Source organism: Micropterus salmoides, unplaced genomic scaffold, assembly GCF_014851395.1.
Source record: "Micropterus salmoides isolate LMB-PRFRI ecotype aquatic unplaced genomic scaffold, ASM1485139v1 Ms_hic_scaffold_14, whole genome shotgun sequence".
Classification (NCBI taxonomy): domain Eukaryota; kingdom Metazoa; phylum Chordata; class Actinopteri; order Centrarchiformes; family Centrarchidae; genus Micropterus; species Micropterus salmoides.
The window spans coordinates 21,859,945-21,930,413 of NW_024040485.1; the positions used below are offsets into that span (position 1 = coordinate 21,859,945).

General features: G+C 40.6%; 6 protein-coding genes and 1 non-coding gene across 12 annotated transcripts; 2 read left to right on the forward strand and 5 right to left on the reverse strand.

The window, feature by feature from the left end:
- Positions 1-1,696: 1,696 nt before the first annotated feature.
- On the reverse strand, positions 1,697-29,043 carry hs2st1a (heparan sulfate 2-O-sulfotransferase 1a). Of its 2 annotated transcripts, XM_038718373.1 has the most exons (8): positions 28,847-29,043; positions 28,581-28,754; positions 8,770-9,023; positions 8,534-8,619; positions 8,112-8,250; positions 7,541-7,638; positions 4,767-4,924; positions 1,697-3,324 (listed from the first exon to the last, which is right to left on the reverse strand). In XM_038718373.1, the coding sequence occupies exons 2-8, from the start codon at positions 28,702-28,704 to the stop codon at positions 3,101-3,103; spliced, it is 1,083 nt and encodes a 360-aa protein (XP_038574301.1). In that variant the 5' UTR covers positions 28,705-28,754; positions 28,847-29,043; the 3' UTR covers positions 1,697-3,100. The 2 variants fall into 2 exon arrangements, with proteins under 2 accessions (XP_038574301.1, XP_038574302.1); XM_038718374.1 differs by having other exon boundaries at positions 28,581-29,043.
- Positions 29,044-29,418: 375 nt separating this feature from the next.
- selenof (selenoprotein F) lies at positions 29,419-36,637 on the forward strand. The gene is made up of 5 exons (XM_038718375.1): positions 29,419-29,536; positions 31,233-31,400; positions 35,049-35,112; positions 35,600-35,649; positions 35,795-36,637. The coding sequence occupies exons 1-5, from the start codon at positions 29,489-29,491 to the stop codon at positions 35,924-35,926; spliced, it is 462 nt and encodes a 153-aa protein (XP_038574303.1). The 5' UTR covers positions 29,419-29,488; the 3' UTR covers positions 35,927-36,637.
- A 1,062-nt stretch (positions 36,638-37,699) lies between these two features.
- On the reverse strand, positions 37,700-40,674 carry cldn18 (claudin 18). Its single transcript, XM_038718376.1, has 5 exons — positions 40,225-40,674; positions 38,828-38,992; positions 38,446-38,611; positions 38,220-38,333; positions 37,700-38,122 (listed from the first exon to the last, which is right to left on the reverse strand). The coding sequence occupies exons 1-5, from the start codon at positions 40,442-40,444 to the stop codon at positions 38,026-38,028; spliced, it is 762 nt and encodes a 253-aa protein (XP_038574304.1). The 5' UTR covers positions 40,445-40,674; the 3' UTR covers positions 37,700-38,025.
- Positions 40,675-42,197: 1,523 nt separating this feature from the next.
- On the reverse strand, positions 42,198-43,881 carry LOC119902286 (transcription factor Sox-14). The gene has a single exon (XM_038718378.1). It carries the CDS (start codon positions 43,519-43,521, stop codon positions 42,799-42,801), a length of 723 nt encoding a protein of 240 aa, XP_038574306.1. The 5' UTR covers positions 43,522-43,881; the 3' UTR covers positions 42,198-42,798.
- A 6,287-nt stretch (positions 43,882-50,168) lies between these two features.
- trnap-ugg lies at positions 50,169-50,240 on the reverse strand. The gene has a single exon. It is a non-coding gene; the product is annotated as a tRNA-Pro (tRNA).
- Positions 50,241-54,369: 4,129 nt separating this feature from the next.
- sept2 (septin 2) lies at positions 54,370-63,567 on the forward strand. 5 transcript variants are annotated; one of them, XM_038718381.1, is made up of 13 exons: positions 54,370-54,512; positions 55,474-55,515; positions 56,481-56,595; positions 58,287-58,373; positions 58,543-58,666; positions 58,926-59,060; positions 59,246-59,363; positions 59,721-59,822; positions 59,950-60,095; positions 60,501-60,623; positions 61,728-61,788; positions 62,102-62,204; positions 62,388-63,567. In XM_038718381.1, exons 2-12 carry the CDS (start codon positions 55,492-55,494, stop codon positions 62,186-62,188), a joined length of 1,122 nt encoding a protein of 373 aa, XP_038574309.1. In that variant the 5' UTR covers positions 54,370-54,512; positions 55,474-55,491; the 3' UTR covers positions 62,189-62,204; positions 62,388-63,567. The 5 variants fall into 5 exon arrangements, with proteins under 5 accessions (XP_038574309.1, XP_038574308.1, XP_038574312.1 ...); XM_038718380.1 differs by having other exon boundaries at positions 54,371-54,512; positions 62,102-62,198; XM_038718384.1 differs by having other exon boundaries at positions 54,372-54,512; positions 60,501-60,584; positions 62,102-62,198.
- A 518-nt stretch (positions 63,568-64,085) lies between these two features.
- On the reverse strand, positions 64,086-70,079 carry stk25b (serine/threonine kinase 25b). The gene is made up of 11 exons (XM_038718379.1): positions 69,666-70,079; positions 68,660-68,890; positions 68,469-68,525; positions 68,209-68,317; positions 67,353-67,510; positions 66,831-67,016; positions 66,242-66,387; positions 65,761-65,866; positions 65,614-65,685; positions 64,517-64,653; positions 64,086-64,415 (listed from the first exon to the last, which is right to left on the reverse strand). Exons 1-11 carry the CDS (start codon positions 69,693-69,695, stop codon positions 64,376-64,378), a joined length of 1,272 nt encoding a protein of 423 aa, XP_038574307.1. The 5' UTR covers positions 69,696-70,079; the 3' UTR covers positions 64,086-64,375.
- Positions 70,080-70,469: the final 390 nt, after the last annotated feature.

The following is a 70,469-nucleotide window of genomic DNA, read 5'->3' on the forward strand; positions in this document are numbered from 1 at the left end:
GAGAATTGCAAAAAAAGAAAAAATCATAATCTATGAATATGTTAATGCTGGTTTTTCAAGACCCTTTATGTCTCGAAACTGTCTGTGATATCACAAAATCGACCTCTTAAGTACAAGTGTTAAACTTTGGCCCTTTCAGCAGATAAACATGAAAACAGTCTTCCAGAGTCAAACTCTGCTCATATATCACTCTGTACAGTGAAGCTCAAACATTCAGATGAAGCGACAAAAAGCAAAGTACGTTTTTAATTTGTGGGTCCCTTTAAAAATATGCGGATTAGTGATATTTGACTCTGATCTAAACCCCAACATCCAAACACAAATTGAAAGGATCCACAGGCTGAATCCTATTCTGGTTTTTATGCTGTATGCACTGTAAAAGAATCAAATTCTTCTCATAGGATTTTACATAGAGAGAAGGCTGTCAACTTTGGTGGTTGACTGATTCATCATGACATCCAGCCCTAAGGGATCTGAGGTAATTAGCAGAACCAGCACAGGCATCAAATTTGAAACTGAAATAATGCAGTGTTAGCCACATATTGGATAAATAATCTTGTAAGGACTTACAAATAAATAACTCCTGCAACAACATGTTTTTATATGTGCAGTTTGGGATTTTTAGACTGTTTTTTATAGTTGGCACAATATTTTCGTTACAACCTCATAAAAAGGCCTCAGAGCAGTTAACTCTGAGTCCTAAAGGTTAAATGCTCCTGCTCAAACTATAAAGGTGTCCAAAGGGGACACCCTCCATGTTTATCTGAGTCAGAGGCCCAAAAACCAGGAAGCGTTTACGTGGAAAACAATCTGAGATTAACGGGGATGAGTCCACTAGCTGATGACCAACAGCAAGGATGAGTAACACTGAGTGTCAGCACTGGCTCATATAAACACAATAAGAGAAACGATTAACGACATACATTCTGGTTGGCAGAGTGTGACAATATGACAACCTTCTGTATTCTTACAAGTAGTTGTAAAAATAATTTAATTAAGTTGTATGGCAGCAAATACTGAATTAACTGCAATCACTAATCAAATACTCTATAGGAGGATTTGGAAAGGATGTGAAAATGGATACACACACACACACACACACACTCCCCAGACCTGGCAGCTCTTTATCTCCCTCTGCAGGATACCAGCCCTGAAATAATCCAGCTTTAATTTCACAGCAGCAGCTTTATCGGTGTTTACCACTCACTGCTCTGTTGTACCTGACAGTGCACAAACATTTATTAAATGAAGGAACACACTCGCATATCCGGTAGTTTTTTTTTTTTTAAATGTTCTATATATTTTTTGGCAATCAAAAGATGAAAACAGCCATGTTGTTTTTTTGTTCCATCTGACAAAGCTGCAACACAAGGAGAGCTGGGTGTAGAGAAGGCACACAAAAACTCAGCTGTACACTACAGCATGTCCCCAGATGAAAATCAGTACCTGTATGTTTCAATACTTAAGGAATTGTGATGTGACAGTACATCCACTAGTGCAGTTCTTCCCGGTGAAGCAAGGTTTTCTTGGCCTGCACACTAGTACACCTTAATAAAATGGTAAACTTTTCCAACAGTTGGAAGGGCAGACAAGAACTGTAATCGGCCAATAACACTGCAAAGTTAATAAACCCAACCTTTCAGAAAACCAGAGATGTAAACTACACAAGTAAATTAGCTAATTAATGACCAACCTCGCCACTTCTTCATCTTTTATGTGGAAGAAAACAGCAGAGATTTTAAGGAATAGTTTCACATTTTGGGAAATAATATATTTGCTTTCTTACGAGTTAGATGAGAAGAGCAATACTACTCTCTCATCAGTTTGTTAAATTTAATGCTGCAGCTTGTTAGCTTAGCTTAGCATAGAAACAGGGGGAAACAGCTAGCCTGGCTCTGTCCAAAGGTAACATAATCCACCCACCTGCACCTCTAACGATCACTTATTAACAAGTTGTATCTTGTTAGTTTTATCTGTAAAAAACTGAACTGAAAAAACAAGTTTGTCGTGTATAGGAGAGGGAGTTAAAAATGACTGGTTAGTAGTTTACCCCTGTCTTGTCTTTATGCATAGCTAAGCTAACCAGCTGAAGCTTTTCATTTAAGGCACTAATATTAAGAGTGGTTTCAACCTTCTCATCTACCTCTTGGCAAGAAATCAAATACATGCATTTCACAAATTGTTGGAATATTCCTTTAAGCAGCAGAGTAACATATCAGTGGATACGCATGTTTAACTGGTTCTACAATGAAAAGAACATGACAAAAAATAAAATGCAGGCTAAAAAGTGAAGTAAAAGAGTTGAAAGAAATGTATAAACTGATCAATTGAACAGACTATAATTTTAAAAGGGTGTTAACAGTAAAAACAAGTTGATTTTATATTGTAGCAAATCTGTGAATGAAATGGACATTAATATTTACAGCAGCAGCATCTTCACCTGTGTAAGTGTTCTTGTGGAAATGCTTCCTTCCTTACAGAGGAAAAGCCTCTGGGCAAAGCTGCACATTTATGAGTCATCTAACAAAACACATCAAGTAAAGTATAAAACATACGCACTTGCCCCACTAAATAGTCCATGGTGACAGGGTATTTATTTCATAAAAACCTTGAAAGTTCTCATTCAAGTCCAATAATACAGCACAGTAGTGAGTTTCTTACGCTTAAAATCTCTTTAAGTTAGTAGTAGTGGTGAGGCATGAGGATGTTGTTTCACCACATACAAAAGACAACCATAGTAAAGAGTTAAAATACAACCAAACACAACCAAACAGTACAGAGCCGATGAAAATGTCTGGATCGGAGAACAGTGAGGCCAATCAGGAGTCGAGGTCTGACTAGCTGTTGGACACGCTGTCTCCGAACATGTGCCTTTTTAAATGGAGGTGAATGGGAGTGTAGGCCTGGGGGGGGGGACACGAGCTCCTCCTCGCTGCGTCAGAGGCGGATTGTTCTGCAGCTCCCCATTATGTTCTCAGTCGCACGTACAAACCAGCGGTCACCAGCAGTCTATTAGTCACACTTTACCTATCGTTTTTCATCTCAGACTGCACATCGGAGCCTCTACCAAGTGTCCTCTCTTCTACCAACACGTGTCTGTTTAGTTTTTGGGGTAGATTTTCTCGTAGAAGAAGTTTTGTGCAAGTAGGTACAGCTCCCCGTCCTTTTCTCTGACAGCGTGTGCCCTGACAAACTGGAACTGCTCCAGTGCAAACTCATAGAACTCGTTCTCCATCTTCCAGAAACCCGACTGCTGTAGCTTGGCGATCGACTCCTTTGTGGGCGGCTTCTTCTCGCTGGTCTTCCTCAGGTGGGATTTCTTCCCTGTCACGAGAGGAGAGGAGGATTAAAGGGGTCCGGGTACATGAACTCAATCATTCAACATTTATGCACGCATGTGACTGGTTTCATCCTATTGCAGGCATCATCATGCTTTTATTTTATAGTACTAGCTTCTTTTTTTGTTGAAGTGGTTGATTCCTTCTTTGTTACTGTATTTCAAAAATGAATTGCCGCAATTTACAGGCAACTTCAATCACCTCTCCATATGTCACAACTAAACTTGTCCTTACTCAACATATGAATCCTAAACAGTAAATCATTCTAATTATCAGGATTTCCTTGTGTTAGCTGCAGGGTTTTATCACCCAAAAAACAGGATTCAGACATGCAATGCACAGTCTTCTCTGCTCTAATCTACTTTTTTTTAAAAACCATAGCTGACATTATAATCAAATAGACAGTATATTAAGCTTGAAGCCATATCCATGTAAAAAATGTGCTTATGAAATTAAATAAATAAATTCACAATTTAGCTTGCTGTAAATATAACATCAGTAATGCAATAGGAAATTTGCTTATTCACTTTCCTGCTGAGTTAGATGAGAAGATCAAGAGCACTCAGCCAATTAGCTTAGCTTAGACTGAAAACACTTGTTTAATTCATACAAAAGTGTAATACACACATCAAGTTGTGGTTTAATATGGGGTTATTTTCATTTATTTATACATACATACACCAGGATGTTCCTGCACCCTGCTAAGAAATAGTCCCACACAAAACCTCGTCCAATATGAAATAAACAAGATGTAGTGTGTTGATTAGTGAGCTTAGTGAGGTGGATTTTATTACCTCTGGCTATAGCTTCATATTTACCGCACATACAACAGAGTGGCATCAACCCTCTCAACTAACTTTCAGCAAGAAAGCAAATAAGAGTATTTACCAAAATGTCTGAAATGATTATTGTGAATATATGACACAGCTTTCACTCCCGTTTGAGGAGTTCTATATTTCTCTTTAGGCCTAGCTTTAATTTAGCTAAATGAAAGTCCCAAGTCAGATTGCCAGTCAGCAAAAACGTGATAACTGAGACAGCATGACTTCTGAAACAAGGACTCACTCTTCACATTCATTTAATAAACACCTGATTAACTTGAGTACTGGGGTTTATCTGCTGCTAAAAGTGATGAACATCATACTTGAGTCATAGGACATCTACATCACTGTCAGACTTAATTCTGGCTCTCCATTATTCATCCTAGCTGCACTCATTGTAACTAATCTGTAGCTACATCAGCGAGAAGCATGAGTGCATATTGATCACAATTCAATTCCCAGAGGAGCAATTTAAACTGCTAATATGCATCCAGAGAACACGAACACACATTTTATCATTGCAGTGGGAGTGAGCCCTTAAGTTGCCTTTCATTATATTATACTATATGACTGAAAACAGCGAATGGTTTTTAACAATGTAGCAGACCTGTTTTGTATAACTCAGTGGCCCCTTTGAAGAAGCGTGGCAGTGCGGCCTCCAGCATCATGACAAAGTCCTCCAGCTCTTCTGTTACTCCGACCAGCATGTATTCATTCACCAGGTTGTATTTTGCCTGCTCCAGAGCCCACTGGCTGCCCACGTTCCTGCACAGACATCACAGTCATTGTGCCTAGTTTGTTTTCTTGGTATTCTGCTAAAATAGTGACCAATCTGCTGGATGCAAAACATCACACGAGCAGAAATGGAGGGGAGGAAGAGAGTGACAAATGAGCAGCAGGGGAAAGCTGAAAGGTACAGAGACAGTGACAGGAAAAATGATTAAGTGAGATGTGAGTTGTAAACAAGGTCCAGACAGGGTTGAGACAACAGGAGGAACAGAGGACGGAGGAGAGAAGCAGGAAGGAATGGAAGACGAAAAAAGTACGCCAGTGGGATGTGTCATCATGGTCAGGAAATGAAACACGGGGGGAAGTAGATTGTTTAATCCTATAAAGTAACTTTTTGGCAAAGCCTTGTTAAACAGATCATTAAAGGACTGGCAGTCACTTCACCTTTTTGTCTTCAGTATTTATTTAATATTTCCAAGGTGCCTTCCACTACTTTATGATACTGCCAGTGCACCCCAGCAAACTGAATCCTAGAAACTCAGACCTTCGGTAACCTGCATCAGGAGGGTAGATGGTTAAAAGATGGAGGGCAGAGTCTAGGAGAGATTAAGAAAGGTAAGAAGGACGAGAGGCAGAGAGATAGGAGAGATTGATACAGATCATCATGCAGAGAGAGACCGGATCAAGGCTGAGAGACCCAATGGAGACCTTGAGAAAAATTAGTGTATCAGAAGTGATGGAAAAGGATTATGAGGTTTAATGTGGTGCATTATGAACCAAAATTGATACAGCGCCCTGAACTATTTGTACTGCCTGGGGTGAGGAAAGGATAATGTGCAATGTTTTTGTTATTTCAAAGCAAATCTCAAGACAAAACCCGACCATGAGTCTGTCTCTCAATGCATACCATCTTTCCTACCCTATCTGTGATACTAAACTCTGTGCCCAATTATTCACCTTCATAAACTTCACGGAAATAAAGTTTCCCTTTTAAAAAAGGCTAAATAATTTCCTAAAACAGCAGGGCACTGTAAGCAAAAGTTACTAAAGCAGAGGTAAGTTGTTCGTTTTTTGGAACTATTTTCAACCGTGGATTAATGCACATTTTGTGTGCTAATGAGTATTTGATGCACCAGAATGCAGAATGGTCTATGTGGGATTTACTCAAATAAACCACAGAGTCCATGTTCATTGTGTTTAAGGAACATGTCACCGCGTGTAACAGTGTGGCTCACTGATGTCTTTTTGGTATAACAGTGGAGCTCTATATGGTACAGATGAATAAGATAAGCCTTTGATGACACACACAATACTTAGGCAGTAGGATCAGTTCATTGTTGATTTCAGACTTGAGACTTGTTAACAATATCATTAGCCTTAAGATGAAATAAACAGTTAGGAAAGCGAAAAAATAACTAAAACATCAATTCTTCTTGGTACACTTGCACAAAGCTTTTGAAGGAACTCGGCAGGTAGGTTGGCCCAAACATCTTCAAGAACTACCCACAGTTCTTTTGTGGTTTAGGCAGCCTAATTTGCTTCTGTGTCTTCATGTAATCCCAGACAGACTTCAGACACCAGAGCTCTATGGGGGCCTTACTATCACCTCCATGACTCTTTGCTCTTTTTTACGCTGAAGATAGTTTTTAATGACTTTCGCTGTATGTTTCAAGTCGTTGGCATGCTGCAAAATAAATTTGGGGCCAATCAGATGCTTCCCTGATGGTTTTGCATGAAGGATAAGTATCTGCTTGTGCTTCCCAAAATTGAAGAGACCTTTCATTCTGTCCAAATCCCCAACTCTGCCCCAAACTTGCAAGGAACCTCCACCATGCTTCACTGTTGCCTGCAGACACTCATTTGAACAAACTGCCTTCTGCTACAGCCAAATAGTTCAAATGTTAACAATTTCTCTACACCCCAGTACCTGTGTTAGTATGCATAGTTGAGTCTCTTGGCCTTTCTTCCATGTTGCAGGTATGGCTTTTTGAACACAAGTCTTCCATGAAGGCCATTTATGACTTCTTTGGACAGTAGATGGGTGTAACAGGGTCCCACCTTTTTCTGCTGATGGCACTGCTGGACATCTTCCGATTGCCATGGGAAATAAGCATGATGTTATCTGCATCTTGACTGACCACTGCATCTACATTCCTCAATGTTCCCTATTTCTATGTGCTTCTTCAAAAGAGCTTGGATAGCAAATGCGGAAATCCCTGACTGCCTTGAAATGTCTGCCTGGGAGAGACCTTGCTAATGCAGTATAACTACCATGTGCCTTGTTGCCGTGTTCAGTCTTGCCATGGTGTTTGACATTTGACAGTAAACTGTGTTCAGCAACCTCACCTTGTTAGCAGAGTTTGGTTGTTCTTCGCCTAGTTGTATCACTCCTATGCAGCTGTTACTGTTTCAGTTAATTATTGTATTTCAGTCTACATATTGCATTGGTGATCAACAGCACCTGTATGGTATAATTGTTTCATCATACACCTGATGACAAAATACCTACAAAATCCCTGACTTTGTGCAAGTGTACCTAGAATAATTGATGTTGTTTTGAAGACAAAGGGTGGTCACACCAAATACTGTATAAAGATCATAATTCTGACTCATGGTTGTCTGAACATGGTACAGTGCCAGGTGAGTACTTACCAGCATTCAGAATAGTGACCACAGAAAAAGGGAATCTGTAGCCAGAGTTTCTCAGGGGCACAGTCTGAGCCGCCGGCTGATACACATTCATCAAATGTCTGAAACACAAACGCAAGGCATTTTTAAAGAAATGCTTGCTTGTCAAATTAGTTCAAGGATCCAGGATTGAAGTCAAACAATAGTCAGGTTCATTCTGACCATTAAGCCTCTAATGTAAGTGATGGGGGACAAAAATCAAGACCTCACTCCATGCAACTATGTATTCCGAAATTTATCTGAAGCTAATATGAGGCTTCAAAAGTTATTCAAATAAAGTGGTATCTTCCAAACTTTGGAAGATATCCTCTTGATTAACACAGACCGCCGAAGCTTAATATTAACTTTAGATAACCTTTTGAATATGTTTTTGCACAGTACGAGGATGGTAGATTTTGTCCCTCATCACTTAAATTTAAAGTGAATTAAGAGTTAGTCATTAGGGTACACTTGACTATTATTTACAGACTTGAAAAATTGTGAACCTATCCTTTAAAATAATTATGTATTTACGACAGTATTTGTGGATTTTAACCTTCTTGTCTCCTTGTTTCCTGCGTCTCAAGCCGGGCCGGTAGTCATCCCCAAAACGCAAAAAGTAATAATAGGACACCAGCCTTTCGATGGGGTCCCGGATTACATTTATGTAGATGGGCTTCCTCTTCACCCCAAACCTGAGAAAAATGACAGCACTTCAATCAGGTTGAAGTGCTCAACAGGATTTCAATCCAAGATTCAAGACAGACACAACTAGCTGATTTCAGAGCTGAGTAATATGCTTTGTTACTGAGGATCGGCAATGTTACTTTGTGCTGCATTCACATCATTACACTACACTGTGTAAGTGAAAAGCTGCAAATGACCACAAGGTGGTGTTGCCTGCACAAAGCCCGAGCAGAGTGAAGAAAGTGTAAACAATGTTGCCATTTTAAGACAATTGCAAGACAATATATTTACTTGGTGAAGTCCAGGAAGGAGACGTGTCCGTGGTAGAAAGCCGGCTTCATTTCTCTCCACTCAGTCACATTCTTTACAAACCGCACCTGAATCAGATAATGATTATTATTACAATGGATGAAATGCTCTTTTTAGTACATACAGTTTACCACACAGTGACAATAATGAAGGACTATCAAGAAAACACATTACAAATGACAGGGGGAATTCATGTTTGTGTCAGCGGTCGCTCTGACCTGGTCCTGTATGGACATGACCGGGTTGTTCTTGGTGGTATTGATGTGCAGGACGTGGTAGTGGTTCTTCCCGCACAGGTCGTAGGCGATGTTGGTAAAAGAGGTGCTGGCCGTCTTGGGTACGCGGTTGTAGATGATGACCAAGTCGTCGTCGCTCTCGGACAGCGATGAGGCCGATGAGTCCCGTTCCCGCTGGCCATCCTGCGTGTGCCGCTGCTCGATCTCTCGTACCTCGTGTCTGGCGATGGCTCGTTCTGGACAACAGGAAGTTAGATGCAGGTGAGGTCAGGACATATGGGTATTTTGTATATTTAGGACAGTAGATAAATTGCTTATTATATGAACTATTAGACAACTTCTCTATAAAGTATTGCATACTTATAAATACTGTATAGTGTAGCCAGGTAGCAAGACAGAAAAGGGTGAGAAGTTAGACTCTTGGATGTCAGAATGGTTATCCAAGCGAAACACAACCATCTCAGACTTCCACATCCTGGATCTTTGTTTATTATGCAGATCAGTGTTTAACACGTCTCAGAACTGTGCTCAAATAGCACTCAGCTGATGCATATTTTACATCTCTGCTACAAATTTTGACTTAAATTTAAACCCAAATCCAGTTAACACGAATTACCTCTTAAAAATATTATTCCTTGTCAGAGCTAAACGCTGCTGTGTGAGAGACTAAACTGTAACTTCATTAAAAATGGATTCCCATTTCATTTGATCACAGTATTTTTTTTTTTTTTGGAGAGCAGACAGCTAAAACTCCTCCACTCCACCAAGAATAATGTCAAACAGGAATATTAGTTAATCATTTTGTGAGCAGCCTATTTCACGCTGCAGTACCACCTCTCTCTTGTTCACTAATCAGACTCAACTTTAATATCAGTCCTCTACCTTTACTTCCACTCTCCTTATTTAACTGCAGAGTGCCTGCGTGCTCCAGTTGTAGATCAAACAAATGTACTGTCATGTGGCCAAGTACATCTGTGAGCGGAATAATTTATCCGACCTAGTTTCCTTTTCTTCTGAGAAAAACATCAGGTAACGAGAGCGAAAAGCTGAAGAGCAAGAGTTGACAGGCTAAGGGGTTAGAGGTTGGTAATTAGACAGTAAGGCAACAGTTACTTGAAAGCTTACGGGATGTTTACAGGACATCAATACACTATACACAAGGAGTTTTTTTTCCCCCTTTGGGGGTGGGGGTCCTCAATTCAAACGATGCATAACGCTGCAGAAAAGCCAGACCTCAGTGCCTCAGTATGAATAGATCCATCACAAAGACGCTCAGGCCTTTGTTGCCCTCTAGGTTTTCTTCGTCTGAATTTGCCTCAGATTGACTGGTGTTGACAATGCCTCAAGAGTGCTCTGCAGGAAGGATGGAGCGGGAAGAAGAAGGGTGTTTATGTGTGTGTGTGTGTGTGTGTGTGTGTGTGTGTGTGTGTGTGTGTGTGTGTGTGTGTGAGAGAGAGAGGAGGGGAGGCACTGCAGTACCTAATACCCGTGGGAGCATTCAGTGGAGCCAGCGGGCTCCTAAAGCCCTGCCTGGCTGCTGAGACACTGTTACAGCCTGGACGGTCCTGGATGGCTTTAGAGGCTGGTATCTGGCACTGGAGGCCAATTAAGATGTCATCTGCAATTCCCCCGCCCTCTCCTTCATTTGTGCTAACACACATGGGCGTACACACAACAGCACACACATATACGCACACACAGAAATACTCTCACTGCCCCCTCTCTTACACCCTCGTGAGCAGCTGTTAATGTTCCACTCATCAAAGCTGGATCTGGTTACGGATGGAGCCGTGCCTCTTCCGCACCCTCACAACTGGTGCTCCAGGCTGATGGCGTGGAGACGTGCCAGGTGGTTGTAATGGCTGAAGGCTGTCAGCATGCAGACATTCATTCACGCGTCCATCCAAAAGCCTGCATTAGCCAACAACAACAGCAATAACAGTTGCTATGTTGGGACTTTATCGCTTGGGCTCAAATGCCCTTTTAGGATTATTTTTATGATGGTGTACAGTGAAGGGAGACAGACAGAGGCCGTGACATTTGAAAAATAGAGTTGGCGTGCAACCTGTGACAACGCAAGTCATAAATATGAAGTGCCTTTAGTCGGATACGAAGCACCAACTGTCTGAAGAACATAAAGCCTGCTTCCCAATCTGAAAGGCCACAAAAACATATTTCCTCAATCAGCTTTTTCCTGTGTGTGGCCGGGTCTCACAGGAACATTTTCAGCCAAAGTTGTATTTATGGCACATAAGACTTTTGTATTTGTGTTTTTACATGCGCTATTCTCACTAATTTGATCAGGAAAACGACAGCGTCACATAACTCTGTGCACCAATCATGGCCGAGAAATATTTGAATCTAAATCTACTGACAGTTGTGGGGTTGCTTGTGCTGCCAGACAACCGTATGCCTCCTACCCAGAAAAAATGGCAAACAAAGTTAGTGACCGGCTGGTGAACATTAGCAGTCAGATATTTCCATGTGATTTCTCTGTTTCCCAGGTTAGGCAGGTGTCACTTTGACTTTTGTTTATTTATAATAATAATAATAATAATCTTATTTGTAGAGCACTTTTCAAAAACAAGTTACAAAGTGCTTTAACAAGTGTAAAGACAATAATACCCAAGAGACAATAATACAAAAACAATACAAGATAAAAGCATTATTTGGTCATGAATACCTAATTAATGCTACTACTACTTCCCCCACAGATAAATGGAGGTGAATGGCCACTGCTGAAACCAACACACACACAAAAATAAAATAAAAAACAACAGCAGCAATGTGTTTTTCAGAGCCAGTGTCCGTTTCTCTCGATAATCCACAGACCTCAACGTCAACAGTTTTCACTAGAACTACTTTCTGTTCAAGAAATACTCCGTGAAAACTGTTGACAGTGATATCTGTAGATTATCCGGAGTACGGGAGCACCGTTTCTTGCAGATGAGTATTTCAAATGTATTGTTTTAATGCTGTCAGCGCCACAAATTACATCTCATATACCTCCACTGTGCGAGCAGAAGATATCTCATAAACAAGATGGACAAATAAACAAAAGCTAGCTACATGGCTGGATACCATTTGAGGTAATTGAGGAAATATGTTCTATTTGGGTGTTTGAGTGAAACTTAAACAATGTTCTTGTCCATATTTTGAACTGCTGATATCGTCAGGGCCAAAACAGGAGAACATGCATCTTTCAAGCTTTCTTTGTGCTTTGCTATGGCAGAAACACACAGATTTAAGGTTTTGTGTAGCTCAAGCTTGCAAGAAAGGTGCCAGTCTCAGTTGTTTTTAGAAGAGGTGGGGAAGAGTGAGAAAAGACTGGGGGCTACTGTGTCCCTAACTACAACGTCCTGAACTATGTGAAGGGGCCCAGAAACCACTTGTTAAAGACATGGTGTTTTGTGGCCAATTTCCAACAACCAACAAGAAGGCGAAGCGGGCACAGAGGGGCTACTTAGGCTTTGTAGTAGACGCCCTATTCATTGAGAGATTGAATACGTTTGGCACAAACCTCCATATCAGAGGGCACCACACACACACAAACTTAAGCTTAGCGCTCCCTTCTGAGGTCATTTAATTAGAGAACAAAAGCCTGAATTACTATGGCCACACAGCAGGCCTCCTTTCATTCCACATTTCCGTCAGTTTCCTCCCCTCAAGCCGTCTCTGTGCATTAAAAGGTAATTATGAACCGTGAAGCCAACACGGGTCTTAAACATTGTGACAACTACAAGCCTATTACTCTGAGTTTCATTCAAAGTGGAAGACAGGAGGAAGACAGAGCGCTGGGTAGTTGAACATATTTACTGAAGCAATTTCGCGGCTGATTAGAGGGCAGCATTTGAAATCATCATTCATATTTGCCAGCAGATCTGCAAAATGTGACAGGCCGTCATGTATTATTGCCATCACGTCAGATCTGATGGGATAATAAAAGTGGGGGAGTGAAGATGATCCTTTCTCCAAGCAGCTCATAAATCCATCATCGCTCCGATCCGCCAGTCGGAGCTCTCTCCCTCTCTCTGCTTCCCCTGAGAGGGTTAGTCCCTCGAACCGAAGCCTTGGGCTTGGTGGGTAATAGAGATTGGCTATCAGCGGCAGACTGAGGTGTACGGCTTGTATGGTTCTGCTTGGATGCTGCTGGATTGCAAAATCAATGAAGTATAAAAGGGAGGAGATCTAGGTTGCTGCTGTATAAAAATTGAGTTAGTCTGCTGCTCCTGGTGCCGTTTCTCCCCTTGTCCCTCTGTATAGACTTGGACGTACGCTGCTATTTTCGCAGTGCCAGGTTTAGGGGGGAAGTTATGTCACCACTGCAGCACTCACGCGCATTTGAATAAACTGTGCACTTCCAAATTTCTAATTATTCTTATTCAGTCTTCGGATCGATTTAACAGAGAGTGGATTATCAAAGGAAATAAGAATAATGTCAGGCTGACGTGGAGATTTAGGCATTACTTAACAGAGCCAGAACCTGCATTACCATTGTTATTTAAGTTATGACAAGGAATATGAAACATGGTGTCAGAGGAATTCTGCTGTGCAGTTTTTCCAACGCTGCTGGCAGCTACAGAGAACTGAAAAGGGAGACGGATAAACGAGCGCGCTTTCATTAAGTGATTGTGAAGGTGTTGGTACATTCAAAACGCCTTCAGAGCTTTCAAACAAGCCCAGTATGAGAACAGGAACAGAGACCTACACAATCACGCACACGGAAACATTAAACTTCCTTTTAACTTGACACCAATACTTCTACTACTACAGTGTTTACAGATTTTTAATTAACTCTTGTTTGAGAGAAAGATAAGACAGAAACACATTTGAGTTGAAGGGGAACTATTATGCTTTTTCATATTTTCTGGCATTTCTGTAACGTTACAATGTCAGTTGTTCATGTTAAAACATGTCCAAAGCTTCAAATAATGATGTGAAAGTATTTAAAAGAAATCCATGTCAGCCAAAACCTCAGATATCCCCCTGTTCTGAATACTCTGTTTTCAGTTTTGTCTACTAAGGGCTCGGTATGATGTAATTCTGAGACGGATTTCCATATATGGTCATTTTCTCCAGGCAGAGAATGCTGGCCACACCCACAAAGAAACATGCAGCCCTATCCCTGCGACAACCTGTTAAATACATTAAGCTGATGATACACGGAGTAACTTCTAGAGCAATGTTGCCATCAGTGGTAATGAGTAAAGATTACTAACTTAATTCCCTTCCCCCACCACTCTGCCACTCGCCCCGTTCCACCGCTATCCGTTCAAAACATGGTTGGACCAGCAACATTGCCCAGCAACATTGCTCAAAAAGTTGCCCTGTGCATCATCAGCTTTAGACAATGGGCGATCAGAAGACAGTGAGCTTTGGAGTGGGGGTGTCTCAAATAGACAGGAGCACCTACAGCTTGTTTCAGATAGATGCTGAAATGAGGGCCTGCAAGAAGTGCCAGTATAAAACTCTTTTTTTGAACTTTGAATCATGCAAAGCTGTGTGACAGAACTACAATACAGGGCTGAAAATGCAGGTCTCCTTTAAAGTGCAATTGCTTAGGTGGGTTTGCTGAAGCTGGGGCATTTTCCCCTCACTGGCTCTGACACATGCGACATTGATGCTCAATGAAGGGTCTCATTCACTGATCTGCTCCACAGTACAGCTGGGGGAGGGGGTCAATGGAGAGAAGAAGAGGAAACGACAACGGACCATGTTAGATGGAGAGTGATTACAATGTGATCATGGTTTATAACGGGCAGGGCCGGATTTAGCTGTAAGGAGGCTCAGAATATAAGCTTGCTGTTGTGCTCCTATTGACCCCCCACCTCTGGACCTCTGTGCAATGTGTTTGTATCCTGTCGTCCCCAAACTGTGCAAATATGTTGTGGCCGAATAATCAATAAATACTTTAAACTACATTTTTTATTCAGGAATATGAACCATGTGTATATAAGAAATAATCAACACATCCTCATACCCAAACAACAAAAGTATGTTACGTTAAGTTAAACATGTGGTTAACATTGTAAAACTGACACAGTTTGGTTAGGTTTAGGTAGAGTTGGACAATAAAACAACAATAATTATTGCAATATAATTTTTTCCAATGATAATATAACAAAATATTCAATAAATGTTTGATTTTTTTCCACTAGAATCGTACATGAATTGGGACTTAATTTTTTATTGAGATCTTTATTTTGTTGAGGAAAAAGTACAGAAAAAATCTTTTACTTAATTTTACATGTTTATATTTTTTGACAAAGATTTTATCATAATTGTTTTGAATGTTCTACCTCAGATTTGTGAAGCTATCCACTGTTTGGCCTCAAGTGTTCACCATAAAGAAGAGTTTAAACCACAACAAACCTTTTGCTAAGCCCCGCCTCCCTTAGTTACTGTTGCTAGGTCTGCCGCAGTCTATTGCTGCACTCCCCGGGGAAACACTGTCAAATGCGCAACCTGTTACTGGGTGATATAACGCCACACTCTCCCGATGAGTCCAAGCATCACTGGCAGTAGCGACTGGAGTTTCTTTCTGTGTTTCACGTTGCTGTTTTGCTTTAGCTGATGCTTCAATTAGCCTAAGTCAATGTAGAATTGTTCGCGGTTAAAAGCTTTTTGCTGGTCGCACAAAGTTTACAAAGGACGACAATGTTCTTTGCATCTTAGACTGTGACACAGTAATGGCAACAACGTTACTTACAGCTGTCGAAAATACCTCTCCTCCCCGTTCTCCTGTCTTCCTTTAGCTTTTTGGCTAACAGCTGATAAGGTCCGGTGCTGCTGAGATGCAGCGCAGTCGTGCATTCACGTTAGGGATGGTGCGTTGAGTAGGGCAGCCTTAACATGATTAGTAACTATAATAACATAACTGTTTTTGGAAATAGTAATCCGTCACACTATGCTTTACTGGGAAAAGTAATATTACAGTATTACTGCCCAACACGTTACGTACCACTGATGCGTGAGAGCGACTGTGATACACACTGCGCAGGTGTGGAATGGGCAGCTGAATGCAAACAAACATCCTTGTTGATACTTGGAAAGGAAGAAAACTTTACACACGTCAGCCTGTAGATGTCCTCAAATCCTTTCCATTTCACTCGCCCAGCTCCTCTACATTTCTTTTTAATTACAGCATGATTCAAATAGGTCAGAGTTTCAGGTCGGAAAATCCGGAATTCCGGATTAATCCGGAAAAATCACATCCCTGAAATAAACAAGTAGGCCTATCCTCAATCCGCAAAATCCTCAAATATTGAAATTGGCATCGGACTTAAAATCCTATATCGGTCGGGCTCTACTACGTATTGCCTGCCTAAAATATGTACGTTACATAAGTAAGTAACGTAACTCACATGATGTAAAGCACCTAGTGTACGTAACGTTATTTAACTTTAAGTTTTTTTGCCTGACTTCCTCCTTTGCTAACGTCAAACGGCCACTAGTTGCGATAAAACGGGTAACAATAAACGGGTTGTAATAACGTGCAGTACAATTGACATATACAGCCATTTTTCTGGTGAGAAAATAATACAGTTCTTTAAACTAGGTTGTAAAATAACACTAAATAAAATTACTGAATCCAACTGATATGCAGTGAACCTGTTAGATTTGGGATCCCTGTGGCACTGATGCAGTTTGCTTGCTTTAACTGGTTGGCCTTGGATATCACTAAATGAATGACAAGCAGCAATGCACAAGACAGACAAAAATGTCTACAGGAAGCTCTGGGGTTTCAATTTGTTCTGTCCTCTAGATTTATCAGAAAAGGGAGGAAAATCTGATTGGGAATGCTAGAAACGGTGTTGAACAATGTATCAGGTAAAATAAGTAACAGAAATGCTCCACTGTTAAAATTCAAATCAAAAGATGCACCCAGTGAGGTGAAGCAGGGAAAATAAAATGTCTGGCTACATCGCAGATTCTCGTAAATAAGAGGTTTCACAGTGACGTGATATTTCCTGTCCTGGACTTGGCACCGTTGCTCTGAGAGGCTCCATAAATATAAGCTGAAGAGTTTCATTGTTATGACTTTCACGGTAGTTCTGCTTTTACTAGAAGAAGGGAGCAAGAAAGGTGAGGAAAATGTGTATGTTGTTAAGGTCAAGAGCCGGATTTCCACCCACAACGCTAGGTGCACGAGCGGGGGGAGACACTCCATCCTCCGGAGAGATGCTTCTGCTGTGCCCTGGAGTTTAATTCAGCACAAACTATCCACGTAAAGGGCATGTATCCTGAAATCTTGGGAATGACTGTTTTTTCCCTCCCAGATGAAGTAGCATGTTGAAAACAATGTGTTTTTGTCAGAGAATGCCGACCAAGCATTCCTCAGATAACGTCGAAGAGACAAACCTCACCCTTGTCAGCACTGACAAGACAACACTGTGCAGACAGTTTAAAGTGGTTAAGTGGTTTGAGGTATGGGTCTTGAGACCATAATAACTCCATTGAGTGTCACTAGAAACTTGAGAAACAGCCTTTTTTTGGAGAACAGACTCAAAAAGTGTAGGCTGCAGCTGAGGATGGGGTGTTTTTTTGCTCTGTGGAGTTCATGAAGTATAAATGAAAAACAAGCTGTTGGACTAAACTCGAGGGTACACTAAATAAGCTCCAGCCACATGTGGCCCATTTATAATTCTAGTCTAAATGCAAGCCATGCCTTTACACTAATGATAACAATCCGGGATAGATGGAGATGATTATCATCATGGCTCAGCCTGCCACTTACTCCCCTAATATGTCTTTTGTACAATCGAAGCCCGTAGTGCTGTCTGACAGGTGAGCCAATAATGTCTGGGAAAATAGAAAGAGTAAAGAGGGCCACGTGCTGTTTGCTTCATCAGAAACAGCCAGTCAGATGAGATTATAGAGCAATTTACACAGATGGCAGATCCCATCATTCCCCTGCCTTGTTAAGCAAAGGGAGATCTGACAGGTTGTGTGTGTGTGTGTGTGTGTGTGTGTGTGTGTGTGTGTGTGTAGGGGGGATTGATTGGAACAGATCTCATCTTGGCACAGATTGTCAATGACTAAGCATTGGGAATTAGCAAACATTTTCAACGGAAGAAGAAAATATCTGGGTAAGTCTTGTCAAGAGAAGAGCGATTAAATGGGTTTGTTAGAAGACAAGAAACCACAGCAGGAATGTCTCGGTCACTGCTAAACGTTTCAGTCACTGCCTCACAAACACAGCAGTCAAATCTGTCGGGGCGGAAAGCAGGAGACACTTGAAATGCACAAATTGCATGCACTGAAATACAACTCCGTTTTGCTCAGAGCCCTCACAACAACAAACAATGTTTGCATAACGGCACAGATCTGGTTGCGAGCCACAACCCAGATATCTGATGTTTCCTTTGTCTCTCGGCCCTGTAAGAGATAATTAATAATGCATGTATAGGAGTCCAGGGAAAACTCCACACTCTATTAGACAGAGCAGACGACAGCTATTCATAGGTTTAATGATGAGTGGGAGGGACAGGTGAACACCGCAGAGAATCTGTCCCACACAGAAACGCGCCGTTAAAAAGAACATCTCTGCAACGACACCAGTTCAACTTGTTATCACTAAATCTCTGCAGGCGAATCTGTGTGCCTTTCATCTCTTAGTTCTCTTTTTCTCTTCTTTCATCTCATTATATGCATCTGCGGGCCATCTAGCCAGTGAGGATGCTGTACTGTGTTCGCCATCAGAGGATCACTGTGATAGGATGAACGGGTCCCAACTTTTCCTCTCTAGATGCTGATTCTTAAGTAGGGATGTCACATTACCAAAAATGTAGTAGTCGATACAGATACCAGTAAAATTCCACGATTCTCAATCCTGATTAGATAACACTGTTAAAATACAAAACAATAAATCCCATGTACTTCAACATACACTCTTTAAATAAAAACATTTTAACATCACAAAAAACAACTAACCGCTGTGTTGTGAGTTGTGTGAGGCTGTCCAGGACAGATGAGAGTTGATCTGATGTCAATATATTCATAAATGAACACACTATTGAAACTGCAACCTTGCAATGTGCATCAATAATTATTAAATTAATTCCTTTATTTTCTTAACTTTTATTTACAATCTCACAGCTGTTGGGTGGTCACTATCTATATCAGTAGTTGTCTGAGATTTTTATTTTGAAAAACAAAAAAGTTTTTTTTATGATTAAAATGGCTTGTATTGCACTTTTAAGACGGTCCCTAACTCCGCCTACAGCAACAGGTGCATTGGATAGACATTCAGTTCTTAGCACTGCAAACTGCATTGTCATCTGTGAAACGTCCGTCTAAATGAGCTCCCTAACTGTGAGAAATCAAGGATAACAGCCGCACAACTAACTTCACCCTGGTTTCCATACTCTTTTCTATTCGACGAGTCGAGGCGGAGCAGTCACTGCAGCTGCACTTGTCGTTATCTTCCACGTGTTGGATCTCCGGTACCTTTGGTACCTAGCAAAACAAGTACGACTGAGCCTTTTATGGCTCCACAGGGCCCTGTGTTAAGTCTGATAAATTGCCTCAAGTGATGTCACCTGAGTCAGCCTCAGTTGGTGCTGAAGACTACAAGTTTGAAAAAGAAATAAATATGGGGGTGTAGAGTTACAGAGAAGTGATCTTACCAGACCTCTTAGCTTCTCAGCTTGAAGCTATGTTAACTGCTACTAGCGTAACACACCCAAATCTCCACTTGAACTGTTAGCAGTCAAGTTGCATTGTGGGTAATGTAGGTGCCAAGTTGACAGGTTTGAAGGCCACATGGAGGCTGCCCTACTTGTGATTGTTAGAGCCTTTACTGTTTGTTTGGATTTTTTTCTGATTATTATTATTACCATTTTAAACTATATTACAGTATTGCATACTTTATTCATATTTAGTCCACATTCCAAGTCCAGTTTAATTATGTGTTATTTACTAGGTTAAGATAAAAGGACGTAAATATTTAGCATGCAATCACTGTATATTAATAATAACAAACAAGCAAAGAGAAGCCATTACCATAGGCCTATTGGAAATTGTGGTAGGCATTTTCACTGTTTTCTGACATGTAATGTGCTAAAAGATTGATGAACTAATCTGAAAAATAATTGGTGGACTAATCAATGATGAATGTTATTGTTAGTTGCAACCCTAATAAGTAAAGACATTAATACAGCAACATTATTTAGATGCTTGGGAACATTTTTATTATGTTGTTCTAGAAGGTTTATAAAACCGCATTCACAACGTTTTCACAACAGTGACAAAGAGACAATATTTATTGTTCAATCAATCATGTCTGGCTGGTACCCAATCTGTTTAATAAGGTCAGAGTGAGCAGCAATATTAATCCAGTGTATTGGAGTGGTATGATAATATTAATATTAATCAAGGCAGGATAGATACAGACACTAGTCTAATAAAAAAACAAAACAAATCAGTCTACCTTGTGTGTAGCATTACTGACTAAGCAGATGCAAACTGCATGAGAAAAAACATGAACACCATGGAGAAAGAGATGCAGACGCACATAAATCTACTGATCCTCTCTCAGCAGGGCACAGTCTGAGTGTGGGAGCTAAATATTCTGTAACGCACATACTTCATTAATAAAGGTGCTGCACGCACGCACGCACGTTCTGTATGTCGTGTAACTTATTTGTATTCAGTGTAATGAACTTCAACTTGAATTTCAGGCAACACCACTCGGCACATTGAGGAGAGGTAAAAAGACACATGCAAAGAGAAAGAAAGACCGAGAGGAAAGGAGGCACGGGCGGGGAGAAACGAGGTGGAGAAGTCTAACAAGGAGAGGAGGGGAAACTGTAGTAGCACCATCTTAACAGGTCGTCCCTGAGAATGCCTGGTGTTAGGCATATTACAGGAAACATGATAAAGGCAGCTTTAAGCCAACTCTACAGCTAATAGGAGCAAAGTTGAACCAGGGCCTGAGGAGGAAAGGTAGCGCTGCTCGGCCACCTTCCTTCCTCCTTTGTCCCGCAGTGCTCTGACGAAATTGGTTGCAAAAATGCTGCAGGCATGCTTTCTTTATTCCTTTTTATTTTTTTTGGTAGGGGCTTATGATTTTCACATGCTGGGGCTTTAAATATTTCTGTGTCGCACTGAAAATTAAATCATCTCTTTCATTTCACCACACCCCCTCCTCCCTCCATACTTCCCCCTCCTTTGATAGCACCTTATTTCCAAAGCCAGCAGCGGATATTCTCCTTTCAGGCGCTCGTCCAATGGGCTTAGTAAAATACAAGAGGGATTTGAATATCACAAAGGAGACTTGGCATGCAAATAAAGACATTGTTTACAACTATTGATCCAGAGGGAGCCGGACGGTAGTACGGTCATTATAAATTAATATCGCGACAGAGGTTTATTAGAAGCTCGTCATTTCCCCTGTCAGAGGTGGAGCTGAGCAGCGTCTGAGGGAAAAAGAAACCCTGTTAACTCTGCAGAGAAGTCGAGAGGAAACAAATACCTGTTGTCAGGTGTTTACAACCACAGGCTTCATCATATGTCCAAAACCCACAGGCTGTAGGTAGGTATGGGGCAAGATGTGAGACCCAGAGAGTCTAAATTTGATCTGGTAGCTTTTATCGTCATTAAAATAGAGTGGAGAGTGAAAAAAAAACACTAAACCACAAATAAAATAAATCACATCAGCACAGCACTCAGGATCAATGTTCACTCTGGGCGTCTCTGCAGAACCTCTGCTGACCAACGTCTGATTTATCACTCCACTAAATAATATCTCATCAGCCATCAGTCAGCGCTCCACTTGTCCCCAACAGTCCATAGAATCTGGCCTTTTGCTGCCACGTGATGTTTGAAGCCAATTTCTTCGAGCCGAGTGAAGTGACACCTCTACCCAACAGTGACACGGGAAGAAATGGAGACGGAGGGGAGCCAGCAAGGAGGAGAAAGTGTGTCTCTGTGTGAAGAGCTTGGGGGGGGGTTATTGGGAAGAGGCCAGCTGTGGGGAGTGATGAGTGGTATAGGAGCGGGGTGTTCTTCTAGAACGGCCTCCAATTACATCCAGGGTGTGAAACCTTCCATAACACCCCGATTAGCCTGTCTGTCATCCTACCACAGCAGCAAACGCTGCGCCACTTTGCAGGAACACATTCCCTGTCAGACATAGTGCGCGCCAGGGGCCATAAATCCTCTGCCCTAATCAAAGCCTGCTTCTAACAATACAGCAAAAGCCCAGCATGACCATTAGCACTCTTACTCCCCAGCTCCCACAACAAATCCATCCCAGACACCTACGCCCATCTCCACTGTGGGCTCCCCTCCATTAGCCGCTCAAATGGCATGTTTCAGAGAGTGACTAAGTAGGCAGGTCCAGGTGATAGACGCTACCGGCTGCTTAGGGAAGCAGATGCCAACATGCAGAGTGAAAGCAAATGACTCATGCACCCTTCATACCCCTCTGGGAAGCTAAAAACAGAGATGTGGAGTGTCATGGAGAGTTCAAAGGGAATCTGAGTGCCGTGTCCACAGGAAGGACCAGGGAGCAACAAGAGGAAGAAATGCACGTTTGCCCCTGGAGTTGTCAAAAAGACACGGGGCTCAGCTGAGTTGAGTGCTACCGATGTGTCACCAATTAGCTTCAAAAGGAAGCCTCCGTTTGGTGTTGCAGCCCTTTGAGTGAGTCACAGAAAACAGTTGACACACTTGACAAATCTGTGGGAGCGAAAGGAACCAGGTAGATGCTTGGAACATCAATAAAGTAAAATTTCAAAGACAAATGCAGCTCAAGGTTTTATCAGTGACAGGCTGAATGATGTGCAGCAGGGCTATGAGCAGCATCGGGGCAGCTCGAAGTTATATAGTTGCCTAATCAAAGTCCATGTAGAGTGTGCATGAGGACGGACTAGCGATGTCTGATCAATGCCCTTTCAAGAGCAAATTCCTGACCAGATCCTCAGCTCCCTCGGCGGCGGAGAGCGAGGGTGGGCTCGAGGCTGCGAGTGCCTGGCATGACAATCAAAGTCAAATTCAAGCCCGGCAGCGACGGGCTGAGGCAACAAATGAATACTTAAAAGTCTTGCGTCAGCCCTGCAAAACACTTTGACAATGAGCGCATGCATCCCCGTCCTTCTTCAGCATTCAACAGCATCTCTTTTCTCTCGGAGCTCGCCACAGAGCCGCTTGTGTCTAGAACTAAATATCAACACGCAACAGATGGTAACTGAATTCCTTTAATCACGCTGAATAAAGGCCAGCAGATAAAAGGCGATGATGCCGGGGGGGGGATGACGGCCCTGCAGGCCATGTGAGGGCTGCGTGTCAGCTAGCAGGACACGCAGCCCTCACATGGCCTGCAGGGCACAGAGGTGAAGAGGTCGTTTGCTCCAGTTACCAGGGCCACGAGGTGACAGTTTTATTAGCAACACTTCTATTTACGCAGCTCTCAATATCCCATAGATGCCCTCTAGAATTAACCTCCCACCTATGGCTACAAAAAAAGTAGAAGAGCCGGGATTGGAAAGAAAACTAAGGTTTATGAATATTCTCTCAGAGGAAATAAGTTCAGCATGGCTTGTATTTATAAAATCAGGTAGCAAGGACAGATGTTACACAAATAACGATGCACTCAACTATGTAATGAACATGCTTTCAGCCACAAAAGACAATCAAAAAAAGTTTGTTTCAGAACCACTACTACAAAAGTGACTGCCACTGGTATCAATCTATCAAAAGACTTCCCACAATACACCACACCGGTGTTGTATATGGTTGTGTTAACTGGAGTTTATTTGGAAGGGACATGATGTCTCAACCTACATGTCTTTGAGTCTGACTTCACCAGTGAAGTCATGTTTGCACTTAAAAAAACATTCAGTGTCAAATTAAAAGACCAAATCACTGTCGTGTCAGACTCAGACTTTCGTCTCCTGCCTGATGTCAATGAAACACTGCGCAGAAATGTCAGTCTCTGACTTCAGAATAATAGCTTGAAATTCTTCAAGGTGATCGCCTGAAATTGCCTGAACTGAGAAGGTGTTATTGGCAACCCTGACAGGGAAAGTGGCCTTGAAACCCTGTTTGTGGGCTCTTCATTAGTGAGACTTTATTTCCATTCTTCCATCCATCCATCCCTGCACAGTCAGCCTGCGTTACTGTTGACCCAGCCAGGAGGAGTGCCGGTGAGCAGCCGGAGAAAAATACAGTCAGAATAATGGATACGGCCCACAGCAGGACATGCAGCTGCATCGCGGCGTGATTGTAATGCAGGATACTGCTCAGCGAAACCTTGGGATGACGATTAGCTTGGAAGCAAATCACAGCTTGTCTGCCCTACGGGAGGTGTCTAATGCGGGAAATGATTCAAACGTGTGTCAGGCAGTAGGATCCCACGCTGTGAGGAGAGGGCTCCGGTTATTCTAACCCGCATCAAAATTAATTGGGAACATGCGAAAACATGCTTCAGGAAGGTGACACATGGAGCTTATTTTTTTATCATGCAAAATTCACAGATATCTGATTTGGGTTTGGACACCACCTGTCTGTGTTGCGGTTGTTACGCTGGTTTTTATTGTTGGACAGATGGACCTCCAGCAGGAGTACCTAGTAATGAGACCAGCCCTGCGGCTGTCTGTCAGCATCGTGCCTGTGAAAGCCTCAGTCACAACTATTTGGCTATGCAGCACATAATTCAGAGCTCCAGTACACAGACGTCTGGTCAGTCCAGCCATCCATCAGAGCGTTTTTTGCCAAGTCAACAGATTCTTGTGGTGGTGGGCAGTCGGAGGAAAGGCCTCTCAGGTTCTGTTTCAGCATCAGGAGTGTGTGTTTGTGTGTGTGTGTGTGTGCGCGCATCCCAGGAGAGTTTGACTTTTCACTAGGTGAAAAGTATAGCCCTTTACAGCAGCAGTAAACCATGTCACAGGCCAATGTAGCTATCTATACCCCCAGGACTCCTGATTGTTCAAAAATGTGAAAACTCAGCTGTGATACTTCAATTCAGAGAAGATGTCAACTACTTTATTCACAATCTGGCCTGGAAACTCCCCAGCACAGCCTAATCTTTGACTCATCTGACAAAGACTGTCTATTACTCGCCTACCTGTAAGCCCCAGGATTGCTTTTAAACCTCTAACAATTACTTTCATTACAGATTAATTTGCGTGTTGTTTATATGCTCTGATATACATGTTTTTTCCACATTCCAACTTAAGAGCACATGAACACACACTGAAGTCGGAAAAACAACGGTATTTCTTTAGTCGGTCTAACCGACATCCCAAAACCCAAAGATATTCAGTTAATTAACACAGAAAACAAAGACAAGCTGCAAATATTCACATTTGAGAAGCTCACAACAAGTGAACGGCCATCATTTTTGTTTGAAAAATGACTTAAAAAATTTTCTGATTATCAAAATTGACTAACTAACAGGCAGAATTGTACATTGACAATGACTAATGGTTTCGGCTCTAGTCCCAGTAAAAAGTGGCATTACATTAATCATTTAAAGCTCTAACTGGAACTGAAACGTTGTTAGTTGATTATTCTATAAGTCAATTTACATGAAAATTGTGAAGGGATTTTTCTTCTTTAAGGGAATTAATATCACACAGTGTTTTCCTAGGTCATGTTAAAGAGCTAAAGTACGCCAAAGGTGACAGCCTGTGACTCTGCAAAGCAGGAAGTTAAACTCCATCTGCTTGGTTGACTAGATATGGCTGAACTCTGAGGACCAGCTCCTAGGCAACCAAAGGTCAAGATTAGCTTTTTTTGTTTCAGACAAACAGAGAGACTGTCTCCCATTAGTGTTACTTGAGAGACTAACGAATTTAGGTAAGCACAGCTCGTTTTGTTGGGGGGGGGGGGGTCAGCTGAAGAGAGAGACAAGAAATGTGAGCGAGAGAAGTGGGATGACATGCAGCAAAATGCCGCTAGAATCAATCAAATTAAGACTTTAGCCTTGTACATGCTGAGCATGCTCTACTAGGTGAGCTACCCGAGGCCTAATAGTGCCTTGTTTTGAACCAATATCCAAAAGAATCTTCTAGCTGTCCGTTCTTTGTGTGCGTGCACTGAAAATAAACAGCTGTTTGTAAAACATTAAATGACTTGCCCACGGACATTCAGATTACTTTATAGCTGGCCAATACATGATGTTGTTGTGATGTTAGTGATAGAAAAATATGCCGGAGTTCAACTTTGCTACAAGCTGCATTTCTTAGAAATGCTATATGCTAACTGGTAACTGTGTATGCCTTCTATCTAAAAAAAAAAAATAGTAACTAGGCCTAAGGCAAGAAAAACGAGAAATTAATGTTCCAGTAGCTGAGGACTTAACAGAACGCGCGCACACACACACACACACACACACACACACACACACCTTATCTGCCTAGAGACAGAGAGACTGATAAGTCGTAGTCCACATGCACTAAAGGTGAAGTTCGAACTCACGTATGGTGAGTTGTTCTTCTTTGCTTGATGCACCCTTTTCATTTCTAATAAACCGAGGCTTCTGACAATTATGGTTTCTGACAACATGATAAAACAAAATTACAATTAGCTATAGTAGCAGGACAGTTGTGAGTATCACTGTATGGAGCTGGTGTGCTGGCTCTGGGATTGTCTTGTCCTCTCTGCATGTTAGCTTTGCAGCAGCAACTGTAGCTACAGTTTGCTAACCCACAACCTAGCTAACATTAGCTACATTACTTGCTGTGTCGTTGTTCGCTCTTCATGGTGCTGGATTTCTCTAGAATTGCCTACTCCACCTTTAAGGCAACTTACCGGTAACTGTTTTAATTAGTGAATAATCTGCTGATTATTTTCTCAATTGATCCTCAGAAAATAGTGAACATTTGCCATCACAATTTCCTAGAAGCCAATGTGATGTCATGATTTCTTCAACCAACAGTACAATTTAACAGTTTACAATTATTTAAGACAAGGAAAAATAATTCTCATCAAATTGGCTCTGACTACCTTTAAAGCCGCAGTCATGATTCATTTACATTTAATCCAAAGCAATTTACAATTGCTATTTATGCCAGAGGTCGCACGCCTCTGGAGCAACTAGGGGTTAGGTGTCTTGCTCAGGGACACATTGGTGGATGTGTCACAGTGGCGAGTTGAACCCGGGTGTCTCACACCAAGGATTGCATCTTATCCACTGTCCCATCACCACCCCATTTCACACACAGACATGTTTTCACTTCTTTTGGCTAATTAGACCTCTTCTCCTAACTGTGTGGTCCTGTCAAGGCTGAGCTCCCCAACTCTCCTAAATACATACAGTTCAGTGACCTTGTATTTCCCAGCACTGACACATCCAGCTTTATGCTGAGCACAGGTCTGATCATCCAGAACGACACCTGTGTGGGAGGGCAAGGCCTTTAAAATATGCAGTGGGTAGAGTGTGTTCTGCTCTTTTCACAGCAGACATTTTGACTTTTCATAGCAGGAAAATCACAGGTGTCACTAATAACATTAACGACTTCTCTGTTCAATGAAATGTCCCTGTGAGCCATTTGAATTAATCAGGAAGAAAAACATCAGGACCCTGGAACGGCCTCAGCCAGTGTTAATGTTATTATTTGCTCCTGTGCTCTTCCTACTTTAATATGTCAAAATGTCTGTCGTGAAAAAGGCCTGTTGGCTGTCTCTCTTCAGTGCCAGCCTCCCACTGTCATAAAATGATACAAGAGGTGTGGTGTGTGCGCGTGTGTGTGTGTGTGTGTGTGTGTGTGTGTGTGTGTGTGTGTGAACCCCTGAGGTACACTGGCTGCACATTTGCTGCTGTTCCTTAAAAAAAAGAAAGAAAGAAACATCCCCACAGTGGAGGCACCAGAGAGATAATCCTGCAATGTCCCAGATCTTTATTGGGACGGAGCCCCTGTTGGGAGCTCCCAATGAGATTTCAAAGCAGTGCCGGCCACGTTTCAATCAGGGGGAAGCGTTTAGTAAAAGCGGCAAGAGAGGATTTGCAGCATGGAGGCGTCCCCATGCATGAAGAATATTACTAAAAACCTACTACGAACCAAAAAGATGTTTCCCGTTGGTTCTTAGAGCTCCGCAACGTACTGTATATTCATCACTAACCACCACACCTTTCAGTCTGACTTCAGAATCAGCAGCTCCAATCTTATTAGTCCAATATATTTCCAAGTTTCCTGTTGGCTTCTCTTCTCAATTGCAAATGAGTATATTACAAATGTGAGGATGAGCTGCTTTACTCCATTTTTAATCATTGTAAACTGAATATCTTTGGGGTTTGGACTGCTGGTTGTATAAACCCAACAAAGACGTCACTTTGGGATTTAGGAAACTATGCCTGGAGCTCAAAGAATGCTTTCTAACATTGCACAGACCAAACAATGAATCACTCAAAAAAATACATAAAATACTGTTAGATTAATCAATAATTAAGCCCTTAGGTATGCAAACACATACACACACACACACTCTCTCTGTCACAGGGTAACAGGCTGCACCGCCTACTCAATCCCACACTGCATTGCACAGATTAGGATGCAGTTTTCTAAAAATAGTCGGAATTGTTTAACATTTTGGTCTCACAGTCGTGTAAAGTTCACAAGTACAGTTCCTTAAACATGTCATGACTGTGTGCCTTTGTCTTGATGAAGCATGTGCGGTGGATGAAGTGCAGCTCCCTCTGCACACTGCCTCTTATTGACCCGCATGCACAGCAATGGTGATGCACGGATTTATATTGACCCCAGAGGGAGAACCACACACGCCGCCTGCGGTGTTCCTGGAGAGCTGTGACGGGGATAGGTTCGGGCTGCAGCCGTCTTTAAACTTACCGAGCTTTCCCCGGGACTCCTCCAGCTTCTGGATCTGGTTCTCCAGGAAGAACATGGCCACTGCGAACGCCAGCAGCGCCAGCAGCTGCAACTTGGGCGGCATCATGACTCTGAGCAGCCCCATCAAATCATCCGGAGAGGGATTTGGTCAGTCCATGCTCAGAGGAGGAGACACTGAAAACACACACACAGCGACGACGGTGATTACAAAGCGTCTGAGTGTCTGAGCATGGCCTCTCTCCCCAGTGTTCAGATCCAGTGGTTACCTCAAACGCGATGTGTTCATGCTCAGCTCGGTTATTTCATAAACTCAATTCCCAAATAGTGGAGCGTCGTAAAGCCCTAGAGATTTGTCCAGAGAGCGGGTTTGTCTCTCCGGGGTGTAGGAGTGGTGGTACCAGCCGTTGTCGCCTGGTCCCCCATGTAGCGCTGTCCTGTCCCATCCAGTGTGTTCACCACCGCACAACGGACAGTCTGTTACTACCTCCCAAGCCATTGGACGCATCACCAGTCCACCACACGGCCGAGGCTTCCTATTCGTCGACACTCACCCTCTGTTCAAACCGGATTGGACCGTCATCAAAAACTGACCTGAACTCGGACAGCAGGTGTCGCACTTCTTTTTGAACCCCAATAACAGCAGAGGCGAGGAAGAAAATTATGCGCCGATCCTGGAAAATGCCAAAACGTCAAGAAACATAAAATTAAATTAAAATGTTTCGTAACAAGTCACACATGTTTAGAAGCGTTAATTAAACCCGTTTACGATGTTATGTCAGCGTTGAACATTTTTTGATAAAGATAAATGATAAGTTATGAAGGTTAACGGTCAGGCGCGACGGGGGCACCCTTCTTTAAATAAAGGGGGTCCTAAAACGAGTTTACGCTAACAAAGCAAAAGCTCTAAAATGTCGGGAGAGGTGTATCTCCTATGGCTCCTCTCGCTCATACAAACGGTGAGTTTATTAACACTGAAAATGAGCAAAATGTCGCCGCCTTACAGAAGCGCTTTATATTTTGCATAAACGGTTAACGAAGCTCTGAGCTGTGACGTTATGTTCATGTTTGTGAGCCGCAGCTTCAAAATGTGCCCAGAGCCTCAAAATGACGTGGCTTATCCTACAAACCTCTTCCCTGATGGGAAACTGAAGGCTCATCTGTGTTTATTTTCTAGCTAACTGAGTTTGTACTGATTACAAACCGATTGGTATGTCGAAATGTATGTTTGGAAAGGCAAAGACAACTGTTAACCAGCACTTCCGGTGTTGTAAATATACTCATGAGTGATACTTTATATACTGCAAAGATTTCAGAGATGTTGGTTATTCCAGTCCCCAGGAGCCTTAATATTAAATACTTTTTTTCCATTTTGGAACATGAAAGAGCACATGGTTATTTTTTGTAAGAGGATAAATAAGATTAGAATTTTGTGGGATGAATAGTGTAAGAAGAAACAATATTTGAAATTAATACTTTGTAATAAAAAATAAACTGGTACCGGTGCAGCTGCCATCTATGTTCAAGAGTAAGCCAATGCAGTTAATTGTACATTATACAGTGGTCTCTATTGGCACCAGCACCTTTTTATTTATTTTTGTTTTTTACAACAGTTCAACGTTCATTCTGTAGCAGCAAAGAGAATTAACACACCTCATCTTGTTAATTAGCATACCTGTTTAACCACATTTCCGACAAGAAAATAATACTGATATTATGTATTAATACATTTAGCAAAAGCTGCACATTTTTGTATTTGATCTGTTATTTTAGACATCAAGTTAAAAAAGGCCAGACATTTGCAGATTAAAACTTAAGAAATATTACAAATCAAATAATAATTTGTTGTTTTTGTTTGTTGAACACACTAAATACTGTTAAGATGTCGCTAAGGGCTTCAGCAAATTGTGACGGGCATGCCATTAGATTCTAATTTATGTAACTCTTTATTTATAAAAAATAAAGAATATAAAAAAATTGTAAATAATGATTTTGCAGTTTTAGCACTACTGTTTTATTAGGACTGCAACTAACGATTATTTTCATTTTCGGTTTAAGCTGTCGATTATTTTCTCTATTAAATGATGAGTTTGGTCTATAAAATGTCAGAAAATGGTGAAAATTGTCAATCAGTGTTTCCCATAGCCCAAGATGACATCCTCAAATGTCTTGTTTTGTCCACAACCCAACGATGGTTTACTGTCATACAGGATTAAAGAAACCAGGACATATTCACATTTAAGAAGCAGTAATCAAATAATTTTTTTTTAAATGACTTGAACAACAATGATTATCTAGATAGTTAGCAATTAATTTAATAGTTGACAATTAATCATTGTAGTTTTGTGTCCTGTAGGTTGATAAAGAGTTGTATACATTTTTTACATTGACACATTGGTTCTACAATACACTTAACTTTTCATTGTACTTTAAAGTAATTCACAGCACTACATAGAAGTCACGTGACATAGTTGTTATCCATGTTTATTTTATTTTTTTAATAAGACACAATCATCCACAATTTCCTAATATCAGTTTTTTAACATAATGTTTTATTTTACCTTAACACCTATGCATGTGAGAAGTTAAGCACGTTTATAAAAACTTGTCCTTTTATTTTTTTCCTCTCTGTTTTCTCCTCCTTCTTCTCTCCAGCTGTCGGCTTATGGTGCCGACCTGTCGTCTGAGGCCTGCAGGGAGCTGGGCTTCTCCAGCAACCTGCTGTGCAGCTCCTGCGACCTGCTCGGGGAGTTCAGCCTCACAAAGCTCCAGCCCGACTGCCGGCAGTGCTGCCAGCAGGAGGCCCAGATGGAAGCACGCAAGGTAAAGCGAACAGCAGAGCTCACAGAGCTGGCAAACAGGAAGTAATTGCCCGTCTGTATTTAGTCACAGTGAGGAGCTTGTTACGAAGACCTTACTAAAGGAGATTCAGTGAGAATAGAGGAAGCGTATCCAACAACAAGGTTAACAAAAGGGCATGCAGCAAAATTATTAAATAACAGGCAGTTAAGCATGATTGAGACTTGACAAATGATGATGCACAACAGATGGTTTGTTAAATGGCTTGATCTATATTCTGTCTTTAGTCATTTAAAGGTTCTGTGTGTATATTTTAGTAGCATCTAGTGGGGAGGGTTGCGAATTGCAACCAGTGGCTCATGGTACATTCACATGCTCCTCGGATGGTCCCATTTCCCAAGTTGTGAAGCCGTTCTTCCGACTTCAGTGTGTGTTCATGTTAAGTCAGAATGTGAAATCAACATGGACGCTACTACAGAGATGTGTTGGATTAGCATTATCAGAGCGTATAAACAACATGCAGGCAGGCACGCAGTACACTCTACATAAACTGCAAACTAACCGTTATAACCATGTTACAGATTACGTGTTTGCAAAATATGTATATGCAATACGTGATTTTACACAAATCAAAGTTCTGTATAGCCTATTTCTTTGTCCCATATATACGCTTTCTTTTTCTTTTTGCTATAAAGATTTAAGGAGGAAAAAATTTCAAAGTCACATGAATGCACCACTCAGCCCTCCCTTTTTTTTTTTATCATAGGAGAAGCTAGGATGGCCGACACGCTCTGTCTTTGCTAAATAATACATGTGGGCCTCCATTTGTCCAAATTTCTCTTTATTTTCTTATAATAAAACAGTCTACTGCTACTAACATTACTTGTTCGTCTTCTTCGTACGTATTCAAGAGCCGTTTGTCCGTTCGGGCTACTGTAGAAACATGGCAGTGCAACATGGCGATGTCCATGTAAGAGGATCCGCCGTGTATGTAGACAGAAATGGTTAATTCTAAGGTAATAAAAAAATAACACTTCATTATATAAGGTCTTTATACACCACTGAAAACATAGTTTGGATATTGCATTTCTGTAAAAAAATATCCTCCTAAATATTACGAACTGGATCTGTAATCAGCTTCACAGAAGACATGCTCCTCAGTGGATAGTAGCAGCACTCAGCGAACCTCCGTGTCAAAATGTGTCGCATTTACTGACAGGATCACATCCCCCAGCATTTGAACTGCAACTAAAACCAACCTAGTATTGGCCTCCCTGTCACTGAGTCTGTTGACGCTGTTTGCAGCTGTGCATCAGATCTGAGCTGCCACCTGCCACACACAAACTCTGTCAGTAGCTGTCTGTCTCAATCTTCCTCTCTGACGTTCAGAGACGAGGCTCCTTAACCCCGACTTGACACTCCCCAGGGGGTCGAAGTGTCAAGTTTTGCCGAGACAACCTCTCGAACCGGTAAGGAGGCGTTTACTGTGCGCTCATTTGCTCTTGTGATTACAGAATACTCAAAAGGAGTCCCTGCTGAGCTCTGACAGATAAACACTGAGTCAAGGGATGGTGGGGAAAAAAACAATGTAATTTTTCTTTGATTAACCAAAGCCCCCAGAGCATGTGTGGTATCCTAGCAGCAGCACCTTGGAAAGGGATAGCTCACACCTCATTACACCTCATGATGATAACTCTTTTTCATACAGACACTTAGAGGAAAGATTACTCCTCTTCATCCTGACGATTTGAGTGAAAATGTCACTTAGAAGAGCAATTGGCTGTCTCCAGCTGCACTCAGAGGGTACCAGTAGAAACGACGGTGTCACTAAGCACATTTTCTCCTCAGACAGCAACAATTATCTGCCTTAAGAATTCTTGCAGTCTCGCATTTGACATCAGTGCCGCGTCATTAAACCTTCTGAGAAATGGCTTATTGCACGGCCTAGTCGATTAGTAAGATTCACTGAGCATGGAGGGCATTTCGGTTGCTCATTTCCAAATGTGTGCTTCTCTGCAGAGCACCCCGTGCCTAGCAGCGCCTCAGCTCTCCTGGGTGCCACTGTACAGTATGTCTCAGTATGTCTCTAAGCAGGAAAACCTTCCAAAGAATCTCTAAGGCCAGTTGATGACAAAAACACGAGAAGCCTTTATTTCTGGGCTTTTAAGCCTTTTGGGATAAGTTTGGTGATATTCTTTATTTTTCTTATTGTCAATAAATCCCATGAAAAGGCAAAAATCAACACTGAACTGAGCCTGCTTACTTACAAGTATTTGCCTGTGTATGCAAAGCCTGATGTATCTTATTCCTCTCCGCCATAGAGCTCCACTGTTGCCCAGAAACTATTAAAACATATCAGTATGAGCCTGAGTGACATGTTTCTTCATTATGATGAACATAGGCAGTGTTGATTATTTTGATTCAATCCCAACATTCAGATGAAGTAAATACCGATTAGCACAGCTGAAAATAGTCCTATTTGAACAGCCTTTGTTAAAAGATATAGTGCCCTCCTGTTTTAGGAAATTATTAATCTGTCTTAAAAAATGTGAAATATTTATTGACCTGTTTTTAAGATTTCAGTAGGAACCGGTGTTGTGGCTGAGGGCCACACACAGGCTGGGGAAGTCAAAAACTAGAGACCGACCAACACAATATTAGTTTAGCTTTCATGTTGAAAATATATATTATTGCCAGCCTTATCCTTTAATGTCAACTAACACCCACCATGTTGTTTTGTGAGTGGGAGGGCTTACAGAATAATAATTTTATGAAGAAGTTTTGAATGATTCAGAATGATGGCCATTTAAGGGACAGAAATAACCTTAAACCTAAATCTTTTTTTAGACATCCTTTGGCATTTATTAAAATCTTCATTAAGTACTTCATTAGGACAAAGTGTGTTGATCATGTTTCATCAGGACCTTTTTTTCTTGTTAACCTTTAGAGTCTTTTTGATTTAATTCTTTTATTGACAGTACTACATCATTTATAAAGAACTTTGAGTACTTAAAAGTAAGATAAAAAGAATACACGGATGGAGTCATTGAAACAATACTTTTCATGCTTGTTCAGGTGATTAGCTAATTAATGTTAAAATACTCCAATGAGTCATCTATAATTTGTTTCCTGTTTTCAACGGAGTCGTGACTACTCTCTAATTCGTGTGGTAAAATAAAAAGCTTGAACATTTTCCAGCACTGCTGTGTTGTTTGCAGAAGGACCGAGGAAGAGGAGAGAGTCTTGGCTTTGCATGCCTAATTTAATTTGCTGTGTGAACCAGCTGAACCGGCCATTTACCACTCTCCTCCCTGAAACGGCAAGCAGAGCATGGTCTTGATAATACTGCTGTGACACTGCAATTTCCTCTTAACTTATTGTATATTGGTGCTGGAGCTTTGATTACACGTGAGCGCTGCACAAACCATCATCCATCAGCCGGGCTCCATATGCACGGGCTTAGTTTAATGACCCCCAAGGAGTCGCCTGGACACATTTATGAATCAGTCTGCCTAAAACAAATTACTCCTCCAGGCCAGGCGTCCTGCCACCAGCAGGGTTGCAGCCCATTCTGTCTCTGTGTGTGAGCATTGATGTGTGTGTGGCGGCGGGGGGGGGGGGGGGGGGGGGGGCGTCTCATGCACTACCTTACATTGTATTTCTTATTTTCAGCTCTATGCTGGGGCCATCCTTGAAGTGTGTGGATGAAAACTGGGGAGGTTCCCTCAAGTCCAAGGTGAGTTCTCTATTGGGACATGATTCTGATATCTTGTTTTGAAATCGAGTAGCATCTCTTCCCTGAAACTGAGCTTTTGCTATGTGTGATTCTGTGTCTTAATCAATGGGTGTGTGTGAAATGGATCCTTTCAATATCACTTTTTCCAGTAGGTGGCTTAAAGGGCTGATTAGAAGTGTTCTATCCTCTGTGTCTTGGGAGTAGACCTCCCATCTCTGCTCAGTGTAACATTTGGTTAATTCCTGGTGTCAGGTTACGTTGATACAGTAATTGCAGCGACACTATGTGGGTAGACGAGCTCTGTCTCTGCCATATGGCTGTCGTTTGTTTACCTCAGCTGTAGCCGTCCTGTCTCCGCCGCCGTTAACGCTGTATTCTCAGGAGGTTTTGCAGTTGTCACTAATTACAGACCTTGGTACTAAAATAGAAAGACTAATTGACTGATTCATTACCCGACATTTGTCACACCGGTGTTTTATCTCCTCAGCTTTTGTCAGGAGTGAAAAGCCGAAGATGTTCAAGGGTCTTCAGGTCAAGGTAGGGGTGACTAATAGTTTTGTTGAAAAATGTGATTTCAAAATCAGATCCTTCTCAAACATTTCTCTGAATATTTTTCATTTGTACTGAGGGAGAACCTGCTTTCCTAACACCCCCTCTCCCTCTTTTCTCTCCTATGCTGCAGTACGTGAGAGGCTCAGATCCTGTACTAAAGCTTTTGGACGATAACGGGAACATCGCTGAAGAACTCAGCATCCTCAAGTGGAACACAGACAGCGTGGAGGAGTTCCTGAGTGAGAAATTAGACCGGATATAGACAAGAGAATCCAACTTTTTTTTTTTTTTTTTGGGTTACAGGGTCTGTTCACCTAAATTATTAGTATCCATGCAGATTCTCTGTTTAATGTGCCAAGGTTAAGAGATATTTGTCTCTGAAATTTCTTAGTCCATCTTCAGGTAAATGGAGCTTTATTTTTGGCGCACTCAAACCACCTTTACAATGTTCAACAGCTCAGCTTTATTTTTGTAGCTGTAAATTGAAATTTTCAGTGTTTTTAGCAAAAATACACTGCGAAAGAAATCTCTTGAGACTTGTCTTGTAAAACTTTGTCAAATTAAACCAAAACTATCTGCATAGCTAGAGACTACAAGGGACAAGTGAGAATGTTTTTTTGTTTGTTTTTGTAGTTCGGGTGAACTGGCCCTTTTTAGTTATTTACCAATTTGTACACAACTCAGCCCCCCTCTGTCTGCCTGAAATTCTTGTATTTTTTTTTTTATAGCGCTCAATATCATGACTGGATTTGTTGTAAGAATAAATCCCAGTTGCTCTTCAAATGCAGGTGTCTTTGTTGAAGCATACGTTAGTGAAGACCTTGCAGTAAACCAGTGTTGGGATGTGAGGTCTGATGTGTATTTGTGTTTATCAGCATCTTCTGCTTCGAAGAGCAACTGGATTTATTTTGGATGCTTGTTTTTGAGCAAGTGACTGTTAAAATATGCAACAATAAACAAAGTCTCTGATGGATTTTCTCTCAATAGCACTTTTTTTTAACAAAGGCTGTTCAAAAAGGACTATTTTTTTAACATTAGCATTATTTTATAGTGGAAAATATAAGCGTATGATGACACAATCATCTTTTTTAGTCTAGTACAGGAAACTGCTTTCCTCTATAGGTGCTTCTGCCTCAGACTGATTTAGAACCAAAGAGATGGATTTGATGACATCTAGTGGTCTGAAACAGCATTTCAAGTCAGTGCTGTCACAGGTGGGAATCATGCCTGCAGGTAGACAAAATAAGTTACAAAACATTACATTCATTCATTCAGCTGACACTTTTTATCCCAAGCAACTTACAATTGCTATAAATGTAAGAGATCACAGCCTCTGGAGCAACTAGGTGTTAAGTGTCTTGCTCATGGACTCATTAGTAGATGTGTCATTGTGGGAACTGAACCCAGGTCACTAAACACTTCACATGTGGTTTGAAATTTTAATTTAGCCCCAAATTGCAAGTTTTATCGCCAGAACTAGCCCTATAATATTTCTTTAGAACGTATATATTATGCCAATATCTATATTTGTGAGTAAAAAGCTTTTTTGACCATTCAGAATGTTTTCCCTAAATATTTCTTTATGTCCAGCCCTTTTAATATTTCCACACCGTATTCAATACCTAATTACGTTTACCTCTGGACAGTAAATTTGGCACTGTATTTCCTCATTATTCTCTGAATGGGAAGAGGAACCATAAAACGATCTGATTGCCTTTTTCCACCACAGGGCGATGTAGCATGAAGGTGCTGGATAGATTACAAACATCATGTGTATATTGTATCGCCTTAAGAGACACAGTTTTTCATACAGCTGTCTGTCTGGACAATCAAGAAGGAGGAGTGTAACTTCTGGTTTTACTTTTTATGCACTTCTTTCCAAGGAAAAGTGCTGTTGGCAGTTGTAATAACCGCAGATCCTTACTGCAAGTTGGATACAGTAGCTATACTCAAACCAAGGGCATTGATAAATTATTACATCTTCCTTGAAATGCCTTTACTCATACAATAATAATGATAATAATAAACACATTCCACAAATCAACATTTTATTCACATAAAAATAAAGTGAATTACCAAAACTCAAGTAAAAAAAAAACTTACAGCATCTGAGCATTTATAAATATCTAGTAACCACTGAGATGTGAATATGAAACTAAATATCGTGCTGTCTCATTACACCTGTTGGACTGGTGTTAGGATGTAAGATATTATTGACTTCTATTATAAGATAATAAAGACGTAGTATTGTAATGCGTATATGAGGCAACTGGGAGAAAAAAAAGCATGCTGCATGTGAAAAGCTATAAGCACACGCCTTAGCAAACACAAATCATATCAGCGCTTCAGTTGGGATTGAAGTTACACATAATTCTGGTCCTTCTTGGCGCCCTCTGAATGGTGATCACTCAGATCGGTTTTGGTGCGGGTCTGAGGTTTGTAAACAACCCCCGGGTAACTGAAAAGAAAAAGTCACAGCAGACAAAAAGTTGTATTTTATATTGTAGGCATTTTCTCATCATTTGCTGTCACTAGAAATCTGTTAGGGGACTCACCTTGGTTTTTCATCTTTCACCAATTCCTTGAAAGCCAGTGATTTCAGGATGCCGCCAATAATCAGGACGCCCCCTCCGATCCAGCCTACAAACAGAGCAGGGCCAAATGTGTATCTGTGAAGACAAACAATGCAATTCAGCCAAACAAAACCTAATGCAGGTCCAGCATGCGGGTAATGTAGGAGAATATAAAAATGCAAACAAAATAATAAACGTTATATCCTACGTGGGCATTCCCCCCATTCCTCCTCCCATTCCTCCCATTCCTCCTCCCATTCCTCCCATTCCTCCTCCCATTCCTCCCAGCATGTTTCCTCCATAATTGGTGGACATCCTGAAACTGGCCACAATCTGACTGGCGTAGATAGAAGCTCCTGCAATGCCACACACACCTGAGAGAAGGGTATAAAGAGAGACATAGACAGGTACTCTGTGATTTGCTTACTTCATAGAGACACTGTTAATATATGCAACGCTGTGAGAACAAAAAGAATCAGCTATGTCAACATTTATGGAGAAAAGTTTCACATTGGTGATATCTGTGCTGGGTCTCTCACAAAGGAACTTCCTGTTAGGTATACTCATATTTTGGTTATTTCTAACCATACCTGCGGTGATGAACATGATGCCAGCAGTGAGGCTCATCTTGGCCTTGGTGGTGTCTTCCATGCTGATCATAGAGATGCAGGTCAGGGAGAAAACTGATATCACCGCCCCCAGGACACTCAGCACCACGCCCACTATCATCAGGGCTCGCACAGCCTGGAAGCTACCTATTGGACAGAAAGCATGTCAACAGAGACATATTATACTGAGTCTGTTTTTTGCTAAAATGACTGATTAGTTCATTGTGTCTTACTCTATCAAAAGGCTCCAATCAGCCTAGATTGCATAAAAACCTACATCACAAGTGACATAAATCACGTGTCTGACAATAAGACTTTTATTTTGCCTTTTGACCTCATATTGCAAGACTTCAATCCTCTTCATCTTCCAAAGATGATGTTAACAGACGTTTTTAATCTTATTATGCGACCTGTATACTCCTACAGTAGGTGTGCAGTAGGAACCTGCCCTTTGCTTGTTGTTTGTTCTGTTTCTGATAACTGTGTTGACTAAGTGTTGGCCTGGCTGTCCATTATAGTGACCAGAATGCACTGGTGCTATGTGCAAATACTGATAGGAATGGGCTCGATGCAGGAACAGAAGTTTGCATGAGGACGGCAGGAACTAAGAGCAAAAATAATAATCATTTACACAAAAAGTTATTCCAAGGAGAAGATTTTTCATTTCCCTTACTTCCCTTATATATAAATAATCTTGATTTATTCCGTCAACGAGAAAAAGTTCAGTAGTTTAATTTTACCTTCACAATTTTCCCTTAAATTGTAAAAGAATATAAGTTTCTGGGTATAAAAGCATCTTAAAGCTCCAGTTATGCTGTGGAACGAATAAATATGTCATATTATCCCCATTTTTAGAATTAATATCGTTCTAGCAGGTCTCAAGAGGTAAAACTAATAAGCACATGCCTCTCATTTAATTATCCTTTAATTTCACATTTGTGGCGTGAAAGAGACGCAGAGAGAGAAGAGCTGACCTATGTGTCGCATGTCATCATGGATCCCATGCAACCAAATGAGACTCATCTCAGCACCATAAAAACCTCCTGCCTTGTCTTTTGAGAAGAACGCTTGGATCTCGACAAGAACTTTCTCGTAACCCACTTTAGTTAGAACTTCCTTAAACTTTGCTACTCGCTTCATCATTGGTCCTGTGATCAGAGAAAGCTCAGCAAACATCTAACAATATCTCTTTAAAAAGTAGACATGGGAGAGTCCAGGCTCTTTTAATTTCCTCAAAACTCATGAGGCTGCGACCGTGACAGTGAAGGTGACTAATTCTGGACACGAGGACAGCAATAAACTAAACGTTATTTAGGTTATTTAGATGCCAGTCACTGGAGAAGCTCTGCACATTAAAATATAAGAGAGTCTTGTCCTACCCGAGAAGCCCAGGATGCCATAGAGCGGGCGGCACTCGGTGAATCCTGAGGAAGCGGTCTCACAGTCCTGCCACAGACCCTTGTAGGTGTAAACAGAGGTCACCACGTCCCCCTGCCTGTCCTTGACACTCCAGTTGTTCATGGCAGTAGCTGCAATGAGGGCTGCTGCACCGAGCAAGCCCAAGATGAATCCACCATTCTGCAGAACTGAAGGCGCCATTATTGTTTCCTCCTTCAGAAGTTAGAAAATATACCTGGGAGGCACAGCGTGTATATGTGCAGGATGGTTTGTGCCCAGTTTAAACAGATAAAGAACCTAAAACTTAAAGTACAGCTGCATATGTAAATGAAGTAAAGGTGCCAAAGCTGAACAGGTGTGTGGTGTGCGGGCAGAGAATGAAAATGGGCACTTTGTAGTGATGGTGGCGTTGGGTGGAGGCGGTTGGGTTTCACCCAGTGGGTGATACAGGGTTGGGCTAGCTTGTGTTCAGAGGTGTGGACACAGTGGTGATAGGAGCACCTGGCACCTAAACGAGGACTAACTGTTTAAATGTAAATACAAGGAACTGAATCACTGACTCCACAGGGCTTTCGGTAAATTGCCAACAGTTGGTCAGTGAGTAAATTAAGCAGTCGTTTGCTATGCCAACACACTCATGCAGCACTGCAGAAAGACAAACATACAAATACACAAAGATGAGGCAGAAATGAGTGTGTCACTGCGCAATGGACCAACAGAAAGTAAGTAAGACAAACACAGAAAAAAATAACACACTTGATGAGGATTTCTCAATTATGACATGGTCTTGCACAGAACGTAAAAGTTCATATTAGGCGTGAAGGTGTTACCTTTAAAAGCCAAACCAGTCATGTTTACCAGTCATGTTTACCAGTCATGTTTACTGGTTCCCCTTTTTGACATCCACACGGAGGCCAGAGGTCAAGCTCAGCTGAGCTGCATCTGGACCTTTGCGTTGATTAAGATTTGGTGTTTTGCTCAAAGACATAAAAGCAAGATGAAATCTCAGCAGCAGGGGGACTTAAAACCTTCATCCTGATAACTTTCTCTTTTCTTGAGCTGTCCATCAGGGTGTCAAGAGAAATCCCTCTGACAGGAGCGTCCAGGTAGCAAAAGGTCATGCCCAAGTCTAGCCGAGGACATTTCTTTCATTTCTACTGTCAAAAGACCAATGTACCCCTAAAATACCCAGTCCACTATCCAAATATACTGTAGCCCTGTTTTAAGTTTGATAGACACAGAGACTGAAACTCAGTGGTTTCAGTGAGAGGACTCATTCCCGCTTACTAACTTTGAAACAAACAGTATCTCATACGATTTTCATGATTCAGTTTTTGACCTTATCACTTTGTCAACAACTGGGGAGGGTAGAAGTTTCTATTCTTCTCTTCTCTTAAACCTGTCTCGCTCCCTCTCCCAAACACGCACATGGACAACACACAACAGGACTCATACAGTAGTCGCCCAACATGATGGGACTAGAAAATGTCATTTTGTTATGTTTGTCAGTTCAGTGGACTTCTGTGTTTTGCATTACATTAAAATCTGTTTGTCTTTGGTGTATGTCTTTGTTGAGCACCTTATCAGGAGGTTAAAAGTCAGCTTGTTTAAATAAGATGGTAGTCAGGAACATGAATACATACTGCTTTGATAGCAAACTTCCCCCAGTTATTATGACAACTGATGTCTGACATGAGGTAGCTTCTAACAAAAAACATTTAGAAATAGGCTAGCACATCGATTATCAGCAGATATTTATTTTTAAAATTAATTAAAATTTGTCGGGATATGGATAATGAAAAATATAAACTATAATATGAATAAAATGATTCAGCTTCACACCAACATTGTTCACTAAATTGCAACTGACCCACAAACTGATGTAGCTGCTTATATAAAATGTTGAACCATTCTTTATTCAATTATTTTGAAAACAACTGACAGAACAACAACAAAAAAATTATAAGACATTGCTTTATAAAAAATTTTATTATTTCCAATTCAAAATAAGAAACAGGCCTACATACTGAGATAGATATACTGACGGACAAATAGGTGTTACTGTCCAAATGTAAGAATCAATTGTGAAAATTTAGACTTAATGCGTTTTTTGGGCCTGGGTGAACAAACAAGTCAAAAACAGCTCTTGCAGGCTTCTCCACAAGATCCACTAGAGCTTTTGATTATCTGACTGAAGTTGATGACGTTATGCGTGGGCTTCTTGTATTTTTATTTTGATCTGCTTAAAATTTATGTTTTTGTCAAAAGAGTAACAAAAGTGCATCCTCAGAATGTGCCCCAAATTTTTACTCTACATTTACATGGAATAACGAGTAATACCTGTAGTGTGTCATTGGAGCTCAGTAGGTAAACAGCTACTTATGCGCATTTTAAATGTATTTAATAACTATGGAAATACTAGCCTGTAATATTCAGAATTACTGTGATAGTCGTCGAATGAAAACATGTTTTGTAGCCCAGTTATTTTTCTTTACTACATGGGGAGGTCCTGTGCGCAAACTTTTCCCGTTATGTCTTCAAGTGTATCCAGTCCGTCACACGCTGGAGCTGGGTGAAGTGTACGCGTCCATGCCGTTCTTGGTCATCCCTCCAGGGAAGAGAATATAGGCAACCTGAGGCTGTAAACTGGCAGCAGACCAGGCGCTACAGTTACACGGCACCACGTATCCCGGGCTGGAGGGCGACGGGTGGGTGTGGGTGTGCTGTCCGGGGCAAGCCAGACCCCCGATCCCTCCAGTCTGGTATCCAAACGTGTGCGCGCTGAATGGCAGAGCGCCGGCGGCCAAAGTGTGCGGTATCTCCGCCATCCGCTGGACAGCTCCGGTGCTGAACTGCGCCACCGGCTCCAGCAGCGAGAAGGACGAGGATGAGGAGGGTGCGAGGAGAGCTCTAGCTTTATCCCCGGGGACAAGAAAGGAGTCCATGGAAAATCCCTTCAAGTGTTCCGCTGCCTCCCCGAGTAAAGACGGCAGTGGGAAAACGAAACGGTCCCTCTTTAGGAGACTCTTGGGTTTGCGCCGGGGTCTGTACTTGTAGTCCGGGTGCTCCTTCATATGCTGAGCCCGCAGCCTCTTGGCCTCGTCGATGTACGGGCGTTTCTCGGAGTCAGAGAGCAGCTTCCACTCCGCGCCGAGTCTCTTGCTGATTTCAGAGTTGTGCATCTTTGGGTTTTCCTGGGCCATTTTTCTCCTCTGGCCTCTGGACCACACCATGAACGCATTCATGGGTCTTTTGATGTGATCTAAAGGTTTTGCCATGTCAGAAACTGACACATCAATTAAAAAATACGCCGGTCCTGCTTTAAATTAAGTCACATCTCCGAGAAGCTCATGCTCCTCTCGTACGTAAAAGGAAAGGTGGTGAAGAAGTCTCAAAGATAGAATCAGTTAAGAAATATTTTCTCTGTGTCTTTGGTACGAAAATACTAGAAACCGTAATTCCAAATTGACTGAAGCATTTGCACAAAGTGGAACGGAAGTGTACATAAAGCGCAAAGCCTGGGCGCATGAATGGGAGTCACAGAGGACCAAGTTGGAAGCTTGTTATGGATGATGCTGGGCATGTCAACCACTCATCACCACACCAGTGTCATGGCGGGCCAAGCCAATGGGAATGAGAGAGAACACTGTAATCCCCTCACAAAAAGTGACAGTAAACAACAATTCTCAGGGACTCCCTCCTCTTCTACAGTTTAGTCTCTCTGAATGTCTACAGAGAAAAGTGCAGGCAGGCTGGAAACCAGTGAAGAAAGTCCTCTGCTGCACAACAACAGCAGAAAACTAGAAATGACCAGGTTTTGTACTCAGTAGGGAAGTAAAAGTTATTTTGCACTGCAGTTCCTTGTTGTCATATAATGACTATAGCTTAGAAAGCTGTCTCTACATTTTGTTCTAATGGAGTTGTTGTAATGGAGCAGTTCTTTCAAGAAAAATCCTCTAAAAACAGCAACACTAAAAGGTCTCACAATTAGCACGTGGTTACATAGTTCTTTCTGAGAAATGTGACATGAAAGTCTAAATGTTGTCTCAAAGCCGAGTTAAAATTATGGCCTAGAAATACTGAATCCTGGTCTTAAATGGGTTTAAAATTAGTGGAACAAGGGTAAGAACTGTCTCCTCAAAATTGCTAAAACTGCCAAATTACAGGAGACCCTTTATATGGCCCTGCATTAAACTAAATTACATAAAATAGGCTTTAGGTCAGTAGGTGGAGACTCTACTGCAAACTTGCTTCCATCTTTGTTGCAAAATCACTCCCAATTTTTAAAATGTGTCCTCAAAACTGACCCAATCACTCATTTCAATTCTTTCCCTCGATGCAGTTTCTTATGTACCTATGTAAATAAGAAACTGCATTGTATGGAGGAGCATACTCCACAAAATCAATATTAATCACAGCCATAATTCACTGGCCCTATGTGACTCCATTGATTGACATCAGTTTTCATAATTACTATACTTTATCGGATCAAATTAAGCTTTAGCCATCGTCTGTTATTGAAATGATATTGATGGAGAAATGTATGAGCAATAACTTAAATATAAACTATATGCAGTACACTGTGTGTGTACACTGCTACTCAGAAGAAGATATAGGTGCTTTTAGGCAACAACAGGGGATTACTGAGTATATACTCAGGAAGCTCATTTCACAAGGTAAAAGTACAATACTATTTTTCCGGGTGTCTAAGTGGAAGCTTCCAGGCCGACTCAAAGGCACCCAAAATGGCTTCTGCAAAAAGGATTATTACCATGACAGAAGCATGATGTGTTTCTCCGTAGACAAACCTGTGGCAGTTAGTTGAAGCTCTGGGTTTAGGTTTTGGCAGCTGCGATAAACTTGGATATCAGGGTACTAGCGAGGAGGGGGCCTTTATTTCATTTGCCTCCCACAATCAAAGGCGCTGCAGGCCTCTTCAAAGGTAAAATGAATGGACATAAAAGATCCAGTGGTGCACGCCGCACCAGTGGTGGCGATGATAAGAAGTTTTCAGAGAGGGTTTTTCTCTGGGTTTCCTTGGAGCAGACGGGCTAGAGGGATAAAGTGATTGGCAGCAGGGGTCAAACAGTTGATCTTTCTCCTCATGGCTGTGCCGTTATCTACTGTGCTGTAGGTTCAGGCCTCACGCACAGGAGGCAACCACCACCACACAGAGGCAATGATTACTTCCACAGAGGAACCATGTTTTAGAGACGGTGAGAAGAAAAACAACAACGTGACAGGTGGAGTACCTGAAGGGCAGTACGGAGACATCTGTTTCTGTTACTATAATTTGTCAAGATTTATTTTTATTCTGCTCAAAGCTTTCAGCTGTTTCAGTTGGGGGGAAACATAGAGAGCATGTGTTTTTGTGAACTAGTCAGTGTTTGGTGTTACTTCTAAGAAAGGGCAGCATTTCAACTGGAGAGATGAAGGGGGGTGGGGTGTAATAAGAAAAACTGCCAGCAGCACAAAATGGCTGTCATAATCCGGTTATCCCCTGGGCTCTAAAGATACTGGTCCTCTCCTTAGGAGTCTATCTTTTCTTCTTATGTCAAAACTGTCCTCCGTGCACTCAGGTGGATTAAGGAGTCACACTGTAGAAAGAAATTGACAGGTACAGAAAGACCTGGGGGTGAAAAGGAAATGAAAGACGACACAGAGAGGCAGGCCGGGCGCTCGGGCCTGGGGAGCTTGCCAACGTCTGACAAGAAAAGAATCTATCAAGTCAACTCCATGCTGGAGAAAAAATGCTGATGTTTCCTACTAATTTACTGTATTGATAAACTGAATAACTATTGGCAGAGCTGATTCTTGTATCTTGTGAAATAGAGATTCTTCCTCTGAATGGCTGAAGTGTTTGACAGCTGTATTGTTCACTGATGCTGCTGTATTATATGTTTTAGGTTAATTTGGGTTTAATGGCAGCTCCTCAGGAGTGTCTGATATTAAAACACACTTAAAGTAGATTACATGCTGGATAGATTATACATGCATATCATTTTCCATTGTTGAAAAAGAGCTGAACAAAAGGCTCTACTTCTGATTGGCAGTTGTAAGAGGAGGAGAGGATGGCCTCCAGCTGAAGTGATTAGTCCATCAAGAGAAAATTAACCTATTTTGACATTTAATTGTAAACTTATTACAATCTTTTATTAACTGACATTTAAAAAAAATGTAAGTTCCAGTCTTATATCATTGTTAACATTATAATCTTTTTATTGCATTGGATTTTTAAAAAACTTAGATGAGGAAAAACTGAATAAAATAAACCCAAATGTTGGTCTCCTCGTCAGATTTCCCACATTTTAATGATTTATACTCATAACCTGAGCCATCACTTGTCTTGATTATATCCACAGTCAAAGAGAGAGCAGAGCAGTGGGAAAATGTAATGAACAAATTAAACTTTTCCGACTCTTCTAACTGACAGATAAGATTTTGGGGGAAAGTCTGAAGAGAACGAGTTGATGAGATGAAGGCCGAGGTCTTCATGTGGAAATGTAGCCCACTGCTCAGGTCTAAATCTTTAAAAAGTTTAGCTCACCAGATCACTTTGTTGTGCTTTGCTGCACATCACGGCAAACCTCAGCATGATTTTAGGATACACTGGAATTCTGTATACTAGTGAGATGGTTCATGGGTTTCCATCTGGTTATGTGGAAAGTTTAGATGCACTCACACTTCAGAATTTGTCATTTCAGCTCCAAATAAATACACTGACATCCAAAAACTACATTCAAGTCTAACAAGAGTTTCTGACACTTCTGAACAGTCCATTAGGAAACATTTCAGGGGGAAAATCCCCTAGATTTTCTGTGCTCTGGGGGGGATTTCACTAAATCTTGTGCTTATTTTCATGATACTTAGGAAAAGTAAAGCGGTTTTAATAGCTTTCCCCCTGACACATTGATGGTGGAATATGCTTTGGCTCTGTGGCAGATAGCTTCAATCCCCAGAGGTTGAGAGGGAGAGAGGGGGAGAGAGATCTGCTCGTCTCTGCCTACCAGTACACTTTCATAAGGCCCCATCTAAACTAAATTAATACACTTCCTCCAACATCTGAGGATAAACCTGAGGGCCACATTACTGTGGCAGCCCCCATCAGCCAGCTTGTAATACAACCGAGTCAGCAGTCAATGAGATACATTTGCAACCAGGCATTTGTCAGCGACTCAGTGCCACAGAGGCAAGAGATTTAAAATGTCCTGCAGTAAATTAAGTGCTGCTTGAAAAGTGAAAGGTGCCGGATAAGCAGGCGGCTGCTTACTTTAAAAGACTGTTTAAGGGGGTGATGATGGAGGGAGGAGGAAACTGAACCAGGGGCTAAAAGTTGTTTTTTTTCTGATTATGGCTCCAAAGCATTTCACACAGTGGAAACTCAGTTTTATCTTTGAATTCATGAATCTGGTGGTTATGGTTTGAATATGATCTACATACATGATCATGTAACTACCAGTTGTGTTGTTTATATACGTTACAAATATTCTACACTATACCACGACAAACAGACTGCGTTTTACTTACTGTGTAATACACAAAAATGATCTGACTCCGGGAGCAACACAAGTGAAGCTCACACCAGAATGATCCACTTTTAAATAGATAGTTGAATCAATTATCTAGTTAAAAGAGGCTACCTGAGGTGACCTTTCAATAATTACCTTACTTTACCACACCTTAATAGTACCTTTAGGTATAAACAGGATGACTTAGCATTAAAGTAATAAAAGTGAGGAATCAATTTGTTTGGTATCTTCTCTGCTTGCTTTGCCTTTTAAACTACATAACTACTGTAAAACTTTAATTAAATGCCCCGGCTTTTATTTGCTTCAGTCACTGAACTCACTGTAGCCACAGCAGGCCAGCGAAAGGGACAGGCGTCTAATTAGGACTAGGCTTTTAATTGGAGTTTCATGGTATTTAATAAGAAGTTATTGGATGATAACAAATCGTGCCTGGTCTACAATTGTTTGTTAATAAATGTTTTTTATCCCACAATCCTCTGACGTAAGTTTTATTTCTACATGGGCAAACAAACATGCATTACAACATATTTATATTGATGCACAATGCATCAGACACTTCACAATTTGTCTCTGCCATCCTAAAAGTGAGGGGACTGTTAATGCCAGCAATAGTAACTTATAGTTTAACCAAGTTCCACTTAAAGCAATAATTTGACAATCATCCTTTTCTCTTGTCCTCATTTTTTCTTCTTCTCATGCTTAAAATGCAGAATGTTGTTGCATGTTTAAGATATTTGCTCAAATGAATGTGTGAGGGCTCTACCTGTGCCTTTATGAAGTCCTTTGATGTGGAAGTCCATTTTTCTTCTTCCATTTATCTTTTTATATAAAACAAACATTATTATTGTTGTGCAGAACTGCAAAATCAACTGCACTGCACAAATAATGATAATGTAAAATGTAAACAAAAACCAAATAAAAGCATATGAAGAATATGTTAACACAACAACAACTTATCTCTATTGTTTCCCGTCTCAGAGGAATGGCATTACAGTATCTATTAAAGATCTGGGAATTATCAGCAATTTCCATCCTCATCTTTTTGCCATATTAACAGGGCGGGAAAAGGAGAGAGGCACAAAACTCTCACACTTAGTATGAAGGCCGCTCTATAAATGACAGAGCATGGCACCACTAAGAGGCTTATGAAATAATGGAAATAGTGTAGCTCCTGTGGCGATGATATGCTTGCTGTAACAGAAAGGGAAAGAGACTGGTATTTACCGAGATATCTCCGGGACTCGTGTTAAGCAGAGCAGTGGCTGTCCTGATCCAGACTCGAGCGAGGGGAGCAGAGATGCTGTCACAACATCAACCTCAGATAAGCCCCAACTGGGTGAAGAAAGAAAGGTGAGCATTTCTATAAGTAGTCTGATGCTCCTGCTGCACCACTGAATTGAGAATGTGCACAGAATAAGCATAGGCAGGTGATTTAGACTCAGAACATATGACTGGGTTCATTTGTAAGCATGTTTTTTTAGCTCTTAGAAATCAGATGACAAGTTTCCCCTTACACAGGTGATGTAGAGTCTAGAGAGAGAGGAACTGAAAGATCCCTCAGACCCACAGAGCCTTTGCACATGCACTATTTTCCTTTCGACATCCTGCATCTAAACTTGTAACATCTTGTAGGCCTATTCTGGTAAACCAGAGCGGTTCAAAAAGATTATTTAACAATATTATAGATAATGAGTCAGTGAACTCTTTTCAATCCCTTCTTAAATGTATTTTATAGGAGAGTCTTTCCTGATTTTAGTTGATTTGATTTATTTATCTATTTTTCTTTTAATTGTTTTTTAATTTCTTAATTAAGTTTCTTCATGCTTTTACCGTGTACCTTGTTATTTGTTTGATGTGTTTTATTGTCTTTGCTCTTGTGAAAGCATATTGTAACATGGTTTTGAAAAGTGCTCTATAAATATAGATTATATTATATATAGATGTATATAATATATAATTATTATATAGTTATGTTTTGATGATCTATTTATTTATCTTATTTAAGGGCTCTGGAGTAAACTATAGACTGTGTGTAGCCTACAGTATAAGGGGAAAACTATACTTAACTGACACAAAATCTGTACTAGAGCTCAAATGTAAATTTAGAATACTAAATTGTCTGTATAGATGAAAAGACACATCCTGCAGAAAACATATATAGTTATTATATAAATATATACGAGGCCACATAAAAGAAACAATAAACAGAAACACTTAATTGTAGTACTGCCAAAGTCCACAAGAGATCAGTATAACTATGCTTTATTGACTATTCCCAGTTGAGCGGTCACTTAAGTTATGTCTATATTTGCAACAAAACAAGGGTAAACATACAACCAGAGTGTAGGAATGTATTTAGTGTACTGTAGGAAAAAAGGTGTCTCATTGCAAAACAAGGGCTCGTCCGGGATTTGAACCCGGGACCTCTCGCACCCAAAGCGAGAATCATACCCCTAGACCAACGAGCCACCTGTAAATCTCTGTAGTACAACTGTTTATATCATTACAAGGTGCCCTCTACCATAGACTGTCTATAAATCCCCTGTACACGATAATTATCCCCAAAACTTAGAAACTGTGTCACGGAAACTGTACATGACTTAAAAACAGCTAACAGTTACAGCTAGGTAACAAGCTAACCTAGCTTGTAACCAGTACTCCTTACAGAGCTAGCTAACATTACCTTAGCTAACTTAACTCTACACGGCAATAAACACAAACGCATAGAGTGTATATACTTACAACACGTTTGGCTTGGTCCCCAATGCACATTTTATCTATCTATATTTAGCCACATAATGTCAATTTTAAACATATTTTAAAGTAAGACGTGAAAAATAGCCTATTATTCTTACCAATTAATTACTTGCCCTTGTCAATAGAGGGAGGATTGGCATCTATTTTGGCCTTCTACCACTAATGCAAGTTCAAATGCTGTCTGTTAAACTGTAGTGGACAAAGGAGTCAGATCCTTTACCTAAGTAAAAATACTACTCCAAGTAAAAGTTCTGCATTTAAATGTTACTTAAGTAAAAGTATAATGAGGAAAATGGTACTTAAAGTATTAAAAGGAAACTCACTGCAGAAAAATGTCCCCTGTGACTGGTACACTATTACATATAGAGATTATTATTACTCATCCATTAATGTAAAAGCAGGATTTTACTGTTGTAATTGTATCTGCCACTAATTGTTGAGGTGTATCTGCCACTGATAATTATTTTGATTATGAATTAATTCAATTCATTGATTATTTTCTCCATTAATCGCTTTATTGTTTAAAATATTTGGAAAATATTAAGAAAACAAGCCCAAAGTGACACCGTACACAATGCTTGTTTTTTCCAACTATCAGTCCAAACCACAGTATTATTAACATATGGGAATGCATTCAAATTATAAAATAATTTATTTGTGGAGCTGGAACCATAAAATGTAATGTAATAATGTAATGTAATGTAATTCTGTCAACTAAATAATCGTTTCAGCTGTACTTATATAAATTGTTGGGTAGTTTAATTTTAACAAAACATGTTTTTATAAATTCTTCAAATGCTTTGTGTGTAAAAAGCTTAATTTGTAAAGTAACTACGAAAACTGTTAGATATATGTAGTGAAGTAATTACTTCCCCTTCAGATGTAGTGGAGTAGAAGTAGAAAGTGGCATGAAAAGAAAAAACTCAAGTAAAGTACAGGTACCTCAGATTTACTTGAGTATTAACTAGGTATATTTGAGTACTCTCGTTACTGTCCACCACTGCTGATAAATCAATGGAAGAGCACATAAGCCTAATTGTCTGCATCATTGCCTACAGTTATACCCTAAGCTCTGCAGAAATCATTTATTTAGAAAATAAAACATTTTATAGAACTACAATTTGTGTCACTTATTGTGTGACAGCACCATATGAACATGCTAATAACACCAGGACTGTATGAACCAAACTTTGTTCTGAGTTGTGTTGCCTGAATAGACTCATTGTTCCTGATGCTGTCATTGGAATGGGTGGAGTGAGGCTCTCTGGCGTATTACTGAAATATGGGCTATGTTTTTATTTTAAGACTGCAATCATTTTAAAACAGAGTTTACAAAGGGCTTTGACTGACAAATCAAGGCAAAAGCAGAATACCCAAAAATAACAACAGTAAGGCCAAACAAAGGCAAGATGGAATTTAGATCAAATTAAAACAAGAAGACAAAATGTGCAAAAAGAAGACAAATGATGATGAAAGATAATAATGGTAAAAGAGGTAAAAACATGTCAATAAAAATAAAAAGAATAAAAGCAATAAAAAGATGACGTCACATAAAATCAAGTCTACAAAAATGGGTTTTAAGAAGTGATGTAAAAGAAGCAATTAAAATTGCATAAACGCAATCATTAAAATGTCAGTACAATTAATATATAATTATGCCACAAAGATAAGTATTATCTTATTTCTAGGTAGAATCAATTCATACTCATGGTAATTAGGTACCAAAAGAGTCCCTTAAGGCAGGCAATTAAAGTTAACGGGCCTTTTTCAGAGTTTTCATTTTGATTTGTTACAATGGAAAAAGCACAGGTGTTACTAATAATATTGAAGATGGTTGGGTTCTATTCAAGTGTCCCAGTAAAGCCATGCCAGTGTGATATTGAGACAGCATCCACAATACCAGGACCCTGAATCTGAAGCAGCTAAATGGATTTCTGCACCATTAACAAGGCCTGTGTCCCCCACTGACACTCCCCCCTTTCAAATAATACAACCCTCCCTGCACATGTAAATATCACTTCATTTCATATCATGCACGAACATGGCACATTGCACATATTTGTTGTTAGTTGTTAATCGTTGTTTTATTTTTATTTTTTTATATTGTCAATTTATATATTTATGCACACAAAAACACAAGAGTAATGCACATGTAAACATCTGCCACGTTGTTCTTTCTCTGCAAATAGTTAATTTACTCTGTCATTCTATTTTTCTTATAGAACTTGCATTTGTTTATTCAATATTTATATATTTCTACATCTGTTCATGTCAACTGTATGTTTGTCTGTGTGTAGCACCTTAACACCAAAGCAAATTCCTTGGATGTGTAAAACACTACTTGGCAATAAAGCTCATTCTGATTCTGATGCTTCATTCATTTTATTATTTACACCTGTGCTTTTCCTACTGGACATAAGTAAGCTATTTTGGCTGAACAGGAACATCAGAAATGCCTCAGACTGACATTTGTAAGTGGTATTCAGCTGTAATTCAGATATTTCTACAACATATGGCATATGGAGTCCAGTGCCTATAGCCAGTTGTAAGTTTATTATCATTGCTTGCTTTCTCTCAAGCTGCTGCATTTCCATTAAGTATAAAATACAGTGATACTACTACTACTACTACTACATTTTATTTATATATCCCTTTAAGCACTTTACAAGGTAAAATAAGTTCTAAGCCTAAAAACCACATTAACACCTCAAGATCACTTCAGGGGCCTGTCACCCTCAGGTTCGGTACTTGGGGTGGGTGAGAGGGGAAAGGAAGTTAGCATCTGTGGATCTGATGTTGGGAGTATGACAGTGTAGGAGGTCGGTGAGGTAGGAGGGAGCAAAGTTATTGAGAGCTTTGTAGGTGATGAGGAGGATTTTAAACTGGATTCTGTGTTGGATAGCGAGCCAGTGAAGGTTTTGGAGGACTGGAGTGGTCCTTGGTGCTGGAGTGAGTGAGTAGACGGGCAGCTGAGTTTTGGATGTATTGAGGTTTTTTGAGTATTTGTTGTGTGTGTCTTACAGTTTGTTGTTGTCCAGTCTTGAGGTGCTGAATGAGTGGATGAGTGTTTCAGCAGGTGAGAGGAAAAGGGAAGGGCGAAGACGGACAGACAATACTAAAAGAAAAAAAATACAAAATAATCTCACCACAAGTTGAGCAATTTAAGGATTACAATGATTTTACTTTTAAGGGACTTTATAGTATTCTGTTATGTTTATTGTATTCAATAGAATCAGCTTTATTTGCCAGGTATGTGTACACATACGAGGAATTTGACTCTGGATCATACATTGCTCATGATGTGCTTACTCAGATAATCAAGAACCAGGTACAAACAACAGTATACAGAACACATATGTGTACAATGTACAATGTAGACAGATCGAGACAATAGTGCAATGAGCAGTGTGCAAAGGATGCTGGAGTAAATTATTGAATTACAGAATGATGAATAATGATAAGAAGTAAACAGTAAACAGGTGGATGACTAGAGTCAAAGTTACTGAGTTATTGTGCAGGGATTTTCAATAAAGAATAATATACTACATCAATCATATTATGACTGTGGGAGTAGTGGTGATGACTCCAGGGGCTCACAGATGGAGATGGCACATAAATGCTCGAACGGGGCTGTATCACAGACTGGGTGACATGAATAATTCTTTCAGGGTTTCTAACTGTGCCCGTGCATTATATCTGTCTTGTTAATACTGCGCAGGCACAGCCACGGTCTTGATGATAATATGTATGATTTTAATAAGTTTATAATAGCTGATATTGTGTGTGTAAGCAGGCTGACTTCACAGAAATGTCCATGTGCAGTGTTGGCCCTGCTGCTGCTGCTCTCGCCCAGTGCATTGTGGTCTGTGTGCTAAAGGAAGCTGCTGCACCGGAATCTGAAGAATTTGAGGTGTCCGCCAAGTCTGCTGTTCATCGTCGGCTAGTTTCTTTGTCCCTCTGTCTGCACTATACTCTTCTGTAAGGTAACACTAATTATCTCTCTGATTTATCGCTAAGTTGTCTCAGCGCTGTGTTAATCGCGGTACAGCAGTTAAACCGACGACGCTAACATTAGCTGTTTAAGTTAACATCCTGCAGGGAGAAGCTAAGTTAACTCGGCTAGTTAACGCTATGCTAAGCTTGTCTTGTACCAGTTTATTTGAACGGCTAGCTCAGGCTGTTAACTCGGTAAGTGGCTTTGATTTTGGGCTCGTTTCGATAGCCTTTCAAGGACAAGAATTAACATAAAAATTTGGGGGCAGATTTCGTGGCAGATGTGAGCATCAGCACATTTCACACCCACTGGGTTGTTACCGTTATGAAAATAGCCGCTTGCTAATTAACCAGCTAATTTCCATTCATCATCATCCACTCATGCAAGAAAATAAAGATAATAATGTTTGTTTACGTTAGCGCTACATATTTATAAGATCAAACTAGGTAGGGTAGGTTTCTAACATTGGCTCAAACTATATTCTGAACTAGCTTGCACACTTTGTATGTAGTTATATGTTTATATGTCGTTTTAATCCCAACACCCCGAGTGCTGTGGGTGTTTCCGACAGTTTCATTTCATGTAGAGTTGAATAAAACAACACACCAGCCAGCACCCAGGCAGTAAGCACATGATAACAAATGCTGAGACGCTGGGATTAATATCATAAACATAGCTTGATCTCTTATCCTCAAATCATGGGGCTGTAGTGGGACGCAGCTGCAGCTATCTTAGCAGGAAAAGGATTTTTTTTGTGGTGAGACACTCACAAACCTTTCTGAGCACAAACCAGACTTCCTGTCTCTCACAGAGTCAGGCCTGCAAGTATCTGCCTCTATATGAGCCATTTCAGAAAAGGTTCACAGAGGACAGGAAGGTAGCATTTTTTTCATTTACAGTAATTTATAGTAGGTTTATCAGTGTGTGATACAGCTTGTCATTTCTTTCAGGTTTAGCAAGGAGAAAAAATGTCTCAAGCTGACAAAATGAAGGTGAGTTTTGGAAAACAGAAACGCATCTAAACCAATAAAGTATGCAGTAATGCCAGATTCCTACTTCTGCTTCAGTGTCTGTCCTGCTAGATTAATGGCAGACCAGTAATAGTGATGAGGAAGCTGTGTGTGTATTTACTCTTATTCTCCGAGTTAATCTTAGGTGGTTTTGTTTTGTTATAGATCTAACCAAATATTCTGCTGTTGTCTTTGAATTCAATCCAGAAGGTCTTCTTTCTTTTCTTTTTTTTTTAACTGAGCATTCCCACTCACTTCACTGGGACATTTTGTGCTTCCCTGCTTTACTGACATTATTGTCACAGATATTACTCGCTGAACACTGGGTCGCTCAGGCAAATGCTCGGTGTGCTGCTCAGTGCTCGCCATCCTCATGATTCACTGATGTAGCTTTGTGCGGGTTGAAAGGCTCAAAGGCAGAGGAAGAACACGCTGCTTTTCAGGCTTATCAGTCATGACCTTTGCTGAAAGGACGGGGAAGGGAGGGTTTATAAATTGTACACTACTGTGTGGCCACAATGAGCAAACTAAATAAGGATCGTGTACCTTTTTTGTGTTTGATTTGAACTTGCCACTGTCTAGCATTGCTACATGAGTGGTTAAATGCTGTCCTGTTGGCCTTCATCTCATTGGTTTGACTAGCTCTTTGTAGGAAAGGCCCATAAACAATGGAATGAAGAGTGGAAGGTCTTTTGCAAATAAACTGCAGAGAAGTCACTGTTGCCCTCTTAAATAACCTGGCTGTTCACGAACAGATGTCTCCTCAGTGGTTTCTACTCTAGCATTAATAATTGGTTGTCATGTTGTTGCTATAATGATAGCCAAACAATGTTTAACTGATTTAAATATGTGACAGAAAAAGTATAATTATGTGCAAGTTTTAATGTCACCAAACATGTTTTTCTTAAATAATAAATCTCATGTCTTTGCACTTTTTTTTTCTACAGCAGGGGCAATTCACCAACCCTGAGACCCCAGGGTATGTTGGATTTGCAAACCTGCCTAATCAGGTTCATCGCAAGTCAGTAAAAAAAGGATTTGAGTTTACATTGATGGTGGTAGGTGAGTGTGTCATCATTGTTTCTCACGCTTTTTCTTGTTTTGTCCTGCTTGTCATTATAGAGAAAACGTTGAGGTATGTGTTTTTGGGTCATCTGAGTTTATTTTTGTGATACATTTATGGTAGGATCTTGGCCACTGTCCAAAACAGTTTTAAATCTTCCATCTCTGTAGTTCCTGCTGTTTGTATGCTAAGAGTAAGCATATGTGTTGTCTTTGGCCTTGTCTTCAGTATTGTTGTGTGCATGAAGGCTTTTGGTCAGTAGAAAATGGCAGATGTCACATATGTGTAGATGCTCAGCTAGCATCAGCAGCAGCAGTGTGAACACTGGCTGTGTGAACCTCCCTGCTTGTTGGTAAGGGGGGAGGGTAAAAGCTCCCCTAAACACTGCTCATCCTTTTGCTTTAAAATAAACCAGAGAGGAATGTAGCCAATGGGCCTCGAGGGGCTGATTCACACAGTGGACAAGGGCCTGCTGGTCCCTCTACTGCAAGAAAACTCATTGAGTGCTTATTTAACCTTCTATGTGACCCAGGTTTATAAATAAATTAGTGCTTTATTCCCCTGCACATTTAGATAGCTGGCGTTCTCCCCCACAGATAGAAATAATCACTTGTAAACTTTATTGTATAATGTATATGTCGAATTGGATTTTCCATACAAGATGTTGTCGAAAATTGCCAGTTTTGGATGTAAAATACTTATGTACATGTTTTCTACTCTGCTGTGGGAACCACAGTAGCAGCATTCCTGAGTTAGACAACCTAAAGCTTTGGTGCTTATGTGTCAGCATCTGTAAGTCTGTGAACGTGAGACTTAAGGCAGGTGATTTCTTACATATCGTTTCTTAAATTAAGTTCACTGCAGTTGCTTAAGCGAAACTGCTGCTGTAGTTTAGTGAATTTCCTTGAGAGAAATTAAACAAAATGCTAGACTAAAGCATTAGATCATTCATGATGAGGCAATATTAGAAGAAACATTGAAATCAGTCTCAAATTCTTCAGTATACAGTCACTTAAATGTATTCATCATCTATTCATTATCTATTTTCTGTCCAATATTACCTGTTTAATAATTATGTGCAATATTCTCTGCTGCTATTTATTCACTTGTCCTTTTTGGTTCACCATAATCTTAATAATGTAAATATTGTACATACCCACACACCTTTATATTTGTCTTTATTTTTTGTTATATTTATACTATTATATTTATATACTTTTTATCTATCTGCCTTTTGACAAGTGCAATTGTGACAAAGAATTTCCCCTCGGGGATCAATAAAGTATTTATGATTCTGATTCATCCAAGTCATACTAATATTTGTGACAGTGAAACTACCCAGCGCTTTTCTTCTTGACTCATAGCGCCTGAATGCTGCTGACAGATTATGAGCACTTGCACTCCTTCCTTAAGCACTAGGGTTGTTTAATCAGCCACCTGACAGCTCTGGGATGCAGAAGTCAGATTTAGTATCATGTATTTCTGTGTGGTATGCGGCCTACTGTGTGTCACAAGCAGATGTCTTGTTTCCTGCAGCACAGTGAGGCTCTCCTTTGTTCTGTTCACTGAAACTTGCACCAACCAGAACATGACTGTGCTTTTTTTCAGTCATTTTTAGCAAGTGTGTAATATTTATTCATGTTACTGATGCTGACTGCGTGATTGTTTCATTTTCCTCTGCTGTCAAAAGGTGAATCTGGGCTCGGAAAATCTACCCTGATCAACAGCCTGTTCCTCACTGACCTTTACCCTGAGAGAGTCATCCCCGGAGCAGCAGGTAAAACATGCGAGTAACCATCCTTGTTTTAGCACTTTGTAAAACCTGTGTATTAAAAGCACATCATCAACAAATTCAACTAAGTAGAGCCATTTGATGAAAACCATGGACTGACTGTGTCCTTGCATGTAGTTATGAATTCTTGCACCGTTTTTTTTTCTTCCAACAGAAAAGATCGAAAGGACGGTTCAGATTGAGGCGTCGACAGTAGAAATTGAGGAGCGAGGAGTGAAGCTCCGTCTCACTGTGGTAGACACACCAGGATACGGAGACGCCATCAACAGCCAAGACTGGTATGAAATCTTTTTAGGGTGTGTGCGCTGATGAGGTGTTTTTAAATTTAAATTACAGAGTGTCTGTCTTGTGATCTCGAGCAGTAATGAGCCACTGACCTTGGACAGATAAAATCTAACGTTTGTTCAGAGGTTGTAAAGAAAGACAGCAGGGGGAGAATTTATTTTTCATCTGGGCTTTTTATATTAGTATTTATTCTGATAGAGTGTACTGTGATACATTCTGTGTTTTAATATGGCATATATTTTTCTCATCCAGTTTCAGCACCATCATCAGTTACATTGATGACCAGTTTGAGCGATACCTCCATGACGAGAGCGGTTTAAATCGTCGGCACATTGTTGACAATAGAGTTCACTGCTGCTTCTACTTCATCTCCCCGCTTGGTCATGGGTGAGTTCTGAAATGCATGCTTGCACACATACGGGGCTTTTCAGTTAGTAAAAGTTGCACTGAAGTTTCTGTTTATTTTACTAACCATATTTGCCACGCCTTCTTTTCATTCTTTGCTTTTCCCAAATAATTACGTGAATGTTTCTCTTTTTGACCCCGTGCCGGTCTGTTTCCTGTCCAACCAGCATGAAACCCCTGGATGTTCAGTTTATGAAGGCCATTCACAATAAGGTCAACGTGGTTCCTGTCATCGCCAAGGCAGATACACTCACCCTCCGAGAGAGGGAGAGGCTCAAGCGCAGGGTGAGAACAGCAGTCACCCATTGTTCAGGATCTTTTCCAGTTCCTGAAATTAACAGTATCTATCATGTGCTCATGGTCACTGCTTTAGCGATCCAGTGTATGATAGTGTTGATATATTTGTACCTAAAGGACTATATTGACGGGCTTTAGATTAAATATGTAAAATTAAAAGTTAAATAAACCACGGTGAGACAGGAAGCGTCAAGGCAGACTAGTCAAAAGTGATCTTGATTCACAGAAATGTTGTCTTTTTTACTACATAAAGTCCAGACTGTAGAGGAAGTAATAGGTTGCCATCTACAGCATGTACATAACTGGTAATGTGAGGAACCTGTGTTTTGTCACTATCTTGATAAGATTCTGGATGAGATCGATGAACATGGGATCAAGATTTACCACCTTCCTGATGCCGAGTCGGATGAGGATGAGGACTTCAAAGAGCAGACCAGGATCCTCAAGGTAAACCATTCCCTGCAAAACTTTTCATCCCTGAACGTGTGAATTCTCTCCCGTCAAAGACAAGTCGACGTTTTCTTTTTTAGCCACAGAACCCTGACTGCAAACACATGAAATACTCCTTTTCCAGGCTAGCATTCCATTTGCGGTGGTAGGATCCAACCAGCAGATTGAGGCCAAAGGGAAGAAGGTGAGGGGCCGCCTGTACCCCTGGGGAGTGGTGGAGGTGGAGAACCCTGAACACAACGATTTCCTCAAGCTGCGGATCATGCTGATGTGAGTGGTAGAAGAGGCAGAGGACGCTAGAACCCACTGCTTTCTTTATTCTTAAAAATTTTAGGAAGAAGAGTAACGTTGACGTTAAGTCATTGCTGTGTATGTGAGTGTAAATATTCTGTTAGTGTCTAGCTTATTAGAAAAGGGATTTCGCCATGGTAGGAAAGGAGAAGAACATTTGTGGTGTCCCACATTCATACTAGATACTAAGTGATAGCAATGCTGGCAGGTTTGACTAAAATAAAAACCTTAGTATGGTTAAATCATTTCTTATGGTCTTCTGCACTTCATAACCAGAGATCTGTACAGAGGTACGGTGGAGCTAGCATATGTAGTTATTATTTTATTTTTTTTAAAGTCTGTGCATGAGTATTTATTGTTGCTGACTTTTGCACAACCCCACAGAACCCACATGCAGGATCTACAGGAAGTGACCCAGGACCTTCACTACGAGAACTTCCGTTCGGATCGCCTCAAACGGGGTGGCAGGTTGTCCTCCCATGGTTACATTCTGCCTCTGTCTCCTGTGTACGTACTTGTCTGTCCGCTTGCTTTTCTGCACCCCAAACCCCCCCCCCCCCCACCCCCCCCCCCCACACACACACACACACCTCAAACAGGAAAACTCTGATTAATCACATATCAGTAATGTTGAACAAAAACAGCACAGAAATGCCATAGTCAGGCACATGTGCACAACACACGCCACAGAGCTAAGTAGACAGAAGCTCAGTTAGTAGATTAAAATGTATATAATGGATCATGTACCTCTGGTTATTCTAATGTTGTTGAACTAGTATCCTTCTGTAGCAGAGTAGCTCTAACTCCTCATTTTGCATGTTAACTACATCAGTTAGGCCGTGGTAGAGAGGCAGAGCTGAATTTAATGCTGTAGGCCGCAGTGGGTTGTGGCTTTACATGGTTAGTTGGTAGCTAAATGGCATATTTAGTTTGAGTATCTGTAGTGGTTATAAACAGGATTACTGTGTGTGTCATTTAACATAGTGTGGATATATCATCATTTAACCCTCAATGTAGACCAAAACAATTCTTTTAGACTTTCTTTTAAAGCCAACCCAGGATAAGGGAGTGGTTTTACTGGCTTCACATTGCCTCACCACCTGTCCCATGATGGCTGTCTGGTCTTGATTTGTCCAATCCCATGAGTGGACTGTTGGAGGTATCGTTTTTGTAATTTGGGGGAGGTATCTCTGTTCCCCTGGCTCTCACACCTACTGCTTTTCTCTTGACTCTTATCGCTTTCATCACTGTGTAGTTATTTGTTGTAGATGCCCACCTTCTTCTGGCGTGCTGTTCTGTCTTTCTGCAGAAGAAAACTCTACTAACACACTGACCCCTTCTTCACTTTCTCATTGTGGCTTTTGTCAAGTTTGCCTAATACTACTTAAATTGGTACGCTGTGCACTCAGGCATGCACACATACACAAACTTCTTCACTGACTCGGTCCTTAAAATGCTTTCTACAAAGTGATTTTACATGTATAACTCCTCTGACCGTGCATTTAACTTATTAGTCAGTTTGCATACATGACATTCTGCAGAAATATTAGAGACTGATTCTGTAGCATCACAGTAACATCAAAACTAACTATAGTTGTATCACCGATGCAGAAAAGGACCGGAGCCGGAGGAAATGGACAAGGATATGATCCTGCAGGAGAAGGAGGCTGAGGTGAGATATTTCAGACACTAGAATACGCTCATTAAAAATTAATAAATGTTTTATTAATTTTTAAACTGGTAAATGATTCAGTTTCATAGTTGGTTTCTGTTCAAGTAATCAATGTATTGAGTTGTTTCTAGTCAATGATCTATAACTGGCAGACAGGTAATAATACATTTAGCTAGACCAAAGGATAATGGACATAATCTATAAAAAAAATAAAGTTGACACCTACATCACTTCACAGTCTTAGCCGTCTAAGTGAATGTGCCTTTTTCTTGTCGTGTCCCTGTCATACATGTTGATGTTTGGCGTCGTACAGTTGAGACGAATGCAAGAGATGATTGCCAAGATGCAGGCCCAGATGCAGAAGCAGGGAGACGGAGAGGGAGAAGGCACCCATGCGTGAAAAGCATATGGTGGGAGTGAGTCCCATGGATACACTCAACAACACTCACTAATACAGACACCACATTATGTTTTCTGAACTTTATTTCCTGCATTTGTAACTTAAATACCTAAGTGAGACGCTGGTCGTCTGTGAGGCCAGGCTGGATTTTAGTTGTATAATATGACGTGTAACTTCTTTCTTTTCTTCTCCACTGTAGGTGTTTCAGCCACTGCTCGAGTTTGACTAGAGAGAGACGGATGGTAGCAGAGAAGGTGTAAAGGTGTCTGGTTATTGACTTGTATTGCTTGCCACTATTTTTATTCCAATCCTACATTGGATCTGGAGTCTTTTTTTTTTTTTTATACATAAAGTATATCCAAACAGTGTTATGTTTATATATTTACACTTGGTTCTATTTTTTGTTTCATTTTATTGAACTTTTGCCAGTTACTCAAATGAAGTCACGTGACCCATCTTTTAAAATGGTGGCATATATCTTTAATACACACCCACTGGGATGTGCTGTTACTCAGTTTTTGTTTCCTTATTTCTTTTTTTGCAATTTAGAAAACCAAAGTTTTGCTGCTTGTGTTCAGTGCTTTTAGTCCTAAAACATCTCTCAAGGCACATGCTAACCTTCATTGGGAGAGTCAACTATGGCGACTGCTAGTAGAAAAAAATTGCTTATGTTATCAATTCTTTCTGTCATGAGAAAACATGATTTCATCTTCCCTCTGGTTAAGAAGTGACCACACAAGCCTCCCATTAAATAGGGATCACCCTGCTCAATGTTAATCACATTACCCTCCTCGTCTGCATGTAACTCAACTCTCTCTGGTAAAATTTCAGGTGAATTTTCCCTCTAGTGCTGTGTTTGGATCAGCGTCTCCCTTTCCTGTTTAAATCTTATACATTAGTGCAGTTCTCAGATCAGTGTCTTTAAGAATGACGATATTCAAGTGTTGTTAAGCTCCTTTTGAGTTTGATATGAATTAAATAAACTGTGACCCTCGACCTCTTACAGTCTTCCTGTTGACGTGACAAATGAAGGACGGACAAAATGAGGTGCGACGCCTCTGTTTGGTGCTTCTCAACTATGTGTCCTCTACACTGTAAATTGAAGTCATGTGCCAGGGAGCATTAACCGTTTTGTGTTTCACTGATGCAGTGAGATTTAAGAGGTATAAACTTTTACTTGTCCCAACTGCTGAGTACTTTGTGGTTTCCATGACCACAGAGATTTAAGCTGACCCCATGAGGTCAGTGTAGCCAACGTTTCCCTCACCAGCCAAGATGCGAGTTCTTGACATTCCTCTTTGTGCTGTTTTTATCCAATATTAAAGTACCAAATATTGTTTTTGATGCATATATTGTAATAAAAGTTTTATTAAACTTTATTAATCTCTTGTGTGATCACTATGCTATAATCAGTATGTCTAGTTAGACCCCGCTCTTGATCAGATGGTAGTATTAGTAGAGGCTGAAGCTTCTCCACACACACACACACACAGCTGATGCTTTCTGCTCCCTTTGTGTATTTCAGTGAGATTAATTGCCTCTGACAAAACCACTATGAACCCGCCCTGACTAACAGGGCATCAGTAATTACAGTACACTGTGTGGAGAGGTTAATTACCCAAAACCGCAACCTTACATTCCTTTAACAACCAACAAAGGAAATTAACATAATTAGACATGTTCAACTGACATAAATAAGTATGATTGTACATTTTTGTATATTCCATAAATATTAATATGAATTATGTAGACGAATGCTGACATGACATACCACAATAAACTTGAGGAAATGTAGAAACTGTAATGCATCCCTTCATCTTGTCTTGTGGTTGCAAACTATCTGAATATACTATTTGTGCCAGTGATGGAACATTGTAGTAAAACTACAGACAATGGGACATTTTCCATAGACTTTATTATAGTTTTTTTCTTCTCAATCTAACAGGTATACACAACGCTCTAATTGTCATGGCTTTTTTTGTCTTAAATACTCTCCGCTCTTAAAGAAAAACTGTAAAAATATTTAATTATAACTAATTAAAAGATCTCTTGGGGTACAGGACTGGGAAGGGTGCAAAGATACAAGGTGTAGCAGGGAGGGGGGGTGTCTTCTGTGGTCTTTATCTGAGGCGTTTGGGTCTGGGAGACAGAAAAGGGGGCAGGGTTAAGTTACAACCAGCTGGGATTTCACCGCGAAGACGGGGTGGTGTTACCATTTAAAGAAAACCTGAAAGAACGAAATGAAATCGATTAATTTAAATAAATCAATGTTTTCTGGTGCATAATAGGCATCCCAGCTGACAATTGTGATCATGGTTGGTATGTCACCTGCACACTCTCTCCATCATGTGTGTGACAAGGCGGTCGGAGATGCCCGGACAGGACTCCTCGGCCAGGTTGAAGGCGTTTTCCAGCTCCTCAATGGCTCCTACGCCTCCACCACTCGCCCGCCGCTTCTCCTTCAACTGATGGTGGACAAAAATGGAATGCAGAGAATTTTGTATGTTGTGCACTAGGAAGCTTCAACCAAACAATGTGACTGCTCAAAACCTAATTTCAACAGTTTCTAATGTTATAATAAGCAGAGATCAGTCATGTGTGGTTGGTTCTTGCATTTATCGACAGAGCAAAATGTTTTCCTGCTCTTTTCTGTGTTATTGTTACTAATATAGTATACTTTAAAAAATAGAGTATGTATAATAACTGTATAGATGACATGATTCACTTTTATACCTTCTTACTGGGATAGTAGGTACAACAGTAAAGCAAGAAATGAGCCAATTTCTATCATAATGACATGGTTTTGCATAAACTGAACCAATTTCCTGAAGTAAGATTAGTAACTCTGCAATTAAATAAAGGCTAAATTAGTGACAAAGCCCACCAATCAGACATGTAGCGACAGGAGCAACCCTCTCAATAAATTCGATAAAATCAGTTTCCAAGGCCGCTTTCACGTGTACAAAGAAAACGCAGTGCAGACCACATCGCTTCAACTTGCATTATTGTCCATACAATGAATGTACCTGGAAGTCAGGCTGGCCATTTATGTTGGTCTGTTTTGCTCCTCCAAATCCACAAAATGATGCTTTTGGTGATCCAGTTCATATGAGCACCCTCAAGTCAGTGCTATGTGCACATACTGTCACTTACACAGACTCAAACAGATGTTTAAAAAAATTAACTATTCTAGATTAAAGCATGCTCTTGGTTTCATTTTTAATGTGTTCAGGAAACTGTCCCCTCTTGTTTTTAGAGGTGGCAAATTTATAAAACCTTATTTAAATGGACATATTAGTTTGAGCTCCAATAAAATTTAGGAAAGCCTATGCACATTTTTTGTCTGTTTGCCCTCTCTCTAAAATCATTAGAATTACAATGAAATTTAAAGTGATATAATCCCCATCCCCAACAGTTCGGCCTACCTCTCTGAAGATGGGTGTTACCAAAGCTGACAAGCATTGTGATTTGGGTTGCCTTTTCACAGAATCTCCTGACTGGGAAGAGAAAAAAAGGGTATTAAGAAAAAGCTAAAAGTAAAATTGGACTCTGTGTGCTGCTGTTAGTCTCACCTCTGAATCTGTGTGTGTGTAGCCCTTCTGTAACTTGTTCATAGAGTTGGGTCTGACCGTGGGAAATGTCCACATGGGACACTGGTCCACATCACCATCAGCATCCCTGAAGTAGGGGTGGAGAGAGAAGGAAGGAGAAAAAAAGAGGAGAGAAAGAGATATTTTAAAATGTCAGAAGCAAAAACATGATCCAGCTTTCATATAATGAATCAATTACCTAATTTTAGTCAATGTTTCTATTGAGGACAATTTAAAAATGCATGGATATACATGTGTGTGTACATGTGTATGTCCATATGCTCAGTCCTGATATTTGGCAATCATGGAATTTGTCACAAGCTTATACAGCTGACAGAAAATTTTAAATAGTCGACTCAATTACCTTGAAATTCTCTAACAGATCAGTTTAGTATCATTAAGTTAACAAAGAAGCTGTTAGTAGATCATTCAGAAAGCATATGAATCTGTTCTTGACACTCACATATCTGAGTCATCAGAGCTAGATTCCTCCCCGTGCCCCTCAGACTTCCAGCGGCGGTAGCGGTCAATCAGCTCTGTCAGATAGGCTGTCTTCTTGGTGTAACGTGTGATGAACTTGTGCTTCAGGAGTTCTTTGGCTGTTGGCCTCTGTGTGGACATGTTAGAAAGACAGAAGTGGCAAAACGATTAACATTCAGCGGCAGCATCATCGTGGCCTCTGAGGCTGAAAGACGAATCACACAGCTTGGATTAGTTGTACAGTTATAACATGCTTGGATTAGTTGTACAGTTATAACATGCTTGAAGAAGCATCAAGAAGTCCACCATCACATTGCTTAGACTGAACAAGAATGTGATTTAGATTGGGTTTGAATATTTGAGAAGGTACAGCAAAAATTTTAATTCCTGTTAAGGACAAGTTATGTTAATCCAATCTCAAAAGTATTTGGTAGGATAAAAAGTCTTATACTCAGCAGCAGCGCCAACCTGGAATTATTAATTTTCTGATCTTGTTGAGCCCAAACAAACACGTCTGATCCCATTTTAGTTTTGCTACAACGCTTGCAGATGGATGCAGGTGTATTACTTACAAAACGAGGGTCTTTATTTAGACAAGCCTCCACAAACTCTTTGAAGGGCTTGCTGTAAGGTCCCTCAAGCGTGGGTGGAGTGTTTTTCGGGATGAGGAAAAGGACCCTCATGGGGTGTAGGTCAGAGTTGGGGGGCTCCCCTTTAGCCAACTCAATGGCAGTGATTCCCAGGGACCAAATATCAGCCTGAGGAGGAGAGTGACGTGTGTAAGTCAGGTGTGTTAACTTCACAAACAGACAATGGAAACTGCGGAAGGAATTAAAATATAGTTCCCCAACCAAAGTGAAGTGGATCAAATCATTCTTCTCATGCTGAAAATGTCATGTAGCGTCTACTTATCAGTGCATCCACCAATAACAAAGCATTATCTCTTCATAGGTTCGGTTCAAGGTACCAAAGGGAAACATCTTTTCACCCCAAAGTGAGAAAAAAAAACAACAAGCAAACAAACCTTAAGACAGCGTTCACTCAAAGCAGTAACACAGGCTGTCTCTTGTCCAGTCCACAGACTCTGGCCTCACCTTGAAGTCGTAGGCTGACTGTTTGATGACCTCTGGAGCCATCCAGAAAGGGGTGCCAACAAATGTGTTCCTCTTAATCTGGGTATCTGTCAACTGTCCTGCCACCCCAAAATCTGCCAGCTTCACGTCGCCCTGCTCCGACAAGAGCACATTGGCAGCTAGGAGAAAGAGACGGGAGTCAAAATACAAGAACGAGTAATACAAGTAGTGCGAAAAACATGGCTTCAATAAGCATGAATGACGGAGTCTCATTTTTAGATCATAATGAGTAATGAAGTGTTGCAGCACATTATTTAGACACTTCTCTTGGCGAACACTAACAGCTTCAGACATCGGGGGATAAATAATTGACTACAAAGACAGAATCTATGTGGATAATCAACACAATCTTCTTTATTATTTTCCATCTTTGTTGACTTGAACATAAAAACATTAGCTCCACACACAGATATAAATTTAACACCTTCAGTATGTTGAGTGAGATTTCGTGATCACAGAGGGTGTTAATAAATGTATGCAGCTTGGTGTTTTATTTTAATGTGTGGACTTATTCTGTCTAGCATCTGGTGAAGACAGGATATGCATGTTGTTACTCTGCAGCTCCCACATAATTGCTCAATAGTCAACAGTGTCTTGCTCAGTGCAGCATTTACTTGCTGAGAGGAAGCTTGAATCAAAGCATTTAAACATTAATAGATTGTCTCTCTACTCAATACACCACACTGCTGCAAATTAACTCTAAATTCTGAGTATGATATCTGGCTTTGTATCAGGACAACACTATAAAATTATTAAATTGATATCTATGAGATGATAAATGAAAAAGAGGTTCTTCTTCAATGCATGCAGATATTACCTTTGATATCTCTGTGTATTTTCCTTTCAGAGTGCAGATACTCCAGCCCCTTCAGTATTTCCCTCAGTATAGTAGCAATGTAAGTCTCTTCAAGAGGCCCTGGACGGAGCTAGGAAGGGGAACAAACAGATCAGAAAAAAAGTGGAAGTTGGGAGAGAGGAGATCAGGCCATCAAGTTTTGCTTCTCAAGTACAAAAAGTGACACTTTGTAAGATTTGTATAAAACTTTGTAAGCTGTATAAAATTATAAACCTTCTTACCAGATCCAGAGCAGATCCTCCACCTAAATACTCCATGATAATCCACAGCTTGGTCCCCTGAGAGGAAAAAAAAATCTTGATGAAAGATGTTTAAAGTTCAGGATTTAAAAATACTGCTTTGCCTGTGTGGTGTTGTATGGCCGTGTCTCTAAACATCTCCGTGTTGGAAATAACCTGTGTTATCCTCTCACCTTCAGGTATGATCCATAATACTTGGTAACAAACGGGCTATCACACTGGCTCAGCACTGTGATCTCCTGTTGAATGTCTTCGATCTCATCCTCTGCTTCCTCAAGATCTATAATTTTAATTGCAACCACCTCCTTCGTGCGATTGTTGATGCCTTTGTAGACCTCTCCGAAGGAACCCTTCCCAATCCGCTCCTGCTTGGTGAAGTACTCCTCGGGGTCCAACCGGGTATTCTGATCCAGGAACAGCAAAGAAAGCACTGAAGTATTGAATATATGTTGTGATGACTGTGCTTAGAGGTTTATTTGTGTGTGTATATATAAGTGACTGTGACTGTCTTTTGCCAAGCACTTGAACAGCAACTTGTGTGACGACTTGTTTTACATGTGTATGCTTTTTTAAAATAAAAGGTTAATTAGAAGTGACAGTAGGCGTTACATCTATTTGTTGTCCTTTATAATACTGTTCTCGTGCACTGCTTAAACATAAAAAGATGATGGATGATTAACCTTACTTATCTGTGTCAAGACCCATCTCTTCGGTCAAGGCCCACATGATTACCTAGACTATAGATCGAACTTTGTGCCAAGAAGTAATTTGTGATGCATGACACTTTAAAGTTTTGTGGTTTTCTCTCTCCATAACAGCAGGAAATGAGTGATGATTTGACTGAGTAGGAGGCCCATAAATAAGTAGTTAAATTTAAAACAGGTTAGCGTTTACAGTGTCTGACAAGTACAGTTTAAAAAAAAAAAATATTGCTGTATAATTTAAGATATTTAGAGCTTCTAATTACATCTTTGTGTCAGCTTGTTTGCTCCTTTACCTGTCTTTCTCCTGATGGCAGTGGCAATTTATATATGTATAAATTCCTATATTTGTGTATATATATTTATGGTTTAGACCCCCCACCCACCTATTCATGGAAAGCCTGGCAGTCATGGGGGTTCGCCTTGTCTTGGACAAGAAGAAGGGAGGTGACAGCTAGTGAAAAGAGGATTTCTGTACCTGGTTTTGCATGTCTCGAAGGTGTGCCATCCCCTCTGCAGGCTGCACGGGACAGGGAAAGCCACGGCTCCCTCTTTTCGAAGTTATCAAATGGTCCCTTCGGGTTTTTACTCCTTCTTGGCTGTCTAGGAAGCTAACTCGGTCGCTAGCCAACTAGATAAACACCCAATCTGCTGGCTTTAACGGGGCTGTCACTCCGCGCTCTGTTTTCGGCCTCCAAGTCCAACGGAGGACTGAAGAGCCCGGCGAGACAACAAGCTATTGACGGAGAGACTCCATTTATGTCGGCGGTGAAGAACAAGAAGGAAAAAAATGCTCCTTCCGTGTATTAATATTTAATTCATTTCAAGGAACGTCTACCCTGTTGTTCATCTGAAGCTTGAGGAGGACAAAATAATGGCCCAGGCGGAGGACGCATGCGTATTGGTTTCGAAGCAGGAGGAATTGTGGGAGTTGTATTCCTAAACGCTGTTAAACTACTCAATTGAGATAGCTTCCGATTAAGGGGAAAGTTGAGGGAAACTTCAGGTCCAGATCAAAAACCACCATGGCTAGAGCTGTCACATCTAGACAAGAATGTCCCAGAGAGGCTAAGGATTTTTTTCGTATTCATACATATGTATATATTGTATCATATGTCATATAACATGTGTCAACGTCTAAGTTTTAAGGACCTTTTAATATCTGTTAATACATATTTTATACAGTCTATGGTGCCAATATATGGTGATTATTTCTGAACAAATTTGTGTTCAACCTATAAAACTGTACATACATGGTGTTTAATTGATTTAAAGTAAGAGT

Coding starts and splice junctions, on each gene's coding strand:
- LOC119902286 (XM_038718378.1), bottom strand. CDS start 43,521: ATGGCAAAACCTTTAGATCACATCAAAAGACCCATGAATGCGTTCATG.
- cldn18 (XM_038718376.1), bottom strand. CDS start 40,444: ATGGCGCCTTCAGTTCTGCAGAATGGTGGATTCATCTTGGGCTTGCTC. Junction 38,993..40,224: donor TGGCATCCTGGGCTTCTCGG/GTAGGACAAGAC, acceptor TCTGTCCAATAG/GTAGCTTCCAGGCTGTGCGA. Junction 38,123..38,219: donor GTGAAAGATGAAAAACCAAG/GTGAGTCCCCTA, acceptor TTTTCTTTTCAG/TTACCCGGGGGTTGTTTACA.
- hs2st1a (XM_038718373.1), bottom strand. CDS start 28,704: ATGGGGCTGCTCAGAGTCATGATGCCGCCCAAGTTGCAGCTGCTGGCG. Junction 9,024..28,580: donor GGAGTCCCGGGGAAAGCTCG/GTAAGTTTAAAG, acceptor CCTGTTGTCCAG/AACGAGCCATCGCCAGACAC. Junction 8,620..8,769: donor TCATGTCCATACAGGACCAG/GTCAGAGCGACC, acceptor TATCTGATTCAG/GTGCGGTTTGTAAAGAATGT.
- sept2 (XM_038718381.1), top strand. CDS start 55,492: ATGTCTCAAGCTGACAAAATGAAG. Junction 59,823..59,949: donor AGCAGACCAGGATCCTCAAG/GTAAACCATTCC, acceptor CTCCTTTTCCAG/GCTAGCATTCCATTTGCGGT. Junction 60,096..60,500: donor AAGCTGCGGATCATGCTGAT/GTGAGTGGTAGA, acceptor ACAACCCCACAG/AACCCACATGCAGGATCTAC.
- stk25b (XM_038718379.1), bottom strand. CDS start 69,695: ATGGCACACCTTCGAGACATGCAAAACCAG. Junction 68,891..69,665: donor TTCGAGACATGCAAAACCAG/GTACAGAAATCC, acceptor TTCCTGGATCAG/AATACCCGGTTGGACCCCGA. Junction 68,318..68,468: donor GAGGATCTGCTCTGGATCTG/GTAAGAAGGTTT, acceptor TCCCCTTCCTAG/CTCCGTCCAGGGCCTCTTGA.